This window comes from Tenrec ecaudatus, chromosome 5 (assembly GCF_050624435.1).
Source record: "Tenrec ecaudatus isolate mTenEca1 chromosome 5, mTenEca1.hap1, whole genome shotgun sequence".
NCBI lineage: Eukaryota > Metazoa > Chordata > Mammalia > Afrosoricida > Tenrecidae > Tenrec > Tenrec ecaudatus.
In genome coordinates this window covers 48,784,065-48,856,153 of record NC_134534.1, presented here as the reverse complement: position 1 = coordinate 48,856,153, position 72,089 = coordinate 48,784,065, and the positions used below count along the sequence as shown (strand labels likewise).

The 72,089-nt window shown below is 41.7% G+C and overlaps 1 protein-coding gene and 1 non-coding gene across 2 annotated transcripts; one reads left to right on the top strand and one right to left on the bottom strand.

Annotated features, from left to right (window-relative positions):
• Nucleotides 1–41,835: 41,835 nt before the first annotated feature.
• RIPK2 (receptor interacting serine/threonine kinase 2) lies at nucleotides 41,836–71,853 on the top strand. The gene is made up of 11 exons (XM_075549512.1): nucleotides 41,836–42,203; nucleotides 49,691–49,844; nucleotides 52,881–53,036; nucleotides 55,177–55,334; nucleotides 56,546–56,595; nucleotides 57,516–57,677; nucleotides 59,162–59,247; nucleotides 64,804–64,887; nucleotides 65,868–65,952; nucleotides 69,555–69,713; nucleotides 70,421–71,853. The coding sequence occupies exons 1-11, from the start codon at nucleotides 42,031–42,033 to the stop codon at nucleotides 70,756–70,758; spliced, it is 1,605 nt and encodes a 534-aa protein (XP_075405627.1). The 5' UTR covers nucleotides 41,836–42,030; the 3' UTR covers nucleotides 70,759–71,853.
• On the bottom strand, nucleotides 59,840–60,033 carry LOC142449410 (U2 spliceosomal RNA). The gene has a single exon (XR_012784599.1). It is a non-coding gene; the product is annotated as a U2 spliceosomal RNA (small nuclear RNA).
• Nucleotides 71,854–72,089: the final 236 nt, after the last annotated feature.

Sequence of the window (72,089 nt, the reverse complement as noted above, 5' to 3'; positions counted from 1 at the left end):
AGTCGTAGTATGGGGAATGGATCCTGCTGCTTTGAGAAGCTGGGCTCCTAGCTTAAAATAGCTTTCACTGCTCTTCCTGGTTTCCAACTTCAGGTTCTTTCTCAATAATGTCCAGAAGGTGGCATGCATAATCCTTAACTTAGAAAAAGGCATACACCAATCTACTCATACAAATTAGAGAGCATTGGAGCCCTGATGGCATTGTCAGGTAAATTTTGAACTGCTAACTGAAAGGCCCCGGTTCAAACCCAGCAGGTGCAGATGAGGCAATCTGCTCCCATGAAGATTTATAGCCCAGAAACATTATGTAGGCTTGCTAGGAGTCAGAAGTAACTTATGACAGCAAGTTTGTTTTTGGGCTTTGTTATTCAGCATATATATCTTTACTTCACAGTGGATACAAGCCCTCAAAGACAAATAAAAATGTTGAGGGAAATAAAAAGAGTGGAACATATCACACAGTACAACTAGCAATGCCACCACCGCTGCTGTCAGTACCACCACACAAGGAACTACGTCTTGAAGCATCTTTTTGTTGTGAAAGTTTAGCATGTGAAAGCACCGGCTTGCAGATTATTCTAGTTTTGTGGGGGTTTGCTTTCAGCTACCCACTGCTTGTCTGGTTGTTTGTCTACCTTTTGAAACATCTATAACCTACTGCATGTGTCCGTCCTCGGAATAAAAGTACTGACAGGAGCCTCTCTGAAGTCTTGAGGCATTTATTTGCACAAGTCACGTGGTGCGCTTCATCTGAGAGAAAGCAGGAGCATTTCTCAACAATCACCTTGGTGACTGTGATGCATACCCAAGATTGAGACTCACTGCTGTGGGCTCACAGCTTGTGTCTCTACTATAGCACTTTCTTCGGTCTGCCTTTCTTTACTGAATCTGTGTACTCAACTCCACCTCACAGGCCTAAGCTTCTGGAAGTCAGAGACAAATCCTAGTCAACTTTAATTCCCAGAACTCATTGATTAGACGGGAGTTTGTTCTTAGGAGGTGAGTCAGTTAAGGGGGATAAGTTTGAGGAGTAAATGATAAAGACATAAATCTAGAGAACTTGTATCGCAGCAACCTCAAGTGAGTTTAACCAGAAAAGTGTTTCAAACATTCTCAGAACCGCAGCCTGCAGATACTACATATTTATTTTTTTTTCAAAAAACTACTGCCACTGAGTTAATTCCAAATCATGGTGACCCTGTAGGAAGATGAAGTAGAATTTCTCTCTAGGGCTTCTGAGATTATAACTCTTTATGGAAGCAGAGAGTAGCATCTTTCTCCCTCAAAATAACTGGTGGGTTTGAATTTCCGGCACTAGGATGGTATAAAGAAATTGTAACCAGGACAAAGTCTGTGCTTCCAAAATAAGTCAGACTAGGAAAGAGGCTTTGGCAATCTACACGTAAGAGAACTGGCCAGTGAAACCTCTTGAAAATCAGTGGACATTGGCCCGTGCAGTGCTGCGCGATGAGCCCGTGAGGTTGGAAGGCATTAAAAATAAGACTGGAGAAGAGCTGCCTCCCCAAAGTAGACTGGACCTCAATTATGTGAACGAAGCTTTCGGGACCTTATGTGACTTGAATCAAGTTGCGAAGAAACAGCTTCAACCATCCCTTAATAATCAGTACATGAACAGTACAAAGTATGAATCAAGGAAATTTGAAGTCATCAGAAATGAAATGGAACACATAAAGATCCTTATTCTAGGCAATGATGAGATGAAATTGATTGGTGTTGCCCGTTTTGAATTGAAAAATCACATGGTCTACTATTCGGGAATAATAAATTAAAGAATGTATTTCATTCATTTAAATGTTTTTCAAAATGTATGCAAAAGTACAATGCTGTCAGTGATTTCATAAATTCATATGCATACAAGGAAGACAATAAACAATATATCCAACTGCATTTGGTAAATCTTCTACAAAAGGCTTCTTTAAAGTGTTAAGCAAAAAATGTTATTTTGATGACTGAGGTGTACTTGACTCAAGTCACTTCATGTGCATGCAAAAACTAGAATATGAGTAAGGAAACCCGAAGAAGAATGGATATTTTTGAATTATGGTAAAGAAGTTGAAATTACCATGGATTGCCAGAAGAATGAGCAAATTGGACAAAGTACCGTACAAATTACCAAAATATTTCTCAGAAGTAAGGATAGCAAGAGTCTGACTAAGAGTCTGACATGTTACCAGTCCTTGGAGAAGGATAGTATGGTAGTGGAATGGTTTTATGTCAACGAGACATTCCTTGAACTTATGGACTTGAGTTGGACTGAGCTGGGAATGCCTGTTTGATATGTAGTTACTTCTTAATGTAAAGCCATTTCTTATACATAGATAAGTGTTACTGATTTGTTTCTCTCCACAACACAGCCTAACACAGATATTATGCTTGGTAAAGTAGAGCACAATATTGAGACATTATGCTTGATAAAGAGGAAGACCCTCAATGAGATGGAATGACACAATGGTTATAATAATGGACTTAAACATAACAACTATGAGATGGCACAGGAGCTGACAATGCGACATCTGTAGTACATAGATTCACTATGGTTCAAAAGTGACTCAATAGCACCTAACACCACCACTATTAATCTCAGGCCTGATAATCTGAATACTATTCAAATTTAGGCACCAATTTCTAGAGCTAGTGATGAAAACATTGAAGATTTCGACCAACTTCTATAGTCATCAATTGATCAAAGATGCAATTAAGATGCACTGAATATCAATGCTGGCTGGAATGTGAAAGTTGGAAATAAAGAAAAAGCAACAGTGGTTGGATAATATGGCCTCGATGATAGAATCTCTGCAGTGATCATATTGTAGAATTTGCGAGATGAACTATCTAGTCATTGGAAATGCCTTTTCAACAAAATAAAACATGAATGTACATGGTGTAGTAGTTAAGCATTGGTCTGCAATCCACAAGGATAGCAGTTCAAAAGCAACAGTCACTCCAAGAAAATAAGACAGAGCTTTCTACTCCTTTAAAGAGTTACAGTCTCAGAAACACACAGGGGGCAGGTCTACACTGTCGTATAAGGTTACTGAGTTGTCATCGACTCAATGGCAGTGAGTTTTGAGAATGTGAGATACATGTGGACAGGAGCCCTGGTGGCACAGTGGACTACCTTTGGGGCTGCTAACCACAAGGTCAGCAGTTCAAAATTACCAGCTATTCCAAGGGGGAAAGATGAGATTTTCTAATCCTGTAAAATTTATAGTCTTGGAAGCCTGCAGCGGCATTCTACTCTGTCCTATGGGGTTGCTATGAGTCAGAATCAACATGATGGAAATTAATTGACTTATATATGTGGGCCACACTAGATCAAATAAACAGAAGTAAAAACAACTACATCCAAGGAAATAAATGATGGAGAAGCACCCAAAAAACAACTCATGGCCATTGAGTCCATTGTGACTCACACCAACCCCATAGGAAAGGATAGAACTGGCCCTGTGGGTTTCCTAGCTGTAACTGCTTATGGAGTAGAAAGCTCCATCTTTCTCCCTTGGATCAGCTGATGGTTTCAAACAGCTGACCTTGCAGTTAGTAGCCCAACTCGAAACCACCACACCATCAAGGCCAAAACACGAGCTTGAATATATCCTACCTGAATCTAAAGACAATCTCAAGAACAGATTTGATAAACTGAGTTCTGTTGACTGAAGACCAGAGAAGTTGTGGGATGGTATCAACCTGTACATAGGCAAAGAAGCAGTCATTCAAGCAGAACTAAGGAACACTGCGTGGTTTGAAATCAGGCAGTGTGTGTGTGTGTGTGTGTGTGTACAGACTGTATCTTTTTACCAATCTGTAATCTGAACAAATAATCCAAGAAGTTGGACTTTATGAAAAAGAATGCAGCATCAAGATTGGCGAAAGACTCATTAACAACACACAATATTCAGATGACACAACATTGCTGCAAGAGAATTTAAAGATCTTAGGAGTACTAATAAAGATCAAAGACTACAGACTCTAATATGGGTTACACAGCAACATAGAGAAGGAGGAAATCCTCACAATTCGATTAATAAGTAGTAACCTGATAAATGGAGAAAATACTGGTGTCGATGATTCCATTTTCCTTGGATCCACAATCAACACCTATGAATGCATAAGTTGATAAATCAAATTACATAGCATTTGGCAAATCTGTGCAGAAAAGCACTTTAAAGTGTTTTTTTTAATGTCACTATAAAGAAAAGCATGCCCCTGACTTAAGCCATTGTAGTTTCAATAACCTTGGACAAATTCTGGACAATAAGGAAAAGCTGATGCATTTAAATGATGGTGTTGGGGAAGAATATTGAATATACAATAGACTTCCAGGAGAAGTAACCCATCTGTGTTGGAAGAAGTATACCCGGAAGGCTCTTAACAGGAAAGATGGCAGGATATCATCTCATGTACTTCAGCATGTTATCAGGAGGAACCAGCCCATGTAGAGGGACGTCATGGTTGATCAAATGAAAGACTAGCAGAAAAGAAGACCTCAATGAGATGGACAGACAGAGTAGCTACAAGTATAGCAACGATTGTGAGGATCTTACAGGACCCTGACAGTGTTGTGCCATGTTGCACCTAACACCTAACAACTCCCATATCACATAAGCCTCTGAGGTCCAGACTGTGAAGACCTGACTGTTTAGTCATCAGAGAACCATCTCCTCTAGGGGGAAGAAGACCCCAAACCCAAACTCACTGTCATCCGCATAGTGACCCCCAGTGGGTTTCAGATGATGAGAGTAGGAAGCCCAGTCTTTATCCCGAGGAGCTGCTAGTGGTTTCGAACTGCTGCCCTTATGGCTCACAGCCCAACGCTTAACCACTACACCACCATGGTTCCCATGGGAGAAGAAGAAAGAGCTAAAAACAGGCTGGGGAAAGGCCTGGGGAATTTTAAAGAAGGAATCGGTCAATTGTTCTCCTCTTCCTGGTACTCCAAGGACCCCTACTAGTGCTGTTGGGTAAGTGTTGGGGTGCTGACCTCAAGGTCAGCGATTCAAACCCACCTGCCACTCCACTCGAGAAAGATGAGGCTACCACTCCCATCCAGATGGGGCCTTCTCCCACTGACGCGTTATTTGTAATACTGTCTCTTTCTGATATGATCTTATTCTTACCATCTTAGTGCGATTTGTTTTCCATTGTCTTCTGTTGGGTTTCCCAGCTGTGAAACACAGGAGGAGTGGATGTACAATGATAGTAACTGACACAAGGTGCGATCGGAAAGGCAGGGGTGGGCGATAGGGGAGGGAAAGGGGATCTTGGGAGTAAAGAATGAAGTTGGGAGAAGGGGGGAGCACTAGAACTGATCATGATTGCACAACTCATTTTTAAAGGTGATTTAACCATGGGGGGTGCTCTAAGATAGATGTGGCGCTGATTGTACAATTCCTTTTGATATAATTAAACAATTGAGCTATTCGATTGTATGATATTTAAATTGTGTTGAAAGGGGGAAAGAATACGAGCTACAGCCTCAGAATCCCTCTGTAGGGTCTCTATGAGTCATGTTCGACACAATGGCCATGGATCCTGGTAATCCTGTGAGGTAGCTATGATTCAGTTCCTCTAGAGCCAGCAGCAGCTAGTGAACTATCGATCTATTCTGTGCTACTCACTGTACTGTAATTTCCTGTTGTTATCCTCTATCCTGGTAAAAGTCATGGTCTCAGCTGCACTGCAGGGAATTCAGAGAAGGGTTGTATACCCTAACTGAACCTGGGTGCTAAAGATGGAGGCATAGACTTGTTCCCTGGGGTCAATGTGGTTGGTGGTGGCAATAGTCTAGAGACAGACCACAGAGAACTGGGTGAAAGGTCCACTTATCTCCACTCCCATAGAGTCTCACTCCACTGCTAACCATGAGACTAAAGACGTCTGTACAGTCCCTTACAGGGACTCCATGGTCCTTGGCTCTGAACAAACATTTTTGAAGGTACAAAGTAGATGCATTGTTGAAACCTTCTGAGTTTTCCACCTGCTCTTGGCTGTGAACGATCTTCTTTCAAAAAGAGCAGTGTTTCTCTAATCATTCAAAGCCATAACACGCAAGGATGCTACTTGAAAACAAAGCATGAATCACTAGAATTATGGCCTGCACTTAATCCATTCTGCATGAGTGGGAAGGCGGCTGGAGAATAACAATTGGGCTACAAAGCAGCATAACTAAAAACACACAGTTGACTTTTTATGAATAAAAGAATGAAAATCTAAGTCAAGCATAAGATAAAATAAAACCCAGTGATGAAAACATGCACTACCAGGAAAGTAAACCTTTATAAAAGATGACAAGCAAGAATGTAAAGGGCTTAGAGTCACTCTAATCCTTTATCCTCAAATATCCCACAATATTAAATAAATAAGATGAAGGTACAGGTTGGGTCAGATAAAGTGATTCACAAAGGCACCCAGAGAATGTTGGACTCCTACCAGCTTCCTTAAGTCTGTAGCATTCCCCATATCTCAGGAAGACTTGTTGGGAGGTCAACACTGACACTGAAGGGTGATAGAATTGAGACAAAGAACGTGAGGTTATGAGTGGTGTTATTAGGATAGGGAAGGACTTCCCGGGAGGGAAGGGAGAGCAGAGAGAGAGACAGGAGCATCTTGAGCTCCTGGGCGGTTCCAAGACCCAACGAGTTAGGTCAGGGAAATCACAGCTTGTCGGTGAGGCGGTGGGAGATCTATATGGCTCGAGCTAAGGAAGTATACGTATACAGAAAGAAGGGACATTTTCTATTGCTTACAGCTTCAGAGCCTTGAGTCAGGATACGACCTGTGGGAAGTCATCTTGTTGTTTGCAAACCTAGTCTCTGGAGCGCTGGGGAAGGGGCTATACAAAACAGCCTGGGAAGATAAATTGCTTCCTGGGTGCTGGGGAAGGGCTACACAAACCTGGCCTGGAGAGGTAGACTGTTTGGAGTGTGGAAGTAGGAGTTGCATCCATCCTCCCGAGAGGCTGGAATGGGGGCTTTGAGGTTTCATCTTCCTGGGGAGTCGGAGAGGAGGTGGGGGTTGCGCAGTCCGGACCCAGCCCAAACACTTATGTGGAAAAGGAACAAGAAAAAAAAAAAAGAAAAGGAACAAGGCGGAAGTCTCCGTATTATTTTCTGAGCTTGATTGTTCATGCAAAACCAGTTATACGTGTCTAGCTTCCCTAACTGGTCACTCAACTAGAGACCAAGCGAATGTGAGCATACAATTTGGTTAGGCACACTTGTGGAGGGCTCCCCTTAAATGGGAACTCTGTAGAAATAGTCATGCCTTCTCGCCCAAATAACATTCCCAAATACTTAACCAGTTCTATTCTTCCTTCCGTAGAAGTCTTTGTACTTTATACCACCTGGCATTAACTCTTTGAAGTCACCAAAACCACCTATGGCCGACAGTACCTAATTAGGGGTGTTTATTCATGACACTCGTGACCCTGTTTACAACCCTTACACTGAAAGCCTCTCAGACAGAGCTTCTCAAACTTTGTTGTGCACGGGAATCACCTGGGAACACTGAATCATCAGCACTGGGTGAGGCTTGACAACCGGAAGCTTGAACAAGTTCCCAGGTGATGTCAGTGTGCCAGTTTCAGCACCCTGTTTTCAGTCGCACCAAACAGAAGGCGTGGAGGGTTTCAGTGGACACCTTGAAATGCTGCTGTGTAAGGAAAAATGCTGGCACTGGTGAGCTCGTGAGTAGCTCTCACATCTAGCCCTGGCCACCGTGATTAAAGCGCTCCTCGTGGTACAGGCCATACATACACTCGTGTATTTTTGTTGCTCAGGTGTGCCACCAAGTCAATTCTGACTCAGACTGACCCCATGTGACAGAGTAGAACGGTCCATGGAGTTTCGCCAACCGTCGTTTTAAGAAACCACGTGGCCAGGTCTTTCTCCTGTGGAGCTTCAGGGTGGCTTTGTGTTGCAGCCAGCGGCTTACCCATGACACCACCAGGCTCCTTCGTATATACATCATTTCCACCAAATCCAATCAATCAAGCAACCCGTCAACAAACCATGGACATATTTCATTTGCTGAATGTGAAATCTTTCATCTGTTCTGTAAGCATGGAAAACTCTACTAAAGACAATGTGCCAAGATGAAGGAAATGAACGAAAGTCACTCAAAAGTGTACATTTCAAAACTGTCACGCCACAGAATGGAATGAGGGGAAGAAGTCAAAAATGAAGTAAGACAAGGACAGCAGATGCTGCAAAAGAAATAATATTCCACAAGGGACTAGTCTGAGGGCAGGAGGAGAACAGGACACTTTCTTCTACCTTCCAACAGACTTCATGGAAGCAAACTGGCCACCATGGGAACTTTCAATTGGCCTCTTGTTTCCCTCTACTTACTGCGTCTGCCCACGGTAAGAAGCCACAGCATGTCTGCAACTGTACCCCACTGGCCAGAGTGTAATCGATGGATGCACCCATCGGATGTTACTAACGGCTTCCCATCCTAATAAGCTTCATCTGTCTTCTCTATGCAGAAGTCATTCGATTCTACACGGCACTTCCTTAGTTAAGCACAAGTAAAACCAAGTTGTCCTTTCAAAGCAAAGGCTATTTATGAGATGCTATAAAGGAAAGGACACAGAGTTTAGTTTGAGTGAATCATATTTAATCATCTATTTTGAAGAAAAACACTACCTTTTATAAAGACACATCAGAAGTTAGAGTATTTTGAAAGAAAACTAAAGAATAATTTTTAAAATTTGTCCTCTACAAAATATACTGTTTAGCAAATTTAAACCATTTAACTGAAATAACAATGTATAAATTACCAAGGCCACATGAGGGAGGGGGGGAAGGGAGGGGGGAAAAAGAGGATCTGATGCAAAGGGCTTAAGTGGAGAGCAAATGCTTTGAGAATGATTGGGGCAGAGAATGTATGGATGTGCTTTATACAATTGATGTATGTATATGTATGGATTGTGATAAGAGTTGTATGAGTCCCTAATAAAATGTAAAAAAAGAAAAGAGGAGAAAAAAAATGATTAGGGCAAAGACTGCACAGATGTGCTTTATACAATTGATGTATGTATATGTATGGACTGTGATAAGAGTTGTATGAGCCCCAATAAATTGTTTAAATAAATAAATAAATAAAGAGACTCCTACATTGGGCCTCAACTCAAGTACTCCCTTAACACAAGAACACTTTGTTCCAACAATCCAGCATTCTGTAATGTTCACCTTCCTGACAGATCACTAAAGACAACTGGGTGTATAAACAAATGTGGTGAAGAAAGCGGATGGTAGCTGGCTATCAAAAGATATAGCATCTGGGGTCTTAAAGGCTTGAAGATAAACAAGCAGCCATCTAGCTCAGAAGCAACAAAGCCCATATGGAAGAAGCACACCAGCCTATGTGATCATGAGGTGTCAATGGGATCAGGTATGAGGCATCTAAGATCCAGAAAAAAAGCATACACAATGTGAATTGAGGTGGGAAGGGCATAGAATAGAGACCCAATGCCCATCTGTAGACAATTGGACATCCCCTCACAGAGGTGTCACAGGGAAGAGATGAGCCAGTCAGGGTGCAGTATAGCACTAAAGAAACATACAACTTTTCCTCTAGTTCTTTGGTGCTTCCTCCCCCCCCCCCCCAATTATCATGACCTCAATTCTACCTTGCAAATTGGATTAGACCAGAACAGGCACACCACTACAGATAAGAGCCCGCAACACAGGGAATCCAGGATAGATAAACCCCTCAGCACCAACAAGGAGAGTAGAGATACCAGGAGGACTAGGGGAGGGTGGGGGGAGAAAGGGGGAATCAATCACAAGGATCAACTATAAACCCCTCCCAGGAGGACGAATAATGGGAAAGTGGATGAGGGAAGGTGGAAGATATGAAAAGTAATAATCTATAACTTATCAAGGGTTTGTGAGGCAGGGAGGGAGGGTGAGAGAGGGAGGGGGAAGAAATGGGGAGCTGATATCAGGAGCTCAAGTGGGAAGAGAATGCTTTGAAAATTATGATGTGGCATATGTGCAAATGTGCTTGACACACTGGATGAATGCATGGATTTTGACAGGAGATGTAAGAGCCCCAATGAAAGTACTTAATAAAAGAGAGAGAAAGAGAGAGACTCCTAATATTTCTGGCATCTCACCTTCATGTGCCCAGTGTTTATTTTATTTATTTTAACAACTTTATTGGCACTTCATCCACATATCATATAATTCAACAGTTCAATCATATCCAGATGAGTTGTACAATCTTTACCAAGATCCATTTTAATACATTTTCTTCTTCCCTGTACTCATTGTTATTTGTGTAATTTCTTTTTCAATTTTGGCAAAAATATGCACAACAAAAAATGCTCCAATTCAGCAACTTCTACATATGTATATATAATTCAGCGTCTTTGATTATATCTTCAGGTTGTACAATCATTATTGATAGCCCTCTCACATTTGAACTTTTAAAATTCTGTTACTTCAAACCCCTTTGACCTGTGTTGTACTTTCAATGGAAATGTACCCAGGCAGGACTTTAAGATGCATGCATCTATCGTCTGGAAAATAGAGGGACACTGATGAACCCTGTATTTCAGAGCAATTATCTATGTCCGAATTGGGACAAGGAACCAAGAGAACATTCTTGTCCCTTCGTTATCTTTTTTGACCAAGCCTTCAAGCAGGCATCTCATTAGTGACTCTGTGCCCCCATCCCCACTCCACAAACACAAGAAAATAAAAGCACCAAAGAGAAAGGCCCTTTCTCTCTTGTTCATTGTTAAATCTCCAGCACATAGAACAATGCATCTGTGGGTGTTCAACAAAGAAAGAGTTTTTGAAGAAATCCAACGTTTTCTCTTCCCAAGGTCATGTGACGGAAAGCTGGACCCCTCCAGAGAGGTCGACAGGTGTCGAGCTGAGGCAGTATTTCTGTCTGACTTGAATATGAAGTCAGCCTTATGGATTCTTTGTGACTGCACTCATGGGCCACGCCCTCCAGTCCTCATCCGGACTGTAGCTGACAAGTGATTTCTCTCTGAATCCATCTCTCACTGGGCTCGAAGTTCAGGAAAGGAAGAAAGATTCATTGATTGTGGCCAGCCCCAATTCCAACTATGTGGACAGCCACTCCACCCCCACCTTACCCCCGCCCCGCTCCAGAAGAGTTTATTTGAGGACAGCACTGAAGCTGCAGCTCAGGAAGAGGGACATGTCTGATCAGTGCACACAAGAGCAAATGAAGGGGGAGGAAGAGAGAGTGGAGCACATCCTGGCCCACCAAACCTTGAGAACAATATCCCTGTTCAGAGCAGCCAATGCACAGAGAGGACAACATGGCCGGCCCCACAATGAAATACAACATCTCTCACTGACCCATAGCCTTAAGGGTGACAGCACTAGAGACACAGTGCTGGAATTGCACCCAATCTGACCTCTAAGGGCATGCAACAGAACAGCAAGAGGAGCAGAACAAGGAAGTCCCAAGGGAACGTGGCACACCATCAGACTCAATGGGAAAACACACCTAAAGATCAACAAACAGACCTTGAACTATCTACAGGCGCTTTATTTTTCTTGTCATTGGTTTTTCTGTTGTTGTTGTTTTATTTTGTTGCTTTGCTTTGCTCTATCTTATTTTTGTGCATATTATTGCCTCTGCAGGTCTACTAGTTAAGATAGGTGGGAAGAACCGTCTGGAGGAGAAAACAACAGACTGATGGTCCTAGAAAGGGGGGGCATGGGAGAGAGGGAGGCGGGGGAAGGGAGTGGGTGTTAACAAACCCAGGGACAGGGGAACAACAAGTGATCCAAAATCGATGGTAAGAAGGGTGTAGGAGGCCTGGTAGGGTGTGATGAAGGGTAATGTAACCAAGAGGAATTACTGAAACCCAAATGAAAGTTGAACATGATAGTGGGACAAGAGGAAAGTAAAAAGAAATAGAGGAAAGAACTAGGAGGCAAAGGGCATTTATAGAGGTCTAAATATAGGGATGTCCATATGTAAATATATTTATAGATGATGATGGGGAAATAGATCTATGTGCATATATTTATAGGTTTCGTGTTAAGGTAACAGATTTTTAAAAATGTTAGCAGCTAGACATTGAACCTCCACTCAAGTACTCCCTCAATGCAAGAATATGTTGTTCTATTAAACTGGCATTCCCAACATGATCGTTGAAAACAAAGCGGGTACATAAGCAAATGTGGTGAAGAAAGCTGATGGTGCCCAACTATCAAAAGATATAGCATCTGGGGTGTTAAAGGCTTAAAGATAAACAAGCAACCATCTAGCTGAGAAGCAACAAAGCCCATATGGAAGAAGCACATCAGTCTGTGTGATCATGAGGTGTCGATGAGATTAGGTATCAAAGAACAAAAAATCATATCATTGTGAATGAAGGGGAGTGCGGAGTGGAGACCCAAAGTCCATCTGTAGGCAACTGTACATACCTTTACACAAGGGTTGTGGGGAGGAGATGAGCCGGTCAGGGTGCAGTGTAGCACCAATGAAACATATAACTTTCCTCTAGTTCTTTAATGCTTCCTCCCCCAACTATCATGATCCCAATTCTACCTTCTTCTCAATTCTACATCCCAAATCTGGCTAGACCAGCGGATGTCCACTGGTACAGATAGGAACTGGAAACACAGGAATTCCAGGACAATAAATCCCTCAGGACCAGTGGTGAGAATGGCGATACCAAGGGAATGGAGGGAAGGTGGGTTAGAAAGGGGGAACCAATTACAAGGATCTACATATAAACACCTCCCTGGGGGACGAACAACAGAAAATTGGGTGAAGGGAAACATTGGACAGTGTAAGACACAATAAAATAATAATAATTAATAAATTATCAGGGGTTCTATGATGGAAGGGTTGTGGGGAGGGAGGGGGAAAATGAGGAACTGATACCAAGGGCTCAAGTAGAAAGCAAATGTTTTGAGAATGATGATGGCAACAAATGTACAAATGTGCTTGACATAATGGATGAAAGTATGCATTGTAACCAGAGATGTGTGAGCACCCAATAAAATTATTTTTTTAAAAGAATGAGACCATAAAACAAACAAAAGGGTATCATTCATTGCAAGCCCATATGCTTATAATTAACACGTTTAATTTTAAATGTATTCTGACTTTCTTGAAGAACTATATCACAATTTTTTAAAGTTTAAAAGATCATATGCTTCTACTATTCTCGAAGATGAAATTTTAAAACAATCTACCTCTGGCTTCCTACTTTTTCAAAGTACTGAATACCCATGAACTCCACACTGCTGGGTGCCCGTGGGAAAGGGAAGCTGGACGGTGAGGAATGAGAGCGCTACAGCTCTCACCTACGTCACCAACCTCTTAAGAGGAAGTCCCTCCCCGCCGCCCAATGCTTTTAACTCCTGCCATTAGGGTGTCCGCTGTGGTGGTTGTCACTGTTGTTGTAGTTATGTGCAGTCAGTTCTGACTCATAGCGACCCCATGGACAGCAGAACCAAACACTGTCCGTAGTCCAATAAAATGCCCCCGCCCTAAACAATGGGGGTAAAGGGAAACCATGCTTGACAGAGAGGAACACTGAGCTTCTCCTATGACCAGCAAGCCTCTGCTTTTTCTGTGGTCTCACAATTCCCAGGGCGATCCAGAGTATTTTGGAACATCAGAGACTTCCACATATATCTTCCATGTGATTCCTTTACACCTTCCCAACAAAGAGTCGGGGTACAAATCTCTTTTGGATAGGGTTGCAGAAACTAGGAATGAGCTGCTAGGCTCGAAGGTCGTTGGCACGAGGTTACTAACCAGTTCCACAGTGTGCATTGTCATGCCACCCTGCTACCTAGTGATGAGTGTGTGTGCCCCCATTTAGGATACCACTGACCTCGAAGATTATTCACAAACTTGAAAAGAGGGAAGTGACCTCTTCAAAGCTCATCTCAGTCAGAGAATCACTAGTCTTCCTTTCTCTCCAACTCTTCCCATTGGCTAAGTCCCCAAATCAACATTCAAATGCACAAACAAAAAAGATGAATACTATGAGGATGAGAGAATGATGAGGAAATGGATGCGCTGAGGCATGGTACGGATGCTAGTTTGTGTTCCTTCCTTTCCCTGTCGGTATAGAACTCCACTATCCACTTGCCAGATTCCAAGACAGGTTGAATTTGCAAGCATCCCAAAGCTTATAGCTAGAAATGTGATTTTTTGCAACAGATTAAGTAACAACAAAATTCCTCTACAGTAAGTTGTAAGCACTAAGGAATTTACTCTAAATCAGACTCTAGCTGAAACCTAAAATCAAGGGCTCAAAATCCAGGAAAATCTTATCAATCCAAACTTCAGAAAGTCACTAGTTTTTTCAATGTTCAGAGTCTATAAAACAATTGAGCTTGAATTGTGTACCTTTTTCAATCAACACTCAAAGCCTGCAACACCAAGTAAGACCACAATATTTTTTTTAGGAAATAGTAAAATGCCTGAGTTACCATTTGTGGCATCAGGGAGGAAATAGAGCAAGACACAAAAAGATTTTAATCCGTACATCAAAATATTATGATATTGTGCCATGACTCACCCAGCCAAAAACCACTGCCATCAAGTTGACGCTGACTCATAAAAAACCCAATATAGGGTTTCCGAGGCTGTCAATCTTCACAGGTAAAGACAACCTCACCTTTCTCTGAGAGATTGGCGGGTGAGTGTGAACTACTGGCCATGCAGTTAGCTACCCAACAGTGGCACCAGGACTGCTCACCTACAGTAAGAAATATATTTTATAAACGGCCAAGTATGTGTACATGCATGTCTATATGAGGGGCTTTCAAAGAGCCCATGGAAAAAAATTCATTATCTTTTCATTCAATATTTCCATGAGCTTTCTGAAGCCCCCTTGTGTCTGAATGACTGAAAGCATAGTTTTATGAAATCATACCTACTCTTCATGCAATGCACCAATTTTTACAACTCTATCATTACTTTTTTTTAAGACTAGTGATTGTGCTCCATCAAACTGATGATAAGATCCTCTGAGAATCATGACTTGAAGTGTGCAAAACCATGCACTGCATTTCACCTTGACCTCCACAGCAATTTTGCGAAGAGTAAGCAAGATTATGTACGTAGAACATTCTAGTTACTGCCTAGCACATGTTCTGTTGGATGCATAAGAGCTCATAGTATTGACCCAATAACCCAAACCCCCAGCTCTGGAGTGATGCTTTCTCGTGGTGACGCCACAGGGCAAGCTGGAACTGCTCCACAGAGGCCTGCGGAGCTGCCTGCAAGAGCACAAGGTAGCAGGAAGGCAAACTTGGCTGAGACTTTAGATGGATGCAGCACTAATTAAAATCTGCCCTTGGGAGGCAGTGAGATGAAGAACTTCCCAGAATTTTTATTTCCATAGTAATGGAAATCTATATTTAGAAAGAGCTGATCTGTAGCGACCTCCAGTTACTTCGCCCCTGGGAAGCAGCATTTTAAAACTTGCTGTGCCTCTGCCGGAGCCCGCGCTCAGTCTCAGCGTATTGATCTGTGCTTGCATCCAGCACTGTGCGAGGCACCATACGCTGAACAGAACCGCTCTTCATGAAGGAGTTCGGCCAGAGAGATGCATTCATTTACTGATGAGGCTGTAACAATTTCATACACAACAGCTTAAAACAGCACAAGTTAATTACCTCACAATTCTGGAGGTTAAAAGTCTAAAATGGGTGTCCCTGAGCTAAAACTAAGATGTCGGCAGGGATAAGTTTCTTTTGGGATCCAGAAGAATCCCTTCTCTTGCCTTTACAGTTTCTAGAAATTGTCTCCATTCTTTAGCTTATGAGTCCCTTCTTCCATTGAAACAGCCACGGCGGATCCGGTCCTCCTCAAGGCAGATCTCGCTGACTCTGATACTGACTCAGCTGACACTTCTTGTCTTCTTCCTCTACATTTTAAAGACTCTGAAATCCCTAGATGGTGCAAATTCTTAACATAGTCCGCTGGTAAGCAGGAGATGGAAAGTTTGAGTCTACTAGCGCCTCAGAAGATCAGTGCATATTGGCAAGAAATGACAATAGCCCCCAAACCAGACGGTCAGCATTGTAAAGGAGATTTTTGCAACTGAACACAGGCTGAAAGTAAAATATTATAATTCAGTCTCCCAATGGATACAAGGGAATTTATTCTCAACTTTTAATATTCTCTGTGCCCTGTTAGATTAGGGTCTCTATCGATTTTGTGTGGCCATTGTTAATGGATCCTTGCTTGGTGCCTGCCCTGCTTTTATATGGTTATCTGTATAGGGAAAATGGGATTGAAGGAAGTATAAAGACAGTAACTGGATCGACGATGACCTGGAGACATGGAGGGAGAGGCAGGGGCAATGAGAGGTCAACATCAATATGCAAAAGAAGGAAAAAGAAAAATTCCAAAGTTGATTGTGATATTTTTATAGCCTTTCTTAATATGGTTGAAGGGTTGAATTATACCATATGTCAATTAAATCCAATAAAAAAGAAAAGCCTGCTGAGTTACTTGCAAAAGAAAAAGAAAAAATAGCTACTTAAACCCACAGAGAGCACCCTGTACTCTGGCAAAGCTGAAAGGATTTGATGACAATTGGTTTGGTTAACAAGTGCTGGGCTGCTAAACACAAAGTCCGTGGTTGGAACCCATGAGACGGTTCGTGGGGGAAACGACTCCATGGGAGAAAGATGCAGCTGTTTGTCTGCTTCAGCAAAGATTTACAATCGAGAGAATCTTATTTGAGCCACTATGAGTTGGAATTGGCTTGATGGCAGTGGGTTTGGTTTCTACGGTTGATAAACAGGTAACTAGTGATGACAGTGAACTCTCAGCTCTCCAGAACATCTCCTTGTTTTAAGAGTGTCACTCACATCTTCCAATGGCCTTTTGCCATGTAAGGGACCCATTCTACAGGTTTTATTAATTGGGACGTAAGGCTTCTTTGGGGAAGGACAGTACAAATATGCCTTGCACAAGAGACACAAAAGAGCTACCACATTTTGATAGCATAATACCTATTGAGCAAGTGTTGTAAGGAGTGTTTTTGCTTGGCCTTGACTTATCTCCTTAATGGGAAATCAACTACCCAAAAAGTGAACAGAAGTTTCTCAAAGTCATCCATAGAGAAGTTGGCAAACCCAGGTTTGCCTGACTATAAAAACCATGCCCTCAACCACTTCACAACATATAACTAGGTGTTAAACCAGCATACACTGAGTTGTTTACAATTTCCCCCTCCACAGACTCCTGTTATTGTTTTCCCCTGAGATCCTATTTGAAAGGTTTTGAATATGAAGAACATTTCCCATTAACCAAAGACACATTTAACTTTGAATTATTATCTAATCAGTTTGAGGTAATTTTTTCATCTTTTTTTTAAAAAATCATTTATATAGCTCTTTAAACTGTCAGAAGTAATGTGACTTTGAAGACTAAGGTGGAATGGACCCAAACCATTGTATTTCCTATGAAAACTGGACGGTGACTAAGAATGACTGAAGGAAACCTGATGCCTTTGAATTATGGTGCTAGAGAAGATTATTCAATATTCCATGGACTCCCAGAAGAATGAGAAAAAATCTGTGTTGAAATAAATATAACCAGAATATTCTTTAGAAGCAAGGATGGCAAGACTTCATCCAATGTATCTGGGACGTGCCGCCAGGATATGGCACAAGCTTAGTAAGGTAGAAAGTCGGCAAAATTTTTTTTAATAACTCCATAAGATAGATTGGCAAAGTGGATGCAACAACACGGATAACAATTGAGGAGGTGGCACAGGACCTGGCAGTATTTCATTCTTCTGTACATATGATTTCTAAGAGTTAGATCTGAATCAACAGCACCTAACAACAAAACATATCATTCCAGGACAAAAAATACAACTTCATATTTTTACTTAACATATTTTTAGGCTTCATTTTGGGATACTGAAAACAAAAACTCCTGTAAAGGACATTTATAGAGGTCGAAATACAGGAATGTACATATATAAATATACTTATATAATGATAGGGAAAGAGATCTATGTACAAATACTATGTTAAGTATTAAGGTAGCAGATGGAGATCAGGCTTCTATTCAAGTACTCCCTCAAGGCAAAGACAGTTTGTTCTAATAACCCAGCATTCTGTGATGCTTACCTTCCCAACACAATCGCTGAAGACAAAGCAGGTGCATAAGCAAATGTGGTGAAGAAAGCTGACTGGTGCCCAGCTATCAAAAGATATAGCATCTGGGGTCTTAAAGGCTTGAAGGTAAACAAGCGGCCATCTAGCTGAAGCAACAAAGCCCACATGGAAGAAGCACATCAGTCTATGTGATCATGAAGTGTCGATGTGATCAGGTATCAAGCATCAAAGACCCAGGAAAAAAATCCTATTATTGACCCAAAACAAAAATTCATATCATTGTGAATATGGGATAGTGCGGAGTGGAGACCAAAGCCCATCTGTAAGCAACTGGACATCCTCTTACAGAAGGGTCGCAGGGAGGAGACCAGCCAGTCAGGGTGCAGTGTAGCAACGATGAAATATACAACTTTCCTCTAGTTCTTTAAGGCTTCCCCACACACACACTATCATGATCCCAATTCTACCTTACACATGCAGCTAGAACAGAGGATGTGCACAGGTGCAGATAGGAACTGGAAACACAGGGAACCCAGGGCATATAAACCCCTCAGGACCAATAATGAGAATAGCAATACCAGGAGGGGAAGGTGGGGGGAGAGAGGGAGAACCAACCAGAATGATCTACATATAACCCCCTCCCAGAGGGACTGACAACAGAAAAGTGGGTGAAAGAAGACATCGGTCAGTGTAAGACATGAAAAAAAGCATAATTTATAAATCATCAAGGTTTCATAAGGGAGAGAGGGTGGGGAGGGGGAAATAAACTGATACCAAGGGCTCAAGTAGAAAGAAAAGGTTTTGAAAGTGATGATGGAAACAAATGTACAAATGTGCTTGATACAATGGATGGGTGGATGGATTGTGATAAGAGATGTATGAGTCCCCAGTGAAATTATTTTTAAAAGACAAAAAATGAAGAGGAGAAAGCAAAGCACATGAATAATAGAGCCGAGGAAGCTGGAAGCAAGTGCACCTGTGATGGTACCCAAGAAGACTGCTAAGAAGAACTGCAAACGGGTCAACCAGACAAACACAAAGACATCATGGGTGCTTTGAAGTGTAGGTAAATAATGTTAACTTTAATTATTTAAAATAAAGCCTGGAAAATTCTGAATTTGGGTTAACTGAGATTAATTAGCAATAGAATCAAGAGGAAAGAGGAGGAGGAGAATATAGCCGTCTTTTGAGAGGACAAATGTGGCTTGAAGCCATGGAAAGAGGTAGAGATTGACTTCTCCCCGTATCAAAGTATTAATTTTATATAATGTGCATGTATGAGGTAGTAATATATAAATTAGTAAACATGTGTAAACTCATTGCCCCCAAGTGTCAAATAGTAAAATTAAGCATCTGTGCTTAGTCAGTACTTACAACGAGCCACCCTATCCCAATTCCGCCTATCTTTCATAGGGTTGCTTAGGTTGTTTTCTCTTTAGTTTGAAACATTGCTTGAGGTATGTGTCAACTTTCCTCATCCTGGTTAGTTAGGTCCCTGGCACTTACTACAAGAGTAAATTAAAGTTTGGCTACCAAGGTTCTAATTCCTACATTCACAGGTGAATTCCAAACAAAATATGATAACTGGATGTGTGCAGACAAGTTATGTTAGCAATATGCTTACCTTAAAATGTCCAGTTTTAACTCTGATTCTGGTCGGATGTGCTGGGCCCCTTAAAGTGCAGAGAAAACCAAGAAAGCATTGCTAAGTTGTTTTGGGGATTCCAAAGGAGTAATCTTGATGGATTTTCTCAGAGGACACAGGAGGGACAAAAGGTCTTAGTAGAAGAAGTTTTAAGAAAACCAAAAGCTACATTGGTGAGGAAAAGCCCAGGAAAGGTGAACCAAGGAATCTCTTTCCTTCATAACAATGCACCTGCTCAATCTTTGAATGTTATGAAGGCTGTCTTATGAGAATGTCATTGGAAAACTTTACCCCATCCACCAGGCAGCCCTGAGTTTAGCCCTTGAGACTCCTTTTGTCCTAAAACTCAAAGAACACATTAAAAGAACACAACTTGAGTCCCTTGAGGATATCAAAACTACCATTTTACACGGTGTAACTAGAAGGATGGAAAATTCTCCAGAAGAGGGCGAGAGAGGGGGAGGCACCGTGTTCAGGATATAGACCTAGATGGAAACAGTAGCTTTACATTTTAGTATTTTGTCTGATTAAAATATTCATGATTTTAAAGCAATACTTTTTTGACATAACTTCATATCTTATAGGCACTCAATTTGGATGAGAACAGACAGCATAAGTGACTCAGAAATCTCACAGCATGCTGTCCTTAGCCTCCAGGGTTCATGATGAATAATAAAGTCACAGGTCTACAAACACCAACCCAGCCCTGGGTCCCTGCCTAGACAAGCCTGCCAGCTGGCCCTATTTCCACCCATCAGCAGCAGGTTGGCATCAAAACTCATCTTTTCACAACAGCGTGCAATTCAAAGCAATTTTATCTCATAGGTCAACAGGCATCTTACTGGTGCCTAGTTCTATTTTGCTTTTCTAAAGCTAGCTAATAAAATAACTCCGTTTTCACACCTTCCCACCTTTCTGAATCGCTGCGCTTCCTTCCATTTCCCCGTCTTTGTAGTATTGGAGAGCAACAGAGTCAAAGCCAGCACTCCATAGAGCGTAGGCTGCCAGCCTGTTGCACTGGTTCTATGGATAGCAGTGAAGCAAATGGTGGAACTCACAATTCTTGAAATGTCCTAAGATTTAAGGGAAGAGTTACATTAGAATTGAATTCCTAATCTGGTCGTGGCTTGATTGCATTTTTTAGAGAGTATATTTTATACAGGGGATTATATAAATAAGTTACAGCCGGTGTAGAAATGATAATAAACCCAAACTCACTAACGAGCCAGTTCCTAAAAGCCAGTTAGGTTAGTCTGCACATCTTGCCAGTTTCCATGCTTAAAATCACGTGCTATGCTGCTATATTCAACTACCTGATCTGCCTGTCACATGTGAGTCAGTGAATAAACATTAATTGAGCTTGCAGGTGAGTAATCCTTTAAATATGGAAGGATAGAGTAATTGCTGTATATCACAACTCAGTACTCCTGGAGGGTGGGAAATGGTCCATTTTTTCTATCTGTAACTAGCACAGTGCTGACCCTGTAGCAACGCTACATTACCATGAAGAGCACCTCAGATTTTATCAAAGATTCTATAAAATAACCTTGATCAAAAGGGGGGCAATGCAGAAAAGAACTCAACATGCTCATGAATTCTAGACTTTCTGGAATTATGAAGACCGAGCAAAATTTTGAAACTATTGCCTGGAGAAAATCCTTAAACCAAAACTAGCCCTGAAAACGTCTTAAAACTAAACAATAGTTGGGTTTAACTAATAAAGAACATCTGCTTGGAGAATTATGCTCTCTTGCGAACTATCTGGGAGTGGAAGAACAGCAGCAAATCAAAAGATTCATTACCAATGTTACGGGACAGCGAGCTCATGTGAACGGGAGAAACCCCAGAAAAGGAGAGTGCGGGCGGTTGTGCAGCTTGAACATAACCCGTGTCACTACGTGGCGCCTGGAGAAACGGTCAAACTGACCTATGTCTTCCTGTGCACAGTCCCAACAACAATAACAAAACCTTTTTGAAAAAGAAAACCAAACCTTGAATCAAATCCAAGATTCAACACTAAAAATCAATTAGTGTGTCCTGGTTCATAAAGGTATTCCATGTGTTTTTCTCATTCACACCTCCCACAACCATTAGAAATGAGGAAATGAGCTTCAGCAAAGATATGGGTCCTAAAAGTAGCGACTGGACTTACAACAAGGCTCAGTATTCACATTTTACATGTGTCCTTCAGGCCACACACACACTTCGGAGAAGCAGAGACTTTATCCATCTACTTTCAAATTATGGATAAGAAACTCCAATTTTTTAAAAGAAATTACAGTTTTTGTTATGGTGCTCAACTCTTAAAACATCTTCCTGTCCGGGAGGGCGGTAGCATATGGACTTCATTCATCAGACCACTGCTGTAGCCCGAAAGGCGGCCCAGAAAGATGCAGTTCCTCTCTGGCACTGTTTGTGTGTCAGTGTGTGGTGCACACCAACAAGTTCATGTAACTCTAAAAGGTACCATATAGACTGTGGGAACAATCTCCCTCTTTCCTGTGATACCACGATGGTTCTCTCTTTTAAATTCCATCTCTGAGCCACATCTCTTCATATTCTTCCCCAATCATTGGGACCCCAAACACATTCCAATGCCATTCTTCACTCACTACCACTTTACTAACCATTCCTTCATGTTAGCATGAATATTACTGAATCTATTAGATATTTGTGTATGTGATGTAAACTACTTACACTACAAATTTGATGTTTAATCCAGATTAAGGTTCCATTTGAACACTTACTAAATAGAAATGCACCCGATGCCTTTATTCCAGTGAGTTCATTGCCATGTCACAGAGATAAAAGAAAGCAGCACGGTTGTGATTTTGAACTTTGGCTTTTATGGGTCAGATTCTGAATTTTACTGCAACCCCAGGTAGTAAACCAAATTAACAGTGGCTCTCTGGCGCAAACAACCTAAATTAGACTATCACATTTAACTTGATACTTAACATTAATTGACGCTTGTCACTTTACTTCTATTAGGCTCAGTTTCCCCATCTTTAAAATGGGAATTGTTGAGGGTGTAGGAGTCCTGGTAGGGCTTGAACAAGGGCAATGTAATCAAGAGGAATTACTGAAACCCAAATAAATGCTGAACATGATAGTGGAACAAGAGGAAAGTTAAAGGAAATGGAGGAAAGAACTAGGAGGCAAAGGGCATTTATAGAAGTCTAAATACAGAGATGTACATATGCAAATATATTGATATATGATGATGGGGAAATAGATCTATGTGCATATATTTGTAGCAAATGGACATTGGGCCTCTACTCAAGTATTCCCTCAAAGCAAGAACACTTGTTCTACTAAATTAGCATTCCATGATGCTCACCTTCCTGACAAGATCACTGAAGACAAAGCAGGTGCATAAGCAAATGTGGTGAAGAAAGCTGATGGTGCCCAGCTAACAAAAGATACAGCATCTGGGGTCTAGAGGCTTGAATATAAACAAGCAGCCATCTAGCTGAGAAGCAACAAATTCCACATGGAAGAAGCACACCAGCCTGTGTGATCACAAGGTGTGATAGGATCAGATATCAGGCATCAAACAAAAAATCATATCACTGTGAATGAGGGGGAGTACATAGTGGAGACCCAAAACCCATCTGTAGGCAACTGACAGCCCCTTACAGAAGGGTCAAAGGGAGGAAGTGAGTCAGTCAGGGTGCAGTACAGCAACGATGAAACATACAACTTTCCTCTAGTTCTTTAATGCTTCCTCCCCCCTCCTTCCCACTGTCATGATCCCAATTCTCTTACAAATCTGACTAGACCAGAGGATGTACACTGGTACAGATGGGAACTGGAAACACAGGGAATCCAGGACAGATAAACCCCTCAGGACCAAAAATGAGAGTAGCGATACCAGGAGAGGAAGGGGAAGGTGGGGGAGATAGCGGGACTCAATCACAAAGATCTACATATAACTCCCTCCCTGGGGGACAGACGACAGAAAAGTGGATGAAGGGAGATGTCGGACAGTGTAAGCCATGACAAAATAATAATTTATAAATTATCAAGGGCTTGTGAGGGAGGGGGGCGGGTAGGGAGGGGGGGGGAAATGAGGAGCTGATACCAAGGGTTCAAGTAGGAAGAAAATGTTTTGAGAATGATGATAGCAACAAATGTACAAATGTGCTTGACACAATGGATGAATGTATGGATTGTGGTAAGAATTGTATGAGCCCCCAATAAAGTGATTTTTAAAAGGAAAAAATAATAAAATGGGAATTGTTGGAGAGAATACTTCCCCCTTAGTTCTAATATTTCCTCCAGGTAGGAAGTTACTTTCACTTCATTAACGTACATTTTTCTGACACCTGCCCCTTCAAAGAGCCCTGATGTGGTAGTGGCTATGCTTTAGGCTAGCAAGGTTAGCAGTTCAAAACCACCAGCCTCCGTTTAGGAGAGAGATGGCGCTTTCTACTCACATAAAGAGTTGTAGTCTCAGAACCTGCAGGGCTGTTCTACTTCCCTTTAGGGTTTCTGTGAGTCAGAATCAACTCTATGGCTGTTAGTTTAGATGGGAGCTCTTGCTTGGGTTCACTATGTTGCTGTTAATTAAGGAGGAATAATTTTCTGATGGTAGCACTAAATGAATATAACCAATGCTACTATATTATACACATAAAAAATTTAATTGGGAAATGTTCTGTTATATATATTTTACCACAATAAATTAAGTTAAAGCTATATAAAGGCTTTAGTTATTGCCTTTGCAGGCTGCGATGTAGTGAGTTCATTCATCCTTGTGTGTCCCACGTCATATACTACAAGCTTTGCATTTTGCAGTTATTCAGTCAGGGTTAAAAAATGGTTAATGCAAAAGAGAAAGCAAATTATAGGCAATGGAATTAGTTCCATAAACATTAAGTTAATCCTAACGGTAAGTTTTAAAGATTCACATTACCATTTTAAGATTACTGTACTTCTTTAAATTCTCTTCTTGCTCAGAAATAAACATTTCATGCAATAGTGGTGTCTGTTCTACCTGCTAGTCTACAAGCCATCTCTCGGTGGTTGCGAGAACAACTGAACATTCAGGATATAATAACATGATTCCCTTGATTCAAATTCTTGCTCTGCCACTTAACAGCTGCAGGACCTTACACAAGCTATTGACTTTTTTGCCTCCATTTCTTCATCTATAAACTGGGAATCATTGTAGCACCTACGGCCTAGTTTTCTACCTAGTTTTCTACCTTCAAAGAGTGCCTGACAGTGCAAGCACCATGTTAAGTGTTCGCAGTTCTTGTGTAAGAAATGTAGTGCCTTGGATTCGTGGCTCCATAATCCACAAAGGTCTTGGTGGATAAGATGCTGGCTGGCCAGAGAATCCTCACAAGTTCTAGCCCCTGCAAGGGCACTAACAACATAGACAAGGCCCTAGAGGTATCGGAGGATCTCTCCAGGGGATACAGACAGTGAGGGCTCCAGGCTGAGTAATACGTGCTCTATGAACTTGCAGCAACCGCCTGCTAAAGAGCACCAGGACCATGCCTCCCATTGGATGAAAGTGAGTTTACTGACTAGCGGCAAAAACATATTCCCTGGAAAACCATGGGCATCGGGGCAAAAGGATATTAGAAAGAGCTGATTACAAGATTTGAGATTTTGGTTTTAGGAGGCATTTCGGGGAGACAGGTTCCAGGCTGGATAGAATGCTGTCAGAACCTGGGGTATCTTAATAACTTTTATCTAGACAGTGGGGAAAATGAAATAAAATAATGAAACAGGACTAAAGTTGTAATTGGTGAGATACATAAATAAATTTCAAAAAATTAAAAGCAGGCTTTCATTATTAGTTGGGAAAGGGAAGATTAGTTGTTCCTCAGGTTAGACAAAGTTCTTATTTTTGTTTGCTCAGATATAATTGTGGAGTAGTTTGATTCTGTCTTGTTCCATTTTGGTTACATGTGGTTTGAGTCTGAGGTTCATGTTCTATGAATGTGCTTACGTTCATTATATTCAATAGGAAAACGGCAGTGTCTCTGCCAAGCCCAGGAGCTCCCTGCTCATGGGAACATTTTTATACAGAGCTTTCATATTCAGTGCCTAAGGAGCCTCCCTGAGTTAATCCTCAGGTATAAGCTGGCCCCAGGGCTACCTCACCCAGTCTTGCTTGTAAGCAGGCCCTCCTCACAGTGAATTACTGCCCGGGAAGCAATACAAGGATGCCCTAGCAAAGTCAATATTGATAGTCCAAGTTTGACACAGAAGGAAATAGAACCAATGACACTTCTTGAGGGCTCCTTATCGTCTAGTAACTGTGAGCATTCTCTCTGGCAACGAGTTCAGTGGCTGATGTCCCATCACCGATTCAATTAGAGTTTTCCCCTTTCCAAAAACCAGGCTGCTCCGTTGTGACTTGGATGACATCTGCTACTGAGGCAGGGACAAAGTGCTGCTCAAAAAACTGTGGAATATGAAAAGTCCCGGTGGCCTTCAACCCCCACCCCCACCCCCCATTCTGCTTCTGTAACCTACTTGCTATCTGCTGGTCTGTCCTGTCCCCACCTGTTAGTTCAGGGCAAACTAGAGAAACAAATTCATAGACACTCATGAATATACAAGAGCAGTTGAACATTGAGAAAACATCCCAGTCCAGATCAAGCCCGATATTAGCCCATATGTCTAATACCAATCTATCTATAAAGTCCACTTCAGACTCACAAATACATTCAATGATGCCAAACACAGCAAGATCACAGGTCTTGTGGATTCAGTGGCGGTGAAGCATCTCAGCACTGGCAGGAGTCTCCATGTGGCTCCTCCAGTTCCCAGGGAACAGAGTCTATTAATGTAGTGCCATTTGTCTTGTCAGTAGAGAGTCTCTCAGGGAATGAGCAGAGAGTGTCTCCCACTCCAAGGAGGAAATACAGTTATTCCCAGAATCCTCAGGGGAAGGCCATTCCCACAAAAAGGCCTCATTGGCTATCACCTGATTGACAGGCTAGACCCCATCCTTTCACTCAGAATCCTTTCAAATTGACAAGCGATTATAGAACTACCAGACCACCCTCTACCCCAGTCTTGTGCAACTGCTGGTTTCTGCTTCTGTATGTCCTGCTTGCTGGCTAACTGAGCAACCACAGACTAGCCCCTGAACCTACTCTTCTTTATAAAATGTTCCCAGACAGGGAGATCAGGGCTCAGTCTCTAGATACAAACCCACCGAGCCATATGCCGCCACAATAAAGTCCTTCCTTTTGTTTTAACATGCTTGGCCTTGGCAACTCCTGTAGAGTGACTCCCGTAACATTTCTGGTGCATTGGCCTGGCATCTCTTCTCTGCTCGAAGAACCCACCACCGAGCAGTTGCTGGCCCAGAAGCTGTGGGCGCCCAGGCAGGTCTCATCCCAGGGAAGACTGTCTGCTGGGCGTACCAACAGGATCTCTCGCTGTGTGGATCCACCTCTGGGTGGAGACCTGCCACAGTCCCCACTCCTTGAGGGAACCAAGCAGTGAAGGAACAGCTAATCCTGGTGGCAGTCTTCTGAACCGTGATGGGCGTGTGGGCACACAGAGTGTGAGACTGGTCTAGGACCAGGCCTGATCACCTCCTGACCATGGTCCGAGTAACTCCAGGACCGAAACTACTGTGGTCTTCGGTCAGTACAGGGATATAGCAGGATCGTACAGCATAACTCCAACCAGAAAAACTGAGAACATTCTATAAAACAGACTGGCCATCATTCAGGGTAGATCAGCTTTCTGAGGGATCTCTAGATAGGTCCATCACACAATGTGTGTGGCATGTGAGGACCAGGGAGCCGGGCCACCGGAACAATCCCCTTACACTGACACAGACCTCCAACCAGTTAGCTGTCCCCCTCTTGGTTGAGAAGGCCACTAACCTGAGTTCTTATTTTTCGGGCCTGCAGTTCTCCACTTGCCAATTCAGATAAAGCAGCTAAGGCACCCAAAAAGGCAGTGGTCACCCTCAGCCCTGTCTTTGACTGCCAGAGTCCACAGGCCCCTCTATTTTGCATGAACCAGCAGAAGAAACTTTGCATCCCCCATCCATCCCAGTATACCCAGCCCTGCAGCCCACAATGCGGCCTCCCATCCCTCCAGCAACCCCTGAGGCTTCACCAGATAGCACCATGGTCCTGACCCCCTAACACCTGCAGAATAATATTTGAACACCCCACCACTCAGCCCCTACATTCTCTTGCTCCCTTCAGCCAAACAAACGTCCCCCTAAGTGGCACAAGATCATGGAAATACCATGAAAGTGCATATTCCTTTTAGTATGAGATATTTGAAAAGTTGTAAAGATCAAATGGGCAGTTTTTCTGATGACGCTGGGCAATTTTGAGAATTTTCAAAGCATGGTGACTCTTTTGAATGGTCCTGGAAGGATCTCATGGTCCTCCTGCCTTGTGCTGTAGCTCTTATGAGAGCCAACACATGGGAGGGCTGCTGGGCACAGCTGACCACATGCATGCCATGCCATAAATGCCAACTTAGTGAATGCGGCCACAGCTGTCCCAGAACAGAGCCCACACTGGAATGATCAGGAGAGCCTGGCAGAGGCAGAAGAGAGGGAAGTTAGAGATTACATGCAAACCTACCTCCTAGAAGGAATGATAGAAATTCAGATTAAACCGATGAATTATTCAAAATTAGTTGAACTGATCCATGGCACAGATGAGAGCCTGGCAGTGTGCAGAAACCACCTAGTTGAAGCAATTCAGAGATTTACCAACATAGACACAGAGAGCTCTAATGGGAGAGTTTTCCTAATACTACTCATTTTATTAATCGGTCTACTGCAGACATCCTCAGAAAACTGCAATGTAAAGTATGAGCCCTCAGACTGTCCCAAATGAACTCCAAATGGCAGCAACCTTAGTGTCCAACAACCGAGATGCAGGGGAGGAAACGAGAGAACTCCAAAGAGCTAAAATCATTGAGCTGCTTTTTTGGCCAATGTCGGTCTATGTCTCCACAGTGTGAAGGCTCTAGCCATCCCATACAACCCTGATCCAGGTATTTTGTGATGGCTGTGGGAAGCCAGGCCATATGGGCCCAGGATGAGTGTCATAAAGAAGGCCCCATTCCTCGGACATGGGGGTGGGAGGGAAGCCTCCCTCCTCCTGTTTTCCAGAGTGGTCCTCCCAGATACCAAGAACTTGAGTGCCCCAAGCTTGTGTTGGTGGCACAGATTCTACTCCTGGCAGCTCCACTGACATCAAACTCCAGGAGCCATGGGTATGTGTGGATGTTGCTGGTAAGTCCAGCTGCTTTTTGCTGGACACGGGAGTTGCCGGTTTTGTAGTAGAATCTTTTGTTGGTCTTTTAATTTGCAACTACCTCCGTGTTGTTGACATTAATTGGCTGCCAGTTAAGAAGTTTCTCATACCTTCGCTGCCATGCACCTGGAAGGCACTTATTTATCACATCGGCTTTTAGTTATCCTAAGTCCCCCAGCTTCACTTTTAGGAAGAGATTTCTCATTCAAATGTGATGACTTTCACAACTGTCCCTATAGCTCTTTATAAGAATGAGAGCCTCCTCTTATTCTGAGTCAAGATTTCACCATTTGAGTTCCCGTGTAGTAGGCCCCTTGTCCGTGCATGCCTGAAGAGACCTGGTTGCACAGTGAGAGTCCACAGAATCCAACCGTAAGTGCGGCTATCCCAAGTAAAGGCAATTCAAGCTCCAGAAGACAGTGGTACAAAACAGAAAGGTATGTTTGCGGGGCAAGCTGATCTACAGTTTTAAAGAGCAAACACCTGAGCAAAAGGCTGAACAGATTACCCCTGCCACTAGAGGAGGCACCGCTCTTCCTCCTCACAAGCAACCGCTTTAGCCTTGGAACTTAGGGTTTGTAAGTCAGAAAAATAAGAAGGAATTCCCTCTAAGGACAACTTAACCCTTTGTTAATACTTAATTAAAAGTGATAGAATTTTCACAGTCACTGACTACTTAGTTTGTAATGCAAAAGTTAGCAAAAAACAGGAATTTAGATTATACCAGTCATCCACAGAAGGTCGGCATAAGATGCAGTATTCGGAGAAAAGTGTCTAGCTGAAGTGTGATTAAGAAACTTGAAAGTATACACTAAGTTGTTGGAGAGTATACACTAAGTTGTTGGAGAGTATACACTAAGTTGTTGGAGAGTATACACTAAGTTGTTGGAGAGTATACACTAAGTTGTTGGAGAGTATACACTAAGTTGTTGGAGAGTATACACTAAGTTGAAGAGAAAGATGAAGTACATGAGTTCCTGAAAAGAGAAGGATTAAAGTGTAAATATTACAATTGATGTATGTATGTATTGTAATAAGAGTTGTATGAGTCCCTAATAAAATGGTTTTTTTAAGTGTAAATATTAATGTCTGTAAGAATTGATCCTCATTAACTACCATAACTTGTCCTTTCTTGAAATTAAAAAAAAAAAAAGAGGATTGTTCAGAACCAGGTGACTACAGTTCCCCAATGTTCTCACTATGGCCTGAAGCCTGGCAAAAGGACGACCCTATCCCCACCACCCCATCCCCAAACTGGCAGACAATTACCAGCCTGTCCATCAACCTGGCTCCTGGGGCAGTGACCATGTTAGGCACGCCCAATCCCCAAAGCAGCCCCAGGAACACATTCAAGAACATTTGCAAAGACTGTTAAGAAATAAAATTCTGTGTATGTATGGATTGTGATAAGATATATATGAGCCCCCAATAAAATGACTTAATAAAAAAGAAAAAGAAGACATAAAATCCTCAGTCCCCCCAGAACACTTCTCTCCTACCCATGCAAATGCCAGGGACTCAAAATGACTGGCCAGTGCAAGAATTAAACTGCTCCCCATCAATCGACCGCAGTCACCATCACCTTCCAGCAATGCTTCAGTCAACTGAAACCCAAGAACGTCATGCCCTGCTCCAGCCCTGCCCTGGAAACCAGCTGGTCAAAGCAGGGTCACAGCCTGAGGATCCTCCTTCTAGCAAGCCTACCAGCTCCCTGGGTTGCAACAGACAGAGGAGGTGGTGGCTGCGGCGTGTATATCCAGGCCACCGGGTAGGCTGCACCCTCGCCAAAACTTATTCTACAGACACTCCCGCTGTGAAGGCACTCATGTGAGAAAATGTGTTTATAGCTCCCCTCAGCTTTCCATATGTGCCACCCCAAAGGGAACTCCTATTTTTCTGTCTGGTCTGGCCTCAGTTTGTCGTTGCCACAAGCTTAATAGTTAGTTATGACCCAACTGAAGCCCCTCCTCTCATCTCTTTGAAATAAGGTTGGAGAAGCCACTTTATTTTACAACCCTCCTGGAGTCATCGTAGCCCAGACTGAGGTGAAAGGGAGCCCCAATCCAGCAACCTTGACCTTTGATGCCTGTCGTGCCATTCGTTATTTGCAAGGCCTGAATGGTCATTCAGTCGTTTGGGGAAAGACTATCAGTACCTTTGTGAGATAAGTACTTACTGGGGGGGGGGGGGGGGACAGTGGTGACTATGAGCCATGCGGGGAAAACTCCTCAGAGAGAGGGTGGCCGCACCAAAGTGTCAAATTTACCAGTGGTGTAGCCAACCGCTTAAAATTCATCATCACCAGCCCACTTCCTGAAGTTCCAAGGTCAATTGACCTTGAAAACCTTTGACTGGCAGGAAATAATTGCCAGAACCCTGAAGGTAACATCCTGCTGGGCGGGGATATTCCCAGAACAGGAGACCTGTATCGTAGGTCCCTGAAGCATGGCATGAGAGGCAGCCAACTCTACCATCCCGGTGGGTCAGCTCAACTCTTTAGGACGAGGTATACAATGGGACCTCAAGAACAGTGAATGATGGGAGATGTCTCATCTAAAAGTAATCCCTCCAGCCCTCCTGCACCTTAGTTAGCAGTTGCAAGAATAGGAGGCTGGGCTGCCCCTGCAGACTTGTACTGGGTCTGTGGAAGCATATGGACAAGGAAGAAGGTGAGGCTCTGAGAAGCTAAAAGAGCCTCAAATGGGGGAATGAGCCAGGGACAAAGCACTGTTGCTGCCCCGGGAGACAAAGAACCCTGTGGAAGGTGAAAAGGCCCTGTGGCCTTCAATTCCTCGCTCCTCCACCCCGGCCCTCCCCACTCCCCCATCCTGGCCCTGTGTAACTGCTGGTTTCTTCTTCCGTGTGTCCTGCTTGCTGGCTCACCGACCAACCACAGACAACTCCCTGAATCTACTTACTCCCCTTCCTTATAAAATGCTCTTGGAAAGGGAGGTCAGGGCTCAGCCTCTGGACACAAACCCACTGAGCCACATGCTGGCACAATAAAGGGCTTCCTTTGGTTTTAACCCATTATGACCCGCTTGGCATTGGCAACTCCTTCAGTGTGACTCCGGAAACACTGCTGCGATAAGGAGGGCTCCACTTTCTTCAACCAGGTCTGTGCCTTCCCAAGACAGGATGCCTGTGTGTGCGGCTTGTCTACAGACTGAACCTGCTTATCACCTGAGTGACAGGTGCAGAGAGTGATTCCGTGTTTGAAGAAGTCGTCGGAACAAACTGTCCTGCTCAAGGACTGCCTGGTTCGAACATAGTTACAAATCTTTCCGCATCCTTGAAAAGTTGCCAAGTAAAATGTGACAGGGGAAGGGACTTTCCCATGCAACGTCCACTAATACATCTTGGTCCAGCACTGTTTTTTGATTTTTATTAGCTGGGAAAGTCCCTCTTGTTACTGAAGTTCTCTCCTCCGATTATAGAAAATGAAACTGAAAATGGAATGTCCCCATTGACATCTGACAGTAAATGGTTCCCTAAAAAAGAATACGGGCTTCAATGAACCCCTCTGGTCACCAATTTCATGAAAATACCACGCGTTCCTCTCCTCCCTCTCTCCTCTCATCACTCTCTTATCCGAGAGAAGCCTGGACTTCTCATCAGAACACACAGTACATACACAACAGCAATGATAGGAGGGAACTTCAAGAAGTGCCTGGAAAATGGAATGAAAAGATGATGGAATTTTCCCACAAACTTTTTGAAGCCCCCACATCAGTTCGCAGGCCTGTCTCTGATCAATGAGAGCATGTGGAGATCAGCAACCCCCTGTGTTTCGTTCTCCCTGCAATTCCAGCAGGTAGCATAATGGCACAAAGATATTTGTGAAAGGCCTGTTTGCGCCTTAGAGATGGCAGGCTAGGGAGCTAGAACAGAGGGGAAGTTTATTTTTCATTTATGTATGTTTTTACACCACTAGAATGTTTTACCATGCTCATAGGCTGCGTGCATTTTCATCAGTGGAAGAAAAAAAATTACATAAAAAGAAGAAAATGTTTCTTGCGCATAAATAAGTAAGGGAGTAAAAAGTCCCAGCATTCCTCCACAGAGTGCCTGGTAATTTTGAACTAACTGCTGGCCTTGCAGTTAGCAGTCCAATAGGTCACCACAATGCCTCCAGGGTTCCCTTGGTAATGGAATAAGAGGGACTAAATGCCCGAGGAGCCCGCTTTTCAAAGGAGCCCTTGTGGGGCTTTCCAGTAAGGGTTTGGCTGCGAAGCACGAGTTCACTCTGAGGGAGCAGATGAGGCTCTCCTGTCCAAGAAACAAGTTGGCTAGGAGTCAGAACCAGCTCAGCAGCGAGGAGTAAAAGCCTTTCTTTTTAAATGTGGGCCCAAAGTTGGTGATTTTGCCTCTCTCCTCCTACCAAGTAAGCCAGGCATACCGTTTGAGGAATGTGTGCTTACACTGAGATGTAATTTTCCTTTATTAGGAGAAGGTGATTAAGGCTAGCTGACCCTCCCCTCTATCTTAAATGCAGGACATTTCATTCTGAGGGCAGACAGGCCAGGAGCAGGGAAGGGAGGGTCCCTTTGGACCAGTGTTGTAAACAGCTAACCAGGGTCTTGAGAAATAAACAGACCGCTTTCTTATGTCACTATTGTTTGGGTTTGTTTCTCCGTTAGGGCATTGCTTGGACTATGTTAGCTGGTTTTTGAGACATGATTGTAAAATTTCTTGGCCTAAAACCACTAAGTAACACACACCAGAATCCCTATCCTAATCACGACCCCGTTGCACTTTTTAGCAAGCAAAATACTCTGCATTACATGCTTCTAAAGGTTTCAGTGGCTGACCTTTTACCCTGAAGAACCGCAATGGATCCTCTCATCTTTCTAAGTGACTTCTGTTTCTTTAGCTATAAAACTCAGATTACATTGACATTGAAAGCTTGTAGCCTGCCTTTACACACTAACTGCATGCTTTCTACCAAGTCCCTGGGTGATACATATGCTCAATGCAGTTGGCTGTTCGAATGCACCAGAAGGTGCCTCCAAAGAAAGGCCTGGTGACCTATTTCCAAAATATCAACCCTTGAGAACTCCATGGAGCTCATTTCTAATTGGACATACATGCGTCTGCCATGGGTTACATCCCTCAGCAAGTGGTTTTATAATCAAACTAGTGAAATATAGGGGGTGGGGGGAAGAATCTGAACTATTACAATAAAAGTGAAATGTATGTACTAGATCTGGTTAACAAACAGAGAGGTTTCTATTAGTCACCCATGGATGTTAACGCACCTAGTCTGAATTCACAGTTGTGTTGAATTGAAAATACAGAACGAAAGGAAAGCAGCATCTGTTGAGGGTGTGCGCTCCACTAACTACTTTAAATGTGGGTGTGCTGTTGACAGTGGCCATCCAGTTGGTTCTGATGATTCAGAGAGCCCGCCCAAGCGGATGACATCATCACAATTGTGGTTACGTTTGAGGCCTGGTTGAAACCACTGTGGTGTCAATCAATCTTGTTTAGGGACTTCCTTTTCTGTTTTTGCTTGTTGTGTGGTGTTGTGTGTGCTTGTTGTGTGGTGGGTTACTAGTTGAGCTGTTAATTGTAAGGTCAACTATTCAAAACCCCCAGCCACACCATGGGAAAAAGATGAGGCTTTCTGCTCCTATAAAGGTAGACAGTCTCAGGAATCCATGGGTTGTTATGAGTCAGGATCAACTCAACGGCAGTGAGTTGGTTTTTCCCACTGTCCCTCTACTTTATTGAGCATAATGATCTTTATTTAGCACGGTGTTCTACTTTATTACACAAGATGGTCCCTCCTGACGTGTTCAAAATATGCAAAGCAAAGACCTCACCAACCTCTATTATACAGCACATCCTGGCTGTACTTCTAAAAGAGAGATTTGTTGGTGCCTCTAGAACAGTGGTTCTCAACCTGTGGGTCGTGACCCCTTTGGGGGTTGAATGACCCTTTCACAGGGGTCACCTAAGACCATCGGAAAACACAGAATTTCATTTATTTGTATTAGAAATAAATATTTCACAATATATAATTACATATTTTGTGATGAATCACTATATTTTAATTATACTCAATTTTTAACAATGAAAATTATCCTGCATATCAAATATTTACATTATGACTCATAACAGTAGCAAAATTAGTTATGAAACAGCAATGAAAATCATTTTATGGTTGGGGTCAGCAAAACATGAGGAACTGTATTAAAGGGTCACGACATTAGGAAGGTTGAGAACCACTGCTCTAGCGGTCTGGGATAATTTCGGAATTCTTCACCACCACCATAATTCAAATGCACTTCTCCTGTCTTAGTATTCATTATCCAGCTTTCACATGCATAAAAAGTGATTGAAAATACCATGATGTGGGTCAGGTGCACCTACGTCCTATAAGTAAAATATCTGTTTTTGAACACATCCAAGACCTCTTGTGCAGATTTGCCCAATACACCTGACGCATTGTGGCATTTGCTCTCTCCATTGCTGCTTCCATGACCAAGTATGAACACAAGTAATATGAAAACAGATAACTTCAATCATTTCCCCCATTAGCTATGATGTTGCTTATTGGTCCAGTTGTGGGGAGTATTTCTTTGCATGGACTTATAGTCCATACTCAAGGTGGTAGTCTTTTGATCTCCATCAGTTAATGCCTCAAGTCCTATCGGTTTTAGCAAGCAAAGTTGTGTGATCTGCATATCACCGGTTGTTAATAAGCCTTCCTCCAATCCTGATGCCACATTCTTCTTCATGTAGTGCAGCTATCATTTGGTCAACATACAGATCGAATGAGGATGGTTTAAGGACACCTTCACACACACACCTTTCCTGGTTTTACACCGTACAGTATCTATCCCCTTGTTCTCAGCTTCCTCTTGGTCTATGTACAGGTTTCACTTGAGCACAACAAATTGTTCTGGAATTACCATTCTTTTCACAGTTACCTGTAGTTTGTTATCATCCACACAAATACCTTTGCCGTGAATAAAAAGAAAATAAGTATCTTTCTGCTGTTCTCTGCTAGCAGCAAGAATATCTTGTTCCACATCCTCTGTGACTCTAGCTTGAATTTCTGGCTTCCCTGACATTGTGCTGCTGTGACAGATTTTGAATGACTGTCATCAAAAGTTTACTTGTATGTATCTATGAGGGATTACTTTTCTTTGGAAGGGCACAAGCATGGACCTTGTCCAGTTGGCTAGTCAGGTACCTCTCTTCCAAATTTCTTGGCATCAATAAATGAGCACTTCCAGTGTTTCTTCAGGTTTTTGAAATATTTCAATTGTCATTCCATCAGTTCCTGGAGCCTTTTTTTTTACTAATGCCTTCAATGCAATTTGAATTTCTTCCTTCAATACCATTGGTTCTTGATCATAGGCAACCTTCCAAAATGGCTGAATGATGACCAAATCACTTTGGTACAGTGATTCAATGCATTTCTTCCCTCTTCTTTTGATGTTTCTTTTATCATTCTCTATATATGTACATATGTGTGTGTGTTTGTGTGAGACTAAGAATGAAAACTGTCATGATGAAAAACACTCTTATTCTCTGCAGGGAAAAGAACTGATACAATCTTAATGAAGAATAATTTGGTAATATAAACCGAAAATAATATAAAACAAAAAATGATTGGGCTCCTAGGCAAAGGTAGATATATATACATATGTGAAATATTCTTTGTTGTAGCAAAATTTTGGAAAAAAATCTAAGAATCCACCAGTAGGGATAAACTATGGGTTATCTATAAAAAGATTATAAATAGGTTATAGGGATGTCCCAGCCTGGCAATTCCCCCTTGTGGGCATGGCCTTTTTGAAGATTCTGGGAACTTCCTCTCTTCCTCCCTGGAGACGAGACACGCTCTATCTCTGCTTTGCCTTCCTGTTGATAAGGCACATGGAGCTATGCTGCTAACAGTCAGAACTCTGGAGATGTTTTCACCACCACTGGATCCACAAGACTTTCCACCTACCAGTCTGTGATCTTCCTGCATTCAGCATCATTGCATGTGCCGTGTTGAGTCTAAAGAGGAAGTTATGTACTAACATCATACATATGGGTTAACATCGAACTTATGGACTTGCTCTAGACTGGGCTGGGATGTTTCCTTAATATACAATTTCTCTTTGATATAAAGTTCTGTCTTACACACATATGAGTGTGTCTGGATTTGTTTCTCTACTCAACCCGGACTAACACAAAGGTTCAGCCTTAAAAGCTAAAATAATAATTAGAATGTTTTTATATACTCATGAAAAGATGTATTTTTCAATAAAATATAAGCAAAGTAAACTGTGTATCTGGTACAATGTTAAATTAAAGTGAAAGATTATATATTCATACACACATGTGTATTTATTTTATATTAAAATATTAATTTTTCTTCAAGTATAATATATTCAGAAAAGTATACACAAATCTAAGTTTATGGAATTTTCATAAGCACACTCCCACATGGCTAGCACCTATAATCTATGTCCTATATAATGAAATACAACATTATGAGCACAGAAAAACTCTCATCATGTCCCCTTCTATTCACTGTTCCCCCCTACTATCTTGGTTTTCCACCACATAGATTAATTCATTTTATACTTTGTATTACTAGACTCAATAGTATGTTCTCTTCTGAGTGTGGCCGTTTTCATTCAAAATTGTTGCAGATTGTTCACTCTCATTGATTTTAGTATGCATAAATAAACCATACCTTATCCATTCATCTATCTATAGGCTATATATTATCTGAGACTATTATAAGTTGCTGATGTTAGATGGATCTTGGTAGAGAAAATCAGAGATGTTTACTTGTGTTTTACTGACTAATCAAAAGTGCACCTGACCCAAGTCATGGTCTTTTAATTGCCTCCTAGCTCTATGAAAGTTGGACATTGAATAAGGAAGACTAAAGAAAATTTGATGCATTTGTATTATGGTGCTGGTAAAGAATATTGAGAGTACTATAAACTGCCAACAGAGTAAATCGATCTTGGAAGAAATATGGCCAGATTGTTCCTTAGAGGGCAAGAATAGGGAGACTTTGTCTCAGAGACTTTGGAGATGTTGTTAGGAGAGACCAATCCCTGCGGAAGGACCTCATGCTTGGTAGATGGGCAGCAAAAACCTAGAAGGCCCCCAACACGATTGACACAGTAGCTGCAACAATGAACACAAGAATAGGAACAATTGCGAGAAAGGAACAGGAATGAGCAGTGTTTTGTTCTGTTGTGCTTAGGGTTTCTATGTGTCCGAAACAATTCTGTGGCACTTAACAATGATATGTCCTACTGTTATAATCATTCTAGTGTATGTGTTTGTTTGTCCACAGATGTGGTAGTTACAGAATCGGGTGTCAATTTGGGACTTGAGAGGATTAAGAGTGAAGGGGTGGAGACTAATCTGTCAATTGGGTCATAGTCAATGAGACCTCTGTGTGGGCATGGCCTTCTCCTGAGAATTCTGGGAACTCCTGTATTTCCTCATTGGAGGCAGAAGACACTTCTCTCAGCTCACTCCCTTGGACACTCTCTACTGACAAGACTCGACTCACTCCCTGAGAGATGCTCTACTGACAAAATACATGGTTCTACACCCTGGGAGCTTGAGAAGCCACATGGACCTACCCTGATGCAACCAGACCTCTGGAGCCAGAGAAGCCAAGTAGAGACCCCTGCCAGGGTTGAGATGCTTACAACGCCTCTGGATCCATAAGACTTTCAACCCACTGGCCTGTGATCTTCCTGCATTCAGCATCATTGCATGTATTTTGTGAGTCTGAAAAGAACCTTTTAGATTGGTATCGGACATATGGGCTAATATCGGACTTATGGACTTAATCTAGACTTGGCTGAATATTTCTCAATATTCAGTTGCTCTTGCATGTAAACCTTTTTCTTAAACACATATGTGTGTTTTATGAATTTTTCTCCTCTACCTAGACTAAACACAACAGAGCTACAAGAAAAAATTCTGGGTCATAAACTCACTGCCATCAAATCAATTTTGATCCACAGTAGTGCGATAAGACAGACTTGAATGGCTCTATAGGGTTTCCTTGCCATTAGCAAGCCAACCCTTAAACCACTCCCTCACCAGGGCTCCTTACCTAGTGAATAAATGGCACCCAAGGGAGGAGAAGCCAACTCCACACCAGCCTCGGGCCTAATGCCAGAGGTCAGACAAGCCTCCAGACGCTTCCTTTACTTCATGCTGACACCAGCCACCCCTCCCGTGACACTGCTTTTCTTCTAGGTTGGCTACTTCCTTGAACTGGCCACACAGAAGTCACAGCCAAAAGTCATGATTATGAGGTTTATTAGGGAAGCTAACAGGTTACAAGATGTTAAGGATTCAATTCATTTGTCCTTTTGCACCTTTTCTTGGCCACATTGATAGACATATCTCATTGGTTCTCGGCCTCTCAAGCACAAACATGGTGCCTTGGTCTCTGCCACTTTGCCTATGGTCTCTACTTGGGTTCTCTGTTCTATCCTACCATATCAGTGCTGTAACCTCTGATGCCTCTCTTGCCTTCATTTGGTGGGAACTCCAAACGGAGAGGAGAGCCATATTTAGGCAATTTCTCTTTATCACATGAGATCATAGCTTAGACATTCAACTTTAATCCTATATTTTTCACTTGTTCACTACCACGTAACAGTTTACAGAAATGCTGTTGTAGTCTGTGTGTGTAACTTCATTTTTCATGAAATAATTTTCTTCTACGTTTTTAAGTTCTATGTCGATTTCTTAACATATTTATTTTGATCTATCACACATCTATAAATGTAATTTCTAAATAGCCAAACTAAATAATTTATGAACTCTAATTTTGCTAGAGTCCTTTATATATTTCTTACTCTGAGGTTTCACTTCTCCAGTCTCCAGTTCCTGTTTTCTGGACCCATGTCTCCCCTTCCCTGCCCTATTTTAGCTTATACCCATCTTTTATTGGGGCACACTGTCAAGTAGTTGTCTAAAAGAAGGCAAGTGGAAAGCAAATGTTAGACATTTGGCAAACATTTCCTAATCCTTGCTAGGCAATTTGACTTTGGCTATAGAATTCAAGCTTGGGAGTTGTTTTCCTTCAGAATGTTGAAGAAATTTCACTTCATTCTTTTTCAACTTACAAACATGATAAATCCAAGACGATGCTAATTCCTATTCTCTTATCCTTGTTTCTTTCCTTTAGAGCAACAGTTCTCAACCTTCCTAATGCCATGGCCCTATAATACAGTTCCTCATGTTGTGGCGATTCCACCAAGCATAAAATTATTTTTGTTGCTATTTCATAACTGTAATGTTGCTACTGTTATTAATCGAGCAACCCCCAGTGAAGGGGGTGTTCCACCCCCAAAGGGGTCGTGACCCACAGGTTGAGAACCACTGCTCAAAACTTTACTCTTCATGTTCTGATCCTCCATAATAATGTACCTTAGTAATATCGCCTTAATAGTCTTTTTCCAACGGTACTGAGTGGGTCCTTTCAATACAGAGACCCTTGCCCTTCAGTCTTGCCAACAATTCTTGAATTACAATTTTGATGATTTCCTCTCTTCTGGTTGTGTCATTCTCTTCTTCTGGAACTCTTTGTGGGATGTATCAATGAGCAGATGGATCAATGAGCACGTGAGTACTTTTAGGAACAAAAAGTTTATTAGTCAAGCACTGCACATCACACCGTATCTTTCACATTAAACATTTTATTTTAAATCATCAACATTTTAAACACACTATTTCATTCGTTAACTGTTATGTGCAAATACAGGAAGTACTGGTTCTCTATGAGCATAAATTCTTTATTCAAGTTAAGCCTTCCTTATCGATACATTGGAATTCATTAAATGCCTACAGGGGGTCACTATTGGGTAGCTATAAGCCAGAAGCAGCTTGATGGCAATGATTTGGAGTTTGGATGTACTTGGAATTCTGAATATTTGCATTCACAAAGTATTCAAGTAGAAAGGTGGGGGTTTTTCTTTTCTGATTTTAAATGGAGAAAAAAATGGAAAGATATGTGCAATCTTTTTTGGCTGGCTTTGACTTCTGATTACATCCTTTTTTTAAAAAAAGGGAAGTAAGCAAGCAAAGAAATATATGCAATCTAACCTGGCATTAAGTGGGTTTCCCAAGGTCATCTTCAATCTCAAAAAGTGTATAGGAATGCGTATAGGGATAATGTGTATAGGAAAAGAGGAGGAAGAAGGAATGTCCCTTAAAGAAATGCAGACTCAGAAACCCACGGGGAGAGTTATACTGTGTCCTAGAGGGTCGCTATGGATCGGAATCGTCTTGACAGGAGGGAGGAAGAAGAGCAGTTTTGGACTTCTCAGTCCCAAGGTGAAGGAAATGACGGAAGAGCCCAGCCGGTGGAGCGCAGCGGGAAGCCTGGCCCTCGGCGCGGGCGGCCAGCGCAGGCGCAGTGTCCACCTGCTCCCCACCCCCTGGCCCTCGGAGTTGGGAGACTGCCCAAACTGCTTACGCGGGAGACCAAGAATTCGCAGGAGTAGGAGGGCCCGCGCACCAATGGGCAAACGGCCCGCGGAGAGGGGCTTTCCCAAAAGGAAACGTTTTGCGTCGCCGGAAAGGGGAGAAGACAAGAGGGGCGTCACTGGCTCCCTCGGCCCCGCGCCCTGGCCCTCCAGGGTCCGGCCGGCCGCCGGGCGCTCAGTGAGTCAGCGCGGCTGCTCCGCGCGCGGCTGACGTCTCCGGGGAAGGCGCGGCGGGGAGGAGCCAGGCGGCGCGGAGGGCGGGGCCCGGAGAGGAAGCCCCTCCCCTCCCCGCCGCGGCGCCGCAGACGGCCTGACCGCGCGCCGCAGACCTGTCCGCGGCGGTCCCCGGAAAGGCGGCGCGGGGTCCGGCGGCGGCGGGCGTGGGCGGGCCGGGGCATGGGCGGCCTCGTGACCTAGGACCCGCGAGCACACGGGCCCCGCGGCGCCGCTGGCTCCAGGACTGACCCGAGCGCCGGCTCGCAGGGCACACCCGGAACGGGCCGCCCGCCACCATGAACGGGGAGGCCATCTGCAGCGCCCTGCCCACCATCCCTTACCACAAGCTCGCCGACCTGCGCTACCTGAGCCGCGGCGCCTCCGGCACCGTGTCGTCGGCCCGCCACTCCGACTGGCGTGTGCAGGTGGCCGTGAAGCACCTGCACATCCACACCCCGCTCCTCCACAGGTAGGATCCGGGACGCGGCCGCACCCCCTCCGCGCACTTCTGGAGCCCAAAGGGGAGTGACCCCTCGGGTCAGTCTTACCCGAGTCACTGCTGGGCTACTCCGTCCACGCTTGGGGCTGGCGAGGTCGGAAGGACTCCGGAGATGGACAGTCGGACTCTTCTGCTCCCCTCTGCGTTCTGCACTTCCTCCGAGGCCTCGTGCACCGAAGCCTGCCACCTCAGCCCGGCTCTTATGCCCGAGCTAGTGAAAGGGAGGTGTCCATCCAAGTGTGAATGGTTTGCTTTGATTTTGTGGTTTGAAAACCGATTCTCTGAGGCTGCGCGGGCCATCACGAGGTTGTTAGCTACAGGTGGCTGCTGAACCTGGCTCGATCGCTCTATGGCTGTGGCCCCCGAATTGAAATCAGCCAGGCGTCAGTGTGGAATACACCCTGTATTTCAGAGCTTTAGTAGGACGGAAAGAATTTAAACTTAACTGGTGACTTAATTGGTTAAATCAAAGGCGTCCGAAAAATTCACTAAAGCAGGGGTTGTTGGGGGGCGAGGGGTGTTTTGTTTTAATATGGTTACTAGAAATTGGAAAATATGTGGCAGGTAATTGGACAGCGGCATTCCAGAGTTTTGAGAAGTTTTGTTCTGGGCATCTTGTTGCTGTCTCATTACTTACTCTTTTGAAACTTTAAATGTGAGGCTCAAAATTAGCCGTTTAGTTTCTCCTCCCACTCTCAAGAGGAAGCTGTCATTAGAGAAAACGTGTTATTTTTGGCAATAGCAACAGGCTGAATCAAAAGACTGGTTAAGTGGCCAAATTTTTTAATACTTGTCTCATGAGCGATTATGGTGCAGTGCCCAGTTTTTAAAGCTAGAATTAGTTTCTCTTTCTACAGAAATAACGCAATAGTATGGTGACTGTATGTGTGAGTCAGTTGGTCTAGTCAATGGCTTTCTTTTCTGTCCTTCCCAGAGGAATGTAACTAGGCCATGCATACAGTTCTCAATGTGTTAACATTCATAATTGCAGCCGTCTCTTCTACCTGAGTGTCTGATGTGAAACTGCTTTTCTCTAGGGACCTGATTGAGCAGAGGCTTAACAGTACCCAATAGTAAATGCATTCCTTAACTAAAGTTAATAGATTTGCATCTGCCTGCCGCTTTTCCCTGCTCAGGATCAGACTAGATTTCACAGCTGTCTGGGCACACTTGTTAAGTGCTGTAGACTATCCGTATCCAGTCGTGGACAAGGTGTGGCATCTGTTTACGCTAGACTTTGAAGTCTGTAGAGCAAGTGCTAGGGCAAGTATATATAGTCAGTTTAGAACAGCAGTTCTCAACCTGTGGGTAGCACCCCCTTGGGGGTCAGCAACTCTGTCACAGGGGTCACCCAATTGATAACAGTAGCAATATTACAGTTGTGAAGTAGCAACAAAAATAATGTTATGGTTAGAGAGTCACCACAACATGAGGAACTGTATTAAAGTGTCACAGCATTAGGAAGGTTGAGAACCACTGGCTTAGAAGGATGGTGGTTGGTCCAAGAGGGTGGATCTAGAAGCAACTGTACACGTTTTTGGAAATCTACCACTGATGGGCTCATTAAATAGTTTAAAGGAAATCAATCATACCGTTCTGAGCACCATGCCTCAAGATTTTCATTTAAGCTCTGTGCTGTGAGTAGAGATTCTCCTTTCCATACTCATCACACAATTCTCATAGTCTAATTTTTTTTTGACCAATTTGGATAGAAAAATAATTGTCTTCAAAGAGACCTTGTCATGTAGTGCCCATGTTTTCAAGAAAGCAGCTTACTGAAAGGTGAGTGGTTCAAACCCACCCACAGGCTCTGAAGGGAAAAGTCCTGACAGCCCCCTTCTGTAAAAATTACACCCCAACGAGCCCCCCGTGGTGGCTCTGCACTGTGGCACACACTCATTGCAAGTTGGAATAACACCCAACAAAACACAGTTGTAACCCACTCTGCCATTATGGTACCATTTTCTTTTCTCCCACTTGTTACCTATAAGATTTTATTATCAATAATATTAGTGTAATCGGAACATTGGGCTGGCTCTGCAGTTGTCTGTCCATTTCCCCACCTTACAAAATAGGACTAATAAATACCTGTACTTCTTTGACTCTGGTAGAGATAATATTTGCATTGTACTTTGGATCACCAAAAAAAAAACTTATATTGATGTTACATGGTCATAGTTTTGTGTGGTGAGTCATTCTCCACTGCCTGCCTTCAACCCATGGGTTGACCTCCAGCCATCTCCACAAACACAAGGAGCACCAAACCAGATGCTGTGTTAATTCCAAATCATGAGCATGTCAGAGTCAGGGCTTTGGACCAATTCACAAGGGTTTGGTATTGGCTGAGGGAAACAAGGGAAGTTTATGTGTTGCATAGCAACCAGATATCTCAAACGGTAATTTTTCACCTTAGGAGAAAACAGGCCGCAGTGCCTCAAAGATGGTGGCTGACCACACCATTTTGAATGTGTTGGCCACCATCTTTGGGCAAGGTACTGCTGCCCGTGTCCTACTCAAATCAGAATCCACTGAGTTGAGTTTTGGTTGCTATGCAGTGCATTCTCTGCTCGTGTTCCCACTGGCCAAAGATGAAGCATTTTGAACTGATTCACAACCCGGGTCAGAGTAGACTATTGCTCCACAGGACATCTAGTAATATATCAATTCCCTATGCTTCCTTACAAAGATGCCATGTACACTTGAGTATAAGCTGACGCGAACATCAGCCTTGGCACGTAATTTTACCACAAAAACTGCATTTATAATGTGCGGGAAAAACTCGGCTTATATACAAGTATATACGGGAGTGTCCCATAAATGTCTTGTTGACCCACATCTCTTGAGTCAAATATACAACTGTTTCAAATTGGGGAATATAGATTTAATATAAGTGGAACATGCAAATGAACATACTTTGTTCCTGTGTTAGTCAGAGTTGACTAGAGAAATCCAGAGACATTTATATGTGTATAAAAAAGGGATTTATATGTACATATGTAAATTATATATGATGACAGGGAAATAGATCTATGTGCATATATTTATAGGTTGAGTATTAAGGTAGGAGATGGACATTGGGCCTCTACTCAAGTACTCCCTCATTGCAAGAACACTTTGTTCTGTTACACTGGAATTCCATGATGCTTACCTTCCTGACATAATCGCTGAAGACAAAGTGGGCACATAAGCAAATGTGGTGAAGAAAGCTTATGGTGCCCAGCTATCAAAAGATAGAACATCATGAGTCTTAAAGGCTTGAAGATAGACAAGCGGCCATGTAGCTCAGAAGCAACAAAGCCCACATGGAAGAAACACACCAGTGTAGAAGGGATTTGGTATCAGGCATCAAAGAACAAAAATTATATCATTGTAAATGAGGGTGAGTGCAGAGTGGAGACCCAAAGTCCATCTGTAGGCAACTAGCCATCCCTTGAAGAAAGGTCCTGGGGAGATGAGCCAGTCAGAGTACAGTGTAGCAACGATGAAATGTACAACTTTCCTCTAGTTCTTAAATGCTTCCTCCCCTCCCACCCCCCGCTATCATGATCCCAATTCTACCTTACAAATCTGGCTAGACTAGAGGGTGTACACTGGTACAGATAGGAACTGGAAACAGGGAATCCAGGACAGATGAACCCCTCAGGACCAGTGGTGAGAGTGGCGATACCAGGAGGGTGGAAGGTGTGTGGGTTAGAAAGGGGGAATCAATTACAAGGATCTACATATAACCCCCGCCCTGGGGGACAGACAACAGAAAAGTGGGTGAAGGGAGACGTCAGACCGTGTAAGACATGAAAAAATAATTATAAATTATCAAGGGTTCATGAGGGAGTGGGTGTGGGGAGGGAGGGGAAAAATGAGGAGCTGATAGAAAGCAAATGTTTTGAGAATGATGAGGCCAACAAGTGTACAAATGTGCTTGACACAATGGATGAATGTATGAATTGTGATGAGTTGAATGAGGCCCCAATAAAATGATTTAAGAAAAAGAAAAAGGACTTTATACACAAGAGCAATTGAATATTGAGAAAACGCCCCAGCCCAGGCCAGATCAAGTCCATAAGTTCAACATTAGGTCATATGTCCAATACCAATGCATAAATTCCTCTTCAGACTCATGAAACAGATGCAGTAAACAATTACAGCCTCAGAAACCCACAGGGGAGCATTGCAATGAGTCAGCATTGACTCGATGGCAGTGAGTTTGGTGTGGATGGACAAGTAGGGTGCTCCTTACAAGAGAGGATAGTGGACTTCATCTCACGTACTTTGGACATGTCATTAGGAAAAACCAGTCCCTCGAAAAGGATGTTTACTTGGTAAATAGAAGGTCGGCAAAAAAGAGAAACCAACCAGGAGAAAGATGTATTAACACACAGTAGCCACGACAGTGGGTTCCAATAAAGAGCAATTATGAGGACAGCATAGGACCAGCCTGCGTCTTGGTCTGTTGTACGGAACATCACTGGGGGTGGAGCCTACTTTGACAACCCCTAACCACAGCAGCAACGTGGACATCTACCACATGCCACATGCTGTTCCAGGGTGCAGCAAGTGAAAAGACAAGACAAGGTCCCACCCTTTAGGGAGGCGCCATTCATCTTGGCTGCCTTCTCTTCAGTGGTTGAAATTCTGTCCTTAAGATACAGGTCAAATCCCACTCCTCTGAAACTAAAGATGAGGCCAGGCCACTAGACCAAAATTTACGCTCTTTCCTCTGAGCTCCTGTAGCTCTCTGTACGTTTTAATTTTTTTAGTCATACTTACACAACATTCTGGTTTGCATTTTAAACATTTTTTTAAGATTTATGAACAACTTGAAGGGAGATATAATCTTTGTATCTTTATATCCCCCATAATGCCAAGCACTGCACTTTAGTCATGTAAAAGTGTAACACACACACATATATGAATAGGAAAATAAACCAGAGATCCGGAATTATCCTAGGGATCTGTTATAAGCATTTACCTGTTTTCAGTGTTCTTTTTATGAATTCAGATGTATAATTTTATAATTTATAAGCATTTTAATGAAATGTGCAAAGACCTGGGGTTAGGAAACCAAAAAGAAGTAATACATTTGGAGTTTGTCAAACTAAAAGAACTGAAGAAAGAATTCAAGCCTTGAGCTGCAATACTGAAAGATTCTAAGGACAAAATATTGAATAACATAGGAACATCATAGGAACATAGGAACATCATAGGAGCATCATAGGAACATCATGACCCCAATTCCACCTTACAAATCCAGCTAGACCAGAGCATGTACACTCGTACAGATAAGAACTCACAACACAGGGAATCCAGGACAGTAAACCCCTCAGGACCAATATTGAGAGTAGCGATACCAGGAGGGGAAGGTAGGGGAGAAAAGGGGATCCAATCAACATATAACACACACCCCCATGGAGACAAACAACAAAGTGGGTGAAGGGAGACAGTGGATGATGTAAGATGTGAAGAAGAATATAAATTATGAAGGGCTCATGAGGGAGGGTGGAGGGAGGGGGAAAAGTGGGCTGATAACCAAGAATTCAAGTGTTAAAAAAATGTTTTGAAAATGATGATGGCAACATATATACAAATGTGCTTGACACGATGTATGGATTGTGATAATAACTGTAAGAGCCCCCAATAAAATGATTTTTGAAAAAAGAAGAAGATGGAAAGAATGCACAGTTGACCTCCAACCATTGGGGGAAACTGCATGTGATCAACAATCAGTGGTATTAAGGGGAGAAGTCCAAGTTGCCCTGAAGACAAACTTCCAGGAATTGAGAGTCTGCCAGTTAAGATCTCTAACAAAAGTCAAGGCCACGAAATTAGCAAGACCAGCTAATGGAGGCGATCCATATTTGACCACTCCAAAGAAAGGTGACCCTACAGAATGTGGACAGAATTCATCAAAGAATATCATTAATATTACTTGCAAAAAAGTTTTGGTGAAGATCATTCAAGATAGCTTGCAGCTGGACATCAATAGGAACATGTAAGGGATTTGAGCCAGATACAAGAGAATATATGGAACAAAGGATGGAATTGTCAACGTCGCATAGGTCTTTGCTAAAAGCAAACAATACCAGAAAGATCTTTACCTGGGTTTTATTGACTATGGAAAGACATTTGATTGGGTGAATCATAACACATTGTGGATAACATTGCAAAAAATGGTAATTCAAGAACACTTAATTGTGTTCGTGAGGAGCCTGTACATAAGCATAGAGGCAGTTTAAGTAGAAGAAAAGGCTACTGCACAGTTCGAGATCAGAAAAGGGATATGTCAAAAATGTATTCTTTAGCTATACTTACTCGTCTGCATTCTGAGGAAACAGTCCAAGGACTGGAATGTTAAGAAGAACAGACATTAGGATTGGAGAGAGACTCACAACTTGTGCAGAAGACACAAATTTTCTTGGTGAAAATGAGAATCCGAAGCACTTATTGGTGATTATCAGAGACTATAACATTCAGGATTACACCTCAACATAAAAAATAATAATAATAATTAATGAATCTTCCCATTGTGATCAAGAAGCAGTGCCATAATAAATGGAGAAAACATTAAAGGTGTTGATTGCCCACAATCAGCAGGCATAGATGGAGCCTCCGGGATTCAGACAGTGTCCTGCATAGTAAGTTGGCTGCAGAAGACCTCTTTGAAATGGTAACAAGCAAAGAGTCACCTTGAAGACTGGCACATCTTTCTCCCCCAGAGTACGTGTGAGTTTCGAACCGTTTGGCTAGCAGCAGAGCACTTTAACCACTGTGGGACTAGGCTTTATAAACTTTTTAATTCCGCCTTCTGGCCCTTTCCCAGAAGAGTACAGCAATAATAGCCCGGGCTTAGTACTTTTACCTCTCAGTATGTTATAGAAATATTGTTGGTCTCTAAACAAACATGGATTAAGCGTTGGATTGCTAACTATCATCTTTGCACTTCAAATCCCCACCCAGTCTGTTTGGCAAGATGAAGCTGGCTGCTCTAGTCAGGAATTAGTTTCACAGTTCTACTCTGTCTTATAGGGATGCATGAATCAGAATTGGCTCAGTGGCAGTGGGTTTTAAACACACTGTGGAATATTCTTTCGTTGGCTATTGCCATCAAATTGATTCCAACTCATAGCAGCCCTGTGCGAGGTTTCTGAGGCTGTAATTCTTGGGAGAGCAGCTAAAACCTCGTCCTTCTCCCTTGGAGAGGCTGGTGAGCTTGGACTGCTGACCTTGCTGTTTGCTAGCAGTTAACTGACTGGACAGACAGCACCACCAGGTCTCCTTGAAATCAGGTAGGTACTCTCCCCATTTTAAATATGGTGAAACTAAGGAATGGAAAAATTGCATCATTTACATGAGGTCAACTAATTAATAAATGAAAAAAATCTGGGCCTCATTAACCTTGTAGGCATGATAATTGTGAATTTTTCATTACTTAATGATACTTATGAATTTTCTCTTCTTAGTGAAAGAAATGATGTCTTAAGAGAAGCTGAAATCTTACACAAAGCTAGATTTAGTTACATTCTTCCAATTCTGGGAATTTGCAATGAGCCTGAATTTTTGGGAATCGTTACTGAATACATGCCAAATGGATCATTAAATGAGCTTCTACATAGGGTAAGTAAGCTACCCTTTAAGTGACTCTGAATACCATTTCTGTTTTTCAGCTAGATGATACTTTTGTTTTACTTTGGATAATATTATGTGGGATACAGATAGATAAATCAAGATGAAAATAATTTAAAAGAATCACAGTGATAATGTTTCACCTTTTGACATTGTGTGTGTGTGTGTGTGTGTGTGTGTGTTGTTAATATTACTGCGGAGTCAGGCCCTATATTCTCAGACATAGATTACTCTCCTTGGGGTTTACAATGAATTCCAATAGTTATATTATAACACACAACTAGAAGTAGGAGAGAAAAACATAAACTGTACACACTACACAATCCACTATTTGATAAACTAGACTGATGACATATTAAAGGCAATATAAGATAAATGTTAGATATATCAGTCTATAAAATTCTGAAATACTAAATGCCTCTGTCTGGAGTACCAGATACATTCATTTTTCTAATACCCAGTGACATGCCTCACACATTTTCTCAAGGTCCCAGTTACTGTGCTTTGATGGTGCATATATCAGTGAACCCATTTGGGGCCCTCATTCACAAAATGAATATGTTTATTTTGTTGTTGTAGTTGTTGTTTGAACTTATATGATTAATATCACCAATCCGTGGTTTCCCTAAAGGGGGAAAAATGTAGGCATTTGCAGCATTTTGTAAGAGTTGATTTAGTTTAAACCAGTAATATTATTGCAAGATTGGATAATGTTACTGGGCGTCTAAATTACAATACATTAGTGTACTCTGCAAGTAAGTGAGGTCAGAGCGGGTGTATAGTCAGCCACACGTAGTGCAACTTCCTCTTTGCTTTAAGACACTTCCCATTGTGTTCGTGACATGTGGCCATCCAAAACAAGGATAGAGTAAGTAACTAGTGCCAAGCTATACAGTAAATATTAACAAGGCACATTTTCTTTTTTGAAAAATGAATACATGTAGGAATTCTGTTTTCTCTCGCCCCAGAGATACTTTAGCACCACAATATGGAACCCGCTGGGAATTCTAGACAAAAGTCTCTGATGGCACTGTGGGCTGAGCCTTGGGCTGCCAACCACAAGGTCGGCAGTTCAGACCCACCAGCCATCCCACTGAAGAAAGAAAATTGAGGCTGGCTGTTCTTGTAAAGATTTACTGCCTTGGAAATCCTAAGGAGCAATTCTACTATATCTTAGAGAGGATCATAGGGTCACTGTGAGCTGGAATACGCTTGATGGCAGTGGGTGTAGCATTGGGGTTTTTTGTGTTTGTTTTGGGAATTCTCGCACCTCCTCGAGGGGTATTGCTAACTCCTACACAGAATCATGAAATGCAGTGTGAAAAGCTTCCATCTAATGCCTGAACTGCAGAGACCTGGTAACGATTTTAAACTGCATAGCTATCCAAAAATGTTAACATTTTTTTAAGATTATTCACTTGCTCAAGAGAAGGGAGCGCTGGTACATTGGAAGAAGTAATGTTCATTCAACATTAGTATTTTCTTTTTTCTTTGCTTTTATGTAATTGTATTACTGAGAATAGGACTACTGCCCACCTCAGTACCATAAATGAAAAATATAAGCTAAGTGTAAATTATATAATATTTTGTACCAGTCCCTGCTAGGAACTAGAAACTGATCTCTTTGCAGAAAAACTTTCCAAGAACAGTCTTTGGTTTTGTTTTTTGTTATTAGTTGTGATTTAATAAATATATCATTCCATATTTCAATCACTATCAAGTGAAATTCTACAATGACAATCTGTTTCTAAACAGTCTTTTTCTACCTGGACTCCTTGACTTTGTCTCTGATCACTGTCCCCCATGACCCCAATCAAGAACAGTCTTGAGCGTTCTGTGGAAGCATACTTTTTTCATAGCCTTTAGAAAAATTTACCCTGTCGCATGAAGCCTGACAATTCATTGTTTGATTTCCCTTTGTAAGTTTATTCTCCGGGGAAACAGTATTGCATTGTTTATGTTCAGAACATTTATTTTAAGACCGTGAAAATGGATGTCACTTAGAAGTACCAGGAATTAGAAAATATTGTACTAAGACAGATGTTCTTTTTCTTCTTCAAAACCAAATTTTTCAAGATTGAATATAGGTACATTCCATTGTCAAACATATGGGATGATAATGCTTAATTAATAACTCAAAAATGGCCATAATTTGAATTGATAAAATGATGAGTATACTAAAAAATAACAGCTTATATTAATGGCAACTTTGAAATATGTATTTAGAATAAATGAGAGTCTATACTAGATACATTATGTGTGTGTGTGTGTTTGCTTATAAATTATATAGCTCTAGCACAGCGGTTCTCAACTTGTGGGTCATGACCCCTTTGGGGATGAACGACCTTTTCACAGGGGTCACCCGATTCATAACAGTAGCAAAATTACAGTAATGAAGCAGCAATGAAAATAATTTTATGGTTGAGGGTCACCACAACATGAGGAACTGTATTAAAGGGTCGCAGCATTGGGATGGTTGAGAACCACTGCTCTAGCACAAGGAAGATGTATGTGAGAATAGATAACCAGATGCAAAATAATTGAAAGCTGTTGGTTGAAAGTTAAAATTTAACATCATTGTTTTCCATATTAACCCATTCTTAGTTTTCTTAATTTTTATTTTCTGCTTTCTCTGGGATAAAAAAAAATTAACCAATGTCACTGAACAAGATGTATACAAATTGTTAAATGATAACCTAATCTGCTGTGTAAGCTGTCACTGAAAACATAATACAGTTTTGGGTTTATTTTTGTTTTGTTTTCAAAAAAGAAATAGACTCAGTACCACACAGCCACATTACCAATATAATCTAAAAAGAAACGTCTGAGGTTATAATTATTTTTGCTAAAAAATGAGAAAGGATCAAAGGATATTGAAGTAATGTCAACTTTGTGGTAAAATTGAGTATATGTTTTGACATTGGTTTGTATTATTTTTCCTCGTGGAGTGTTTCATTTTCTAAGAGTGAAATGCAGTAAACTGTGACCCTTGATTTGTGATGCTGTTTTCTGTTTATACACATAAAGACAACTGAGTATCCTGATGTTGCTTGGCCGCTGCGATTCCGCATCCTGCATGAAATTGCACTGGGAGTGAATTACCTGCACAACATGGACCCTCCGCTACTTCATCACGACCTGAAAACTCAAAATATCTTGTTAGATAATGAATTTCATGTTAAGGTAATTCCTTCTTCAGAAAAGAAAAAAGGGTATCTCTGTCGTTGGGCTTAATAGTTTAAAAAAAACGTTTTGCTTATTTCCTCCATCTAACTGCTTTAACTTCTCCCTTTCTCCTAATTCCTATCTTCAGTAGCTCAGTTATTAAGACCGCAGTGGGGAAATGATGAAGCACGCTGCTAGTCACTGTGAACACATCCAGCGGTTTTATAGAGAAAGAGACTGACACTCAGTTCTCATAGTGGTGCGGCCTGAGAAACCCTACATGGTGTTTTCCAGTGCCATATGGGCCACTGTTAAGTCAGAAGCAACAAACAATAGAGAGAAAGATACATGAGACCACATGCAAAATCATTATGTTTCTAAATCATTATAGTCAGGAATACTTTTTTTTTTTTTTTTCAACTTCTGAATTTGAATTACACCCATACCTCACTCATTAACTTGGCTGGACTCCAATGGCCAGATAATTATGGGGAAATCAGCATTATAAGAAGGTAAAGACAACCAAATCAGATCACAAAATGGAAGACAATCCATAATCGATAACTGCCATATTACATCTCTACATAACTGTCAAGGCACTGAGAATCATGGCCGAGCCAAGTTGGCACCTAACCAGCACCATCAGCATTACACTCACCTTGCAACCTTGGCATTTCGTTCAGTATTTCATTCAGACATAGCACTAATATACAAGGTAGTCAGCTAGAAGATGTTTTTCACTGTTGTCATAAATGCAAAATGTCAGCCAACAAGATAGTTGGTAAGTGAGGAGTTAGGTATAGTATAGATTGACAAGAAGTTGCAAAGATAACATAAAAAGGTACTGTGTCATTCACCCACTTTCCCCCACTGCCATCAAGTCAATTTTGACACATAGTGAGCCTGTATAGGGTCTCCAAAACTAAATATTTATAGAACAGACAGCCTCATCTCTCTCATGCAGAGCGGCTGGTGAGTTTGAACCACCAACCTTGCAGTTAATAACCCAACTCCTAGACCACAGTGCCACTGGGAGTCCTCTCCACATTCTCCTAGTGGTTACATATTATAAAATTATAAGACCGTGGCAAAACTGAGAATTTTATGTTGTTCAATGTGTGCATGTTGTTCTTTGTTACTTTATCAGAAAATGCAGTACTATGTGTCACTGTAGAGATCTCCCACTGTGCTGCCCCATTGTTGTCGCAGCTACTCCCGCCCTCATGTCATCACCAAGCCCTGGGAACCTCTGACCACTTTTCCCTATCTATAGTTTGTGACTTAGAGAATGTTGTGTAAGTAGAATAAAGGAGTGTGTAATATTTTGAGATTGGCTTTGCTGGCTGCTGTGTCCTCAGCACATGCCATAAATAAACCAAAATCCAGACTGTCCTTGGAGTTGATTCCTACACATCGGGACCCTGTGTAGTTTCTCGGGTGTAAGCCTTTACAGGAGCAGACAGCCTCATTTTTCTCCCGCAGCACACTGGTGAGAGTGGGCCGTTGGCCTAGTGGTTAGCAGCCCAACACTTAGCCAGCAGCCTCCCCAGAGCTTGAATGACTTACAGAACAATTCATTCTGTATATGTTGAATGAATCAATGCATGATAAGCTTGATAGCTTTATGTTATCACTGTTGACCTGTTAACTATATGAAGGGACCTGAAACCGTTTGTGGCAAGATGGAATTAAAAGATAATGCCATTTCTCTGAACTGTTTCAAGCCCCCTCATATAATATAAGAGTCGAAGTAATGGAAAGTAAGTCTCTAAAGCTGCTCCATTCCCCTTTGCCCCTTCAGTACTGTTTCTCGTCTTACATAGGTCACGTCGGAGCACTGATGGCACCGTAGGTAAATGCTCAGCTGCTCACTCAAAAGTCGGTGGTTCAGACCCCCTGCTGTTCTGCAGAAGAAAGCTGTAGGCTCCTGTTTCGTAAAGACTGACAGCCTGGAGACTGCAGGGCAATTCTACTCCGTCCTATAGGGTCTCCGTGAGTTGGAATCCAATGACAGTAATAAGGGGATATTTTTTGCTTATGTGCGTAAAACATTGCCTCTTGTCTGATATCTAAATACAGTAAATATACACAGAAACCATTTTTGAATTATTTTAGAGGGGAAAATTTTAACTCAATAATTTACTCTTTTTTCTTACAGATTGCAGATTTTGGTTTGTCAAAATGGCGCATGATGTCCCTGTCACAGTCACGAAGTAGCAAATCATCCCCTGAAGGAGGCACAATCATCTACATGCCACCTGAAAACTACGAGCCGGGACAAAAGTCGAGGGCTAGTGTCAAGCATGATATCTATAGGTACAGGTGTTGCCTTCCTTACTAATTTTGTGAAATACAACCAGAATCCTTAAGCTATAAAATAGAGGTTTTCTTCTTCTCTCTCAAGAAGAATAAACTTGATGAGCCCATGGTCAATATTTCTCTGATGAATAATGTGCTGTGTGTCCTGTCCATTTATAACATAATATCCAAGGGTTTTGTTTGATCATGTGTAACTTTGGGAAGGAGAAGGAGGAAACAATGGTTCTTAACATTTTACGTTTCTCATCTTATTCAACTTTATCAATCCTGACTTGTACACATCTTTTCAGAGAAATAAGCAAACTATTAAACATATAAGGGAGATATCTATTAAAGAGATTTAATTATAATGAATCCTTGTAGTTCATAAGATCGTGTTTTCTTGTTTCAGATGTAGTAAGCATACTATGGGTCTTGATGCTGGGTATTTGGCCAAGGTAAAGGAAGATGATCATTTGTAATGCTCCTGGGCAGGAATTGGGCATTCACTCGTCTTGTTTAATATGATAAAAAAAAATTATTAAAAAAAACAAGCCCTCTGCCCTTTGGTTGATTCTGACTCGAGTGACCCTACAGGATAGAGAGTAACTGCTGCCTAGGGTTTCCAAGGCTACACATCATCTCATACAGACTGCCTCGTCTGTCTCCCATGGAGTAGATGGTGGGTTTGAACTGCCGACATTTTGGTTAGCTAACCCAATGTCTAACCCACCACACCACAAAATCAGGCATGCTACATGTACTGTGGACATGTATTCCTAGCCCGTTAAAGTAGCATTTCACTATCTTTAATAAGCAATTAACCTGAGAGCAAACGAAGATGCTTTTAGAAATGATACATCCCTACCAGAAAGGTAATGTGAATAATTAACTAGTGTAACTAGCAGGAAAAGCTTATGTATGTATTGGGGATAATGTTTTTTGGGTTTTTTAATCATTTTATTGGGGCTGGGGATAACTGTTAAAACCCAACAAGTTGTCTGTACATTGAATACCATGCTCTCATTAGGTCCCCCCTAGCATCAGTGTGAAACAAGTGACACAGGAGCACTGTTAGGTTCGTTGTCTCTGATGACTGTATGCAGTGTTTTACTGCCTTACACTTTGAAAAGTTATATCAGCATAGTCAGATTTTCACATAAGTGCTTTTTCAGTCTATTGTGCTAAGTTATTTATAATATGCAGTCTGCATGTTTTTACTTAAACAGCTATGCAGTTATCACTTGGGAAGTCTTATCCAGAAAACAGCCTTTTGAAGGTAAGTGTACTTTGACTCCTTCCTCTAGGTGACAGCATGTTGGGTGGCCACACACAGAGCTATATACATAAAACTGGGTCTTATTTTTAAATCTTCTTAACACCTAGAAAACACACCACGGAGCATTAACTTATCAGTCAGATTAATGAGCAGAACATTTTGACTTTGCATCCTAATAGTAATTAACTCTGTGATCAATTACTTAATCTTCTTTGAGTCTTCTGTTTTTCAGCTGTTAATTGAGAACACTGAATTACTACTTTCAAAATCTATGCACCTGTAAAACCCGTTATCTTTCAGTTCTATAATGCTCTTGTTCTTGTTTTTATTTGCGATCTGTATAGTTCAGCTCACTGTCAAATAACTCAGCAATTCTCATCAACTTAAAAGTAAACATTTCTTTCTCACTCACACACTTGTTGCTCTGCTGCTTGGCTCCGTGAGGTTCTGCATTCTCATCTAGAGCAGAGTAAATCTCCTGGCTAAGCCCCAATGTAGTAATGTGTGCATTTGTATGCCTCCCATGCCAAACAAAAACCAACTGGACTGCCATTGAGTCACGGCGACCCTGCAGGACAGGGTAGAACTACCTTGGTGAGTTTCTAAGACAGGAACCTTTGACAGAAGTGGAGAGCATCCTCAGATCTGCAGAGGAGCTGGCAGGTGGTTTCAAACTGCTGACCCTGTGGTGAGCAGCCCAACATGTAACCACCATGCCACCAGGGCCCCACCCATAGGAGGTAGGCCAATCATACAGGAACAGATAGGCCATATAGTCCCAATATAAGAAGGCAAGTATTAAATATATTATCACTAAGAAAATTAAGATTCCTTCATTTTCATTGGATTGATAAGGAATGCATCTAACTTGCTGAATCATAATATATTCCTAATGAAAGAAATAATTTCTATTTTGACAGAAGTCACCAACCCCTTACAGATAATGTATAGTGTGTCACAGGGACGCCGTCCAGACACTGATGAAGAAAGCTTACCACTTGATATACCTCACCGCGCACTTATGGTCTCTCTGATAGAAAGTGGATGGGCACAGAATCCAGATGAACGACCGTCTTTCTTAAGTGAGTGTACAGTTTTAATATGAACCTTTTCTAACAAGTAGCTAATATACCATGAATAAAATATTCCTTTGAAAATTATACAAGTTCGATAACCTCGCTCCAAGTTGGTTTTCTTCCCACTTTTGTTACTCTTTTACTCATTGTATTTATAAAGTACCTTCTTCTCCACCTGAATTGAAACTTAGACCTTGAGAACTCACATGATAGGAAGAATAATTCCATTGATATTTCAACACGTATTTATTAAGCACCTACCACATGCTCAGCACTGGACTGAGCATTCGATAGAGTCGTAAACAAGACCATCTTGGCCAATTCCTTCCCAGAGTTCACATTGTAGTGGGAGAACCTGGCAGAAAATAAATCCACGAGTCCAGATCGGGAGTGCTGTAAGGATTTAAGCAAGGTGATTGAGTAGCTAGGGAGGTATGGAAAGGCATTCATAGAACCAAACAGTTGAGCTGAGAGCTGAAGCTTGAAAAGGAAGCAACCATTCACGAGCTAAAGAAAGCCTTCCAGGCAGAGGAAACAGGGCAAAGTTGTGATTGCCAAACTATTTCCCAACATGGGTGAATCATTTTATAGTCTCAATGTATATAGTCTTATACATTTATTTAGTCTCAGTAGCACTGTATGGGAATTTCAGTTTCTCCAAATCATTATCAATACTTGTGATTGATTTTTTTTAAATTATTGGCATATCAGTGAGTACGAAGTGGTTTTAGTATATTTTTCCCTAACAACTAATGATGTGAAACATCCTTTAGTGTGAGTACTAGCCATTTGTATATCTTCTTTGGTTAAATGTCTATTCAAATATTTTGCCAATTTCCTAATTGGGTTACTTATTACTGAATTGTCAGATTCTTTACATTATTCTGTAATCAGGCCCTGAACTTATACTTGATTTTGTGAATGTAATCTCCCAGTTTATGGCTTATCTTTTTATTTTTTTTTCTTAATCTTGTCTTTTGGGGCATAAATTTTTTAAATTTTTATGAAATCTGATGTATACTTTTCCTTTTATTTTTCCTGCTTTTGATATTTGATAAATTTTAAAAACCATTTGCTTAACTCATGGTCATGAAAAGATTCTTCTATGTGTGCTTCTAAAAGCTACCATTTAAGCTTATACATTTAAGTCAGAGTTTATTTTATGTATGGTGTTAATGAAGGGTTCAAATGCATTCATCTGTTTGTGGAAATCCAATTTTCCTACCACCATCTGGTGCAAAAGTTATCTTTTATCCCCTTGAATGGCCTTGGCACTTTTGTCTAAAACCAACTGGCCATCATTGTAAGGGTTTATATTTGGACTCTCATTGATCTATCTATCCTTAAGCTAGGTTTAAAGGCTCTTAAGAGAGTTGGCAGGGGAACAATTGGCAAAGCCTTATCATTTCATTGTTAACATTTATATTTTTCAAGTTTAATAATTATAAGCAGTCCAAGCTCAGAAATGTGTTTTCATTTCCTATATTTAGAATGTTTAATAGAACTTGAACCAATTCTGAGAACATTTGATGAGATAACGTTTCTGGAAGCTGTTATCCAACTAAAGAAAGCAAAGGTAAATGGGCAAATGATATGTTGGAAATAGAACTTCACACGCGTGTATTACATCAGCCTCTTTTTGTATAGTGTGCTTCAAGGGAAACACTGGAGAGGTGGCTTCAGCTGACAGAATGTGTTCTCTCTCTCCTAGTTTGGGGCCCACACATTGGAATTTAGAGTCCTGGCTCCAGGGGAAGGTTTACTGTCTGACAGCTCTCGAGCAAGTTCCTCGTCTCTGAATTCAGCTTCTGTTTCTTGTCTTTTTGAGATCTCTTGTGGCATGGCACCTGTCGTCCACTTTTGCCGCTTGTTTGCTCAGTATTTTTATCGCTCAAAAGAGATTGACGAACTTGTTAAATAAAAACTGATATACCATATAAACTCATGTATAAGTCAGGTTTTCCACATTTTTATGCAGTGTTTGTGGTAAAATTAGGTGCCTCAGGTGACATTCAGGTCAGCTTATACTCTATTATATACGGTACTTTTGAGACTTTCAAACTATATTTTAAAAAGAGAAAAAGATTGATAACACTTGAGAGACTTAGATACACCCTACACTATAATACTGACTTTTGAGGGGTGGGGATGGGAGAGATTTCCCCTGAGTTGGGTGAGCATTCCTGGAGGTACTGCAAATCCAGGTCGATGCATGGAGTCGATGGAGCAGGCTCCTATTCCACCTCCCTGCTCCAAAAATCCATTTAATATATTGCTCATCGATAGAGGAGGACGTTATCAGATATTAAACTGATAAGAACAGATACTATACTTGATCTTAGCCGAAAGGCCTAAAAACAATAATACTGATTTAGATATTCTCATCTAAAACGGGGTTATAATCTCAGGCATAGGGTTTAAGATTACAGTCCATATTATTTGTGGAGGACACATTTTTCTTAGTCTAGAGTTTGTTTTTGTTTTTTTATCTCTATACTTTTCATTGAGGTAGGCTACAGTTTTGGAAAAAGAATTTATCAGAAACAATGAATATTATCTTTGTCTCACACACAAAAAGTTTCTATTTTATTCTAATGGCCATCTTCTGATTTCAAAGACCCTTCTAAGATTCTCATAGAGAAAATTAAAGTGTAATATGAGTAGTGAATATTGATTGTATACAGTAAGTAACCTAAGTCTTCAGAGATTTTTTTAAAATTTGCATTGTTCTCTGTAAGGATTGATATTTACTGTAGAGATACAGCTTTTTATACATTTATTTAGTCTACTTGGACTTTTCTGGGCTGTATCGCCACAGTAAGCTGTACGATTTCTATTAACAGTGAAGCCATATGTGTATTTTCACTTGTTCATATGTGGTTTCAGTCTCTCCCTCAAAGACAGCATCTGGTACATAGACGAAAGGCACAGCTGACACAGATCACCTGGTCGCATTGTTGTCTCGTGCACTTGTGCTCGCTCTTGTAGGGCTAGGGTCACTATGACTTGGAGTCAACTGGACAACCGTGGGATGGCATTATTAAAGGGTTTTCCTTTTATCAGACTTTTTTAAATGTCTGATTTTTTAAACTCTACCACAGACAAAGTGAACATCATTTCTCACTTCCCAGGTATCATTAAAATGTGTTTGTTATATGATCATGAAAATCATCAGATTAGTCAAACTCTTAGGTTGTGAGCAAACATGATGTATAGTTTAAAAAACCGAACAAAACCCATGGCAGCCCAGTCAGTCCTGAATCATAACAACCCCGTCGGGTAGAGTAGAGCTGCCCGGTAGGTTTTACACAGCTGTAAATCTTTAGGAACCAGACTGTCATTCTTTTTCTGCGGAGGGGAAACTGGCTTCCAACCCACCATCAATAACAGCCTGTGACTAAAACGTGTGGCATGCCCCTTGCTGTTTACTGGACCTGTTTACATAACCTTTGATTGAAAGGGGAAGTTCCTGAAGGAAACCACTATCTCTGACCAAAGTAACAATTAGTAGTGGCAATATTAGTGCCAGAGGTTTAGAAACAACTGAAAAAGGCCATATTTTAGTTATTTTTGATAATTTTTTGTTTTACCCTTTTAACCTAAGACCGTTTCTATTGTTTATTTTTAATAAATCATTTTATTGGGGACTCTGACAGCTCTTATAGCAATTCATACATCAGTTGTATCAAGCACATTTGTATATAAGTCGCGGTCATTTTCAAAACATTTTCCTTCTACTTGAACCCTTGATTATCAGCTCCTCTTTTTTCCCCTTCCCTCCTCACCCTCCCTCCCGCATGAACCCTTGAAAATCAAATTTTTATATTCATATTTTACACTGTCCACTGTCTCTCTTCCCCACGTTTCTGCTGTCCATATCTCACTTCTGAATGGGTACATTCTTCCATCAACTTCCAGTTTCTCCAGTTTCTGATTGGATACAAATGTTTTACTTTTCTTTGTTCAGTTCCTTTTCTCCACTTCTGCCTTTATAAAGTTTTTTCCCCTAGTCTACAGTCTCCCCCATTAAGTTAAAATGTCCTTAATTAATTTAGAAACCCTTTCCATTGATTAATATCAGCAGTTCTCAACCTGTGGATCTGAACCCTCTGGGGGTCAAATGAGCCTTTCACAGGGGCCACCCAATTCATAACAGTAGGAAAATTACAGTGATGAAGTAGCAATGAAAATAATTTTATGGTTAAGGGGTCACTACAACATGAGGGACTATATTAGAAGTTCATAGCCAATCTTACCCAAAGCACTTTACAAGTTCAATGCTATTCTGATTCAAATACCAACAACCTTCTTCAAAGAATTGGAAAAACTGATCACCAATTTCCTATGGAGAGGGAAGAAACCCAGAATTAGCAGAGAACTCCTCAAGAAGAAGGACAAAGTTGGGAGGACTCACATTACCTGATTTTCATGCCTATTACACAGCTACAGTGGTCAAAGCAGCGTGGTAGTGGCACAAGGACAGACACTCAGACCAGTGGAAAAGAATAGAAAGCCCAGGAATAAAACCATCAGCATATAGACAACTGATCTTCGACAAGGGTCCCAAAACCATCAAGTGGGAAGCTGGAAACAATGTATATCCACATGTAGAAAAATGAAACAAGATGTTTATCTCACTCCGTGCATAAAAATAAACTCAAGGAGGATCACAGACCTAGAAGTTAAACCTCAAACCATTAGGACCATCAAGGAGGGAATTGGGACAAACCTAAGCGCATTGGCCCAGGGAATTCATAGGTTCACTGTAATAGGGAAGGGTACACACACAGGTGAACTGGAAATCGACAAATGGAATTTAATAAGAATAAAACACCTGTTCACATCAAAAGACTTCACCAAGAGGGTGACAATACAACCCACAGACTGGGAGAAGATTTTTAGTAATGACATGACAAAGGGCTCATTACTAAAATCTATAACACTCTCATAACCTGCAAAAAGAGGAAAACAGTTACCCCTACGGAGGTGGGCAAAGAACTGAAAAGACCTTTCACTAGGGAGGAGACCCATATGGCCAACAAGCATATGAGAAAGTGTTCCCGATCATCAGCCATGAGAGAAATGCAAATAAAACAACCATGAGATACCACCTAACACCCCTGAGGCCAGGCCATTATCAGTAAATCATTGAGTAACAAGTGTTGGAGGGGTTGTGGTGAAGTAGGAACCCTCCTCCAGTGCTGGTGGCCGTGTAGATTTATACAGCCACTGTGGAAAGCAATCTGGAGATACTTAAAGAAAATGGAAATTGATCTACCTTATGACCCAGCCAGTCATCTCTCTACTGGGCATATACCCAGAGGAGGTAACATATAAAACACGACCAGTCATATGCGCTCCAATGTTTATTGCGGTGCAATTCACAATTGCAAAGACTTGGAAACAGCCTAAATTTCCATCGATAGATGAGTAGATTAGTAAACTCTGGCACATACACACAGTAGAGTGCTATGCAGCACTGAAAAGCATGGGCATTCCATGATGCCCACCTTCGCTGAAGAAAAATGTGTGCATAAGCAAATGTGATGAAGAAAGCTGATGGTGCCCAGCTATCAAAAGATATAGCGCCCTGTCCTTGCCCAGCCCTCGCCTCCGATGGACTCTTGAGCCAGAAATAGCTGCTGGGTGGGTAAACACGCCCCACAGCTGAGCTCCAGCATGGCAACTGGAAGGTGGCTTGGTCAGGCAGGGGCCGTCCTCTTTGGAGAGGACTTGGAGTGGCGGGGAAGCTGCTTGCCCTTTGCTTACAGGACACCAGTATAGGAGTGAGGTGTGGCCTGTGGAAAGGAGGCATGAGTGGGGGAAGGCGGTGCCCGTCACCAGGCATGTCTGGACTTGGCTGTGACGTCTCCCGGTGACTGTGTGCAGTTCCTGGGTGAAATGCCTCCCCAGTGAGGCCGGTGTGACAGTTGTGGGCTGTGCAAGCACCAGAAAACACTGTGCCGGGGAGTCTGAGGGCTGTGCTGCAAAAGGAAAAAAAAAAGAAATAGCGTCTAGGGTCTTAAAGGCTTGAAGATAAACAAGCGACCATCTAGCTGAGAAGCAACAGAGCCCACATGGAAGAAGCACGCCAGCCTGTATGATCACGTGGTGTTGAAGAGATGAGGTAGCAAACACCAAAGAAGAAAAATCATCATTGCGTGCTCACCTTCCCCATACAAATAATGAAAATAAATGTATGCATAAGTAAGTGTGGTGAAGAAGGCTGATGTTGCCCGGCTATCAAGAGAGATAGCATCTGGGGTCTGGTAAACAAGCGATCATCTAGCCCAGAAGCAACAAAGCCCATCTTGAAAGCACACTAGCCTGTGTAATCACAAGGCGTCAACGGGACCAGGTGTCAGGCAGCAAAGAACCAAAAATCATATCATCATGAATAAGAGGGAGTTCAGGGTAGGGACCCAGTGCCTATCTGTAGGCAGCTTGACATCCCTTTGCAGAGGGGTAGCAGGGAGGAGGTGGGTCACTTGGTGCAATGTAGCATCGATGAAACACACAACATTCCTCTAGTTCTTAAATGCTTCCTCGCCCCCCCCCACTATCATGATCCCAATTCTACTTTACAAACCTGGCTAGACCAGAGGATGTGCAGTGGTGCAGATATGAACTGGAAACACAGGGAATCCAGGACAGATGAACCCCTCAGACCAGTGGTGATACCAGGAGGGTGGAGGGAATGTGGGGTAGAAAGGGGGGACCAATTACAAGGATCTACGTATAGCCTCCTCCCTGGGGGATGAACAACAGAAAAGTGGGTGAAGGGAGAGGTCGGGCAGTGTAGGATATGATGAAATAATAATTTATAAATTATGAAGGGTTCATGAGGGAGAAGAGGGGGGAAAATGAGCTGATTCCAAAGCCCAAGTAGAAAGCAAATATTTTGAGAATGATGGGGGCAACAAATGTACAAATGCATGTTACACTATGTATGTATGGATTGTGATAAGAGTTGTACGAGCCCCCAATAAAATTATTTTTTAAAGGGCCACAGCATTAGGAAGATTGAGAACCACTGATCTATATAAACATGAAATATTAAGTAGAACGTATATTCTAGAATTTTCTAATCACCCCCAATTAAAATATACATATGACTTCATTTCACTTACAGAATAATGCAAGTACTATTCTCTTTTGTGAGGAGAAGAAAATGGAGTTACCGCTGAACATTCCTGTAAATCATGCTCCGCAAGAGGTAAAAATGTGTGTGCTTGTGGTAAAACCAAACTGTGTGACTATGAGAGATCATTTATTGTAACCGAAAACTAAAGCCCAGGCAGGTTTTAGCATTTGAGGTGCCCCTGGAAATCTCCAGCTTGGAACTCATCTTCCCTAGTTTTCAGCTCATTGCTCATCCCCTCCAGTCCAGTTGCTGCTGATTTTGACATTCACTTCTGTCCCTGTTACTGTTTTATGCATTCAGCCATCCATCCTTCTTCTATTATATTTGTACCTCTTTATCCAGTGTAGCAGAGCGATCATACCTGTTCTGTTTTTACCTCTTTCAAAAAGTAGTAACTGGAAAAAACCATTTTTGTGACAAAGGAAAGATTTCCTTAATTGATTCATTTAGACTTTGTGCTAATCATTTCTTCAAGCGATCTAAGACTCAGAAAAATGAACAGCAGAGCAGAATACATAGTTTTTGACGCACCTTGACATAGATGTAAACGATGTAGGTATGTTTTTTAGATAAATATTACATAGAACCTGAGAGAGTTTAAATTCCTTGTCCAGTTAGTGGCAATTCTGGGACAGGGCCATGGATGAAGCCTAGGTTCTCCATTCCTCTTTCCCTGTGCCCCACCCCCTTCCCTGTGGAAGGAACATGAAAAACAAGCATTTGCTCTAAATGTGAAGAAGTTACAGATTCCAAATGCCTTATTCTCTGCTGTAGCCACTAAACTGAAGTTCTGAGAAAATGTAGACTACATTAAAGAGAAGTAGTATTTTTCAAATATTTAATTACTCTTTCACATCCCCTTATTTAGTAAAAAAATTTTCTTTTATGATTATTTTACATATGTCTCCTTAATTTTATAGATAATTTATAGTAGTCTTTATGTTAGCTTATAGCAACAAACTCAAAGCAAGAATGCTTTAGAAATTAAAGTTGTATGGCCTTATGAATGACTTTCTTATTAATCTAAATCCTTTACTCTCCACCCACTTCAGGAATCCTGTGGATCCTCACAACCCCATACAGGTGGTAGTCCTCCTGGAACCTCAAGGTCCCTGTCAACTCAAGATTTTTTATCTAGTATGTAAATGCTCCAGTCAATGCTGAATTGCTGGTTTTCTCTCTCCTTTCTTTCCATCTCATATTGTTGGCAAGTACCCAAGGTTTGTCTGGAGCGTGTATTTCATTTGCATTCATAACTCGTTTTCAAAAGGTCTAAAATTGTAGCTGTAGTAGTGGGATGTGCAGCAAACGCAGTGAGCGCTAAAGGCGCTGTCTGTCTTAGTTATTGTGGAAAGATGCCCAAACACTATCTTGTTAAGAAGAGTAGAAATGCTTCTGCAAAACCATAGTATAAGGTGGGAACCGATACAGCAGAGCTGTATGTGGACGTAGAGCTGTGATCACCGAAAGTCTACTGTCATATTTAGTTAATTCCGACTCTAGCAACCCAATAAAGAATTTCCAAGAGTCATTCTTTACAGAAACAGACAGTCTCATCTTCCACACAGTGGCTGGCGGGCTTGAACCTCCAACCTTACAGTTAATAGCTCAAATACTTCACCTACAGTGTCCCAGAACAAAGGAAAAGGAACATGCTTTACCTAGAACTTTTGCAACAGTTTGTCTAGTAAGTATACGTTATTTTGTAGTGTAGCTAGTGGCTGGCAGATCCTCAACAAAGCTAGGTCTCTTGTTACTGACTCTTAAGTCATCCCATTTTACCATGTTCGCATGAATAAACTTGCCTGTGGCTTCCAATGCGGCCTGTATGGAAAGGATTGCCCTTGCAGGGAAAGGAGACAGCATAGTGGCAGCACAGGACATTGGACAATTTGGTTTCACTGGATAAAGGGTTAAGGAAAGAAGATGATACAAGTTTTCTACTGTAGAAAGAATCATCCTGCCTAGAATATATAGAACAATGTGGCAAGGAAAGGAGACTTGAGATTCAAAGACCAGTTAAAAGACTCCTCCAGTGCTCCAAGATGTGAATGCAACATACCGGCATAGAGTAGGGAACCAGTGGAGAGGCCCCACAATTTACTTCAGAGGACAGCACTGAAGCTGCAGCTCAGGGAGAGGGACATGTCTGATCAGAGCACACAGAAGCAAATGAAGGGGAAGGAGGAGATTGTGGAGCACAACCTGGCCCACCAAGCCTTGAGGACGATATCCCCGCTCAGAGCAGCCAATCCACAGAGAAGACCATATGGCCAGTCCCACTAGGAGACAGGACATCCCTCACTGACCCGTAGCCCTACAGGGGACAACACTTCAGACACAGTAATAGGAATTGCGCCTGATCTGATCCCACCGCACTGAGGCAAAACACTAAGGGCGTGCAACAGGACAGCAAAGGGAACAGAGCAACAAAGTCCCCAGGAAATACCAAAAATTGATTTGGGGGCCAGAGCATGATACCCCATCAGACTCATCTGGAAAACACTCCTAAGGGCCAACAAACAGTCCTTGAACTATGTACAGGATTTTCTTTTTTTGTGTCATTGGTTTTTGTTGTTTCGTTTTCTTTTATTGCTTTGTTTTGCTCTGTCTTTGTGCATGTTATTATCTCCTTATTCTGTCTAAAATAAGCTGGATGAACAATCTGGAAGAAAAACCGTGGGACCAACGGTTCTAGGGGGGAAATGGAATAGGAGGATGGGGGAAAGGAAGGGAGTGTTAACAAACTAAGGGACAAGAGAACAACAAACGATCCAGATCGGTGGTCAGAAGGGTGTAGGAGGCCTGAGAGGGCATGATCAAGGGTAATGTAGCTGAGAGGAATTACTGAAACCTAAATGAAGCTTGAGCATAACAGTGGGACAAGAGGAAAATAAAAGGAAATAGAGGAAAGAGCTAGGAGGCAAAGGGCATTTACAGAGGTCAAAATAAAGGCATGTACATATGTAAATATATTTACGAGGATGGGGAAATAGATCTATGTGCATATATTTATAGGTTTAGTATTAAGGTAGCAGATGGACATTGGGCCTCCACTCAAGTACTCCCTCAATGCAAGAATACTTTGTTCTATTACACTGGCATTCCATGATGTTAACCTTCCTGACATGATCACTGAAGACAAATGAGTGCATAAGCAAATGTGGTGAAGAAAGCTGATGGAGCCCGACTATCAAAAGATATAGCGTCTGGGGTCTTAAAGGCTTGAAGGTAAACAAGCAGCCATCTAGCTCAGAAGCAACAAAGCCCACATGGAAGAAGTACATCAGCTTGTGTGATCACAAAGTGTAGAAGGGATCGGGTATCATGCATCAAAGAATAAAAAATGAAATCATTGTGAAAGAGGGGGAATACAGATTGGTGACCCAAGATCCATCTGTAGGCAATTGAACATCCCCTTACAGAAGAGTCATGGGGAGGAGACAAGCCAGTCAGGGTACAGTGTAGCAATGATGAAACATACATCTTTCCTCTAGTTCCTAAATGCTTCCTCCCCGTCCCCCCCCTCCCCCCCCACACACACACTATCATGATCCTAATTCTCCTTTACAAATCTGGCTAGACCAGAGGATGTACACTAGTACAGACAGGAAATGGAAACATAGGGAATCCAAGATGGATGATCCCTTCAAGACCAGTGGCGAGAGTAGTGATACCGGGAGGGTAGAGGGAAGGTGGGGTAGAAAGGGGGAACTGATTACCAGGATCTATACATATAACCTCCTCCTGTGTGTAAAGGATTATAAGAGAGCTGTTCTCAAGGTTATGACAGTTGTGACATTTATCTGTGCATCCTCCAAAACATCTCAGTCCACCTCCTGAAGAGAGAGGCAGAGATGTTCCAAAGTTTCCATGGATAAACTGTATAACTTTCACTTGTAGGAGGCATGTGAGGCCAGGTGGGGAGATAAAGCAGGATACAGTTTATGAATAAGCCCAAGTTCCTGGGAGAACATTTGATAATTATTATCAAAATTAAAAATCAGGCAGATTAGGGGGTTAAGATTAATCATTTTAAATATTGTTCATTTGGAGGACGGCATTGTTTCTGTTTCAATTTTTGCTTTTAAGTTGCTAGCAGGGCATAAGAGAGCCTTTATGGTTAGTGAGTTACCCTTTAGACTACTGCATGCCGTCAACAGTGAGCCCAATCACAGTTTCTAGGGAGAAAGATTAAGTTGTACACTTTTTGAAGACTTAGGGAGCAGGTCTGCTCAGCACTTTACAGACATTTTGAATCAGAATTGAAGGAGGACAGTTAGCAGGGCAGAAATGGATGCCATCCAATGGGGTAAATGCAAGACGGAATCAGGGAAGGTGAAAATTTTGAGTAAATGGATTTGGAAATAAAGATGACAATTAAGACCTTGAGATGGAACAGATGGATTACCAAAGGGAAGTACAGAGAAGTATGCATATGTAGGTTTAGAGGAGAGCTCAGTCGTATAACGGGAAAAGACACAGAACAATGCGAAGTAGGGAGATCCTATGATTAACTCAATAATTTGCGTAGAACAGAAAGAAGTAGAGGGAAACTCTTGGTAAAAAGTCTTTTTTGCTGTAAAAATATTTGTAGAATTGGGTTTCTGAGCCAACTTTAGTAATACTAAAAAAAAAACATTAGAACCTACCCTTTTTGTGACCCAGATATTGCTGTTTGAGCTAATAGGAATAGCTCCAGTTGATTCTTTGCCTAATGAAGATGCTCTGTGTCACAGGACCTACTCAAGATCATTCTTCAGTGCTTCACCACCATCCAGTAAACTGCAGTTGGGAAAGCAACATTTCTGAGGCTCCAAAGACTCAGTTATATGATCAGAAAACCATCCCATGCTATTCAACAGTCATAAATCCACTTTCTGCTGGGGGATATTCAGGTAAATATGTCCTGGAGACAAGCTATAAGTGATGCCATTTACTCCTCAAAAATAGACTTGGCAGATTTGCCCTACAGTAAGTTTCATTTGTGCTTATTACCTCTTTATGGTAAATGTATGCATCCTGAATAGGAAAGCAGCCCAATCCTAAAAGATAAGAGAGCTGACCTGCAGGCAGAGGCCCAAACGGTGTTCTTTGAGCTTCTGACTGTGGAGTGGGTGCTAAAGGGAGATAGTATTGAATCTCTTTCTAAGGGTGAATATTTATGTTGTTTCGTTGTTTTTTTAGTTAGCAGATAGACAGGCATCCTTTATATTTGTAAAAATCTGAAGATATTAGACTGGCGTTTGCCCCATGAGCTGTAGCACATATAAAGGCAGGGATGGTGAAGAGTGAACCCAAATGTCTGAACGTTTCATGACAGGTAATAAATTCACGGCCAGCGAGTCCAATCTGACTTAAGGAAACCCTAGAGAACAGGGTAGAACTACCTCTGGGTTTCTGAAACTGTAAATTTTTCTGGAAGTAGAAAGCCTTTCTACTTTGATGGTTTCTAACTACTTACCTTAAGGCGAGCCGCCCAACACATATTGACGGAATGATAGGAAAACTAGGTTTTATGATTTACTTCCTCTTCATGTGTTTTCCTTCCGTATGGTGCATCTGCTCTCACTGTCTTAATGACCCATCCCTTCCTCGCCTTCAGAGCGTGTGCAGCCGGGGATAGCCCAACAGTGGATCCAGAGCAAAAGGGAAGACATTGTGAGCCAGATGACAGAAGCCTGCCTCAACCAATCGCTGGATGCCCTTCTGTCCAGGGATTTGATCATGAAGGAGGACTATGAACTCATTAGCACCAAACCGACAAGGACCTCAAAAGTCAGACAATTGCTGGACACCACTGACATCCAAGGAGAAGACTTTGCCAAAGTTATAGTGCAAAAGCTCAAAGACAACAAGCAGATGGGTCTTCAGCCTTACCCAGAGATATTTGCCTTTTCTAGGTCACCTAATTCAAGTTCATTTCTAAATAAAAGTTTATAAATAGGTGTGTTGCAGGAAGGAAACCCCATTTTTGTAGATTTTTTATCTCCTTGTGTTTTGTAAAATCCACGTATACTAGAAGCTTTCCAGAAGTTTCCTCCTCCCAGGACCTTGCAGTATTCTTTTGTGTTTTAATTGATGTAAGGAGAAAGTGTTCTTTGTGCTACATAGTGTTCTTGTTTTGCCTGTGTTGTTCCCTGAAACCATTTTTTAAAGTATGGTAATTGTATCGTTCTTGTCCAGAATGTTATGTGTGTTTCCGATGGGAACCATTCTCACATTCTTTCTTTGTGGATTATTTATTATTTGTCTTAAGATGCAGTTTGGCGTCATAAAATAATGTCCTTTTACTTAAAGGTGATATAGCATTCCTACCATACAGCCCTAGGTTCAACTCTTATCTAAGGGGTTATTCATTTTAATACTTCTTTATCCAAATTCTATCAATTCAGTGTATTGAGTCTTCAGTAAAAACTGTGAAGTAAAACAATATAAATAACATAAAGAGAAAATCTCTTTAACAGCAATTCTCTGCTCTTGTTGCTACACTCCACCCAATCCACTGACACAGATATGACCGAAGTTACCAGTCCCACGTGGATCCTTTGTGCCTTCATCCTGCTCGTTTTAAAAGTCAGCATTCATTAAGGAGAAGATCTGTCCTTCACATTTTTATTTCCATTGTAGCATCTCGCACGACGACGTGCTTTTCACTTACTAGTCCCTCCTCGACAGCTTTCAGCGTTGGATCTCCCTCCAGCTCGTCCTTCTTAACTGCTGTACACTAGTAGCAGGGCTGCCTTTCTTACTGACTGTCTATCTCACTGAATGTAGGCCAAACAATAAAGTATATATAAGCTCTATTTTTGGATAATGGGATATATCACTAAATAAAAGCCCACAAAGGATAGTCCTTTTAAAAAAACTTTTGCAAGGGCTGTCTCAGCAAAAAGTAAGATATAGCATAAATTTGAACATACAGACTTGAAGCAGCAGCCTCATAACATGGAAAAATGAATAAAACGTTATTGTACTAGGTAATTTATAATAAAAGCATTTTATTACAATTATAAATGGCTTAATCTTCATTTTAGAGCTTTAACTTTAGGGTGTCTCAATATTGGTTTCGACAGTACAAAAGTTAATAAAGGAAAATGAAAACTAAGCCCGTGAGTTGCTTATTAAAATGTTTTAATTACTGGGGAAGATAAACAGTTAATTTCATTTTTTTAAAAAAAAGAAATGTCTTAGAAGTTTTCTCTATATTCCAAAAAAAATAATTGTTTTGAGTATAAGTGGTGCTAAACTAAATTTCATATCAATTAAACATG

Bases quoted from the DNA above. Each gene is read 5' to 3' on its own strand.
- RIPK2 (XM_075549512.1), top strand. From the start codon at position 42,031: ATGAACGGGGAGGCCATCTGCAGCGCCCTGCCCACCATCCCTTACCAC. The intron at 55,335-56,545 runs GTACAGGTGTTG...TTACTTAAACAG, and splicing joins GTCAAGCATGATATCTATAG to CTATGCAGTTATCACTTGGG. The intron at 59,248-64,803 runs GTAAATGGGCAA...TTTCACTTACAG, and splicing joins TCCAACTAAAGAAAGCAAAG to AATAATGCAAGTACTATTCT.